The 60,511-nt window shown below is 46.7% G+C and overlaps 3 protein-coding genes across 3 annotated transcripts in view; 1 reads left to right on the top strand and 2 right to left on the bottom strand.

The window, feature by feature from the left end:
* Positions 1 to 2,334: 2,334 nt before the first annotated feature.
* YWHAG (tyrosine 3-monooxygenase/tryptophan 5-monooxygenase activation protein gamma) lies at positions 2,335 to 31,550 on the top strand. The gene is made up of 2 exons (XM_004385941.1): positions 2,335 to 2,623; positions 28,073 to 31,550. Exons 1-2 carry the CDS (start codon positions 2,537 to 2,539, stop codon positions 28,727 to 28,729), a joined length of 744 nt encoding a protein of 247 aa, XP_004385998.1. The 5' UTR covers positions 2,335 to 2,536; the 3' UTR covers positions 28,730 to 31,550.
* Positions 31,551 to 46,662: 15,112 nt separating this feature from the next.
* On the bottom strand, positions 46,663 to 48,058 carry HSPB1 (heat shock protein family B (small) member 1). The gene is made up of 3 exons (XM_004391282.2): positions 47,683 to 48,058; positions 46,974 to 47,037; positions 46,663 to 46,852 (listed from the first exon to the last, which is right to left on the bottom strand). Exons 1-3 carry the CDS (start codon positions 48,056 to 48,058, stop codon positions 46,663 to 46,665), a joined length of 630 nt encoding a protein of 209 aa, XP_004391339.2.
* Positions 48,059 to 57,072: 9,014 nt separating this feature from the next.
* SRRM3 (serine/arginine repetitive matrix 3) overlaps positions 57,073 to 60,511 on the bottom strand; it is a 56,881-nt gene continuing 53,442 nt past the window's right edge. Inside the window, exons 12-15 of the mRNA XM_023740271.1 lie at positions 60,409 to 60,511; positions 59,424 to 59,648; positions 59,190 to 59,327; positions 57,073 to 57,277 (exon numbers count right to left, since the gene is read on the bottom strand). The exon at positions 60,409 to 60,511 is cut by the window's right edge and continues 277 nt beyond it. Of these exons, the coding sequence (XP_023596039.1) occupies positions 57,073 to 57,277; positions 59,190 to 59,327; positions 59,424 to 59,648; positions 60,409 to 60,511 (671 nt within the window). The remainder of the gene's footprint in view (positions 57,278 to 59,189; positions 59,328 to 59,423; positions 59,649 to 60,408) is intronic.

Below are 60,511 nucleotides of genomic sequence, written 5' to 3'. Positions count from 1 at the left end.
TAAAATGAAATCCTTGACAACTTCAATCTTTTCTTCATTTATCATGATGTTGCTTATTGGTCCAGTTGTGAGGATTTTTGTTTTATGTTGAGGTGTAATCCATACTGAAAGCTGTAGTCTCCGATTTTCATCAGTAAGTGCTTCAGGTCCTCTTTGTTTTCAGCAAGCAAGGTTGCATCATCTGCATATCACAGGTTGTTAGTTTTCCTCCAATCCTGATGCTGTGTTCTTCTTTGTATAGACTGGCTTCTTGGATTATTTGCTCAGCATACATATTGAATAAGTATCATGAAAGGATACAACCCTGAGGCACACTTTTCCTGATTTTAAACCACATAGTATTCCCTTGCTCTGTTCAAACCACTGCCTCCTGGTGTAGGGAAGTAACAGGTTACAATTTAGGATCAAGAACAACTCACGATACAGTTGTTCAATCAGAGCAGTCTCTTCTCAGCCATGCCCACAAGCAGGCTTCTCTCTGGCCCTCAGCCCCTCTGCCTGGCCTCTGTTCTGTTTGGGCAAGTGTTACAAAGCTGTTTTGCTCCACCAGTAAGTGCCCAGGGGCACCCCACTCCCCTGGGAAGCCCCTTGCCCGAAGGCACTCAGTTCTCTTGCTCTGTGGGTCAGCATGCCCACTGTAACTGCCTTACTCCATGGACCAGGAAGCCCACTGCACCATCTCATCACCTGGTTCCTGCTGTCTTGTGCCGCTAGCATTCTTGTTACCGCTGCACTGCTGTATTTCACTTTCTTCCGTGTTAGAGCTCCTCCCTATCTCTCTCCCATGTCTCCCTTTAAGCCTAGTGGAATGGCAAAACTGACCAATCCCCTCATTAGGGCTCCATATACCATATTTGCATGGTCCCACTCCCAAAAGGGTTTCATGCACCTTATTTGCATCGGCAGCAAGCTGTCCAATCCTTTTAGTGGTCCATGAGCACCTTATTTGCATAGTCCCACCCAATCATTGTGTGGGAGTCACAAAGTCTATGGCTAGAAGGGCCATATTAAGTAATTCACTGATGAGAACATGCCCTCCTCCTCCAGCATCCTAGGGCCTGGAATATTGCCTCACACAAACTCTTTCTAGGTTCTCATAACACATAACCTGCTTATTTTCTAACATACTCTTCATATTTATTATTTGTGTATTTTCTGTTTCTATGCCTACAATGTTAAGTTACATGTGGGCAGAGATTTTTTTGTCTGTTTTGTTCCCTGTTGAACACCATTGCTTAGAACAGTGCTTGACACATAGTAGATGCTGAATAGATATTTGTTGAATAAATTAGGTAAATAAAATGTGCAGTCAAAACTATAGGGTGTTTGTGAGAGCTACATGGAATCTCAATAAAGAGAAGCATATGGGCAAGAATCTGTCAGCCTGATCTCAGTGTGCATGTCCTAGGAAGAGAGAAGGGCTGGACAAACCCAGATCATAGCCCAGTTTTAGGCATACAGTAACTGTGAATTGAATCTTAAACACTCTGCCCTGGAGAGGAAGTAGGGGCTTTCCAAGGGTCAGCCTCCACACAGTTGCATCATTTCATACACTAACCAGTATGCTGGGCTGATATTTGTCCTTCCATGTTTTCAGCATATTTTCACCTAGTCGTAACCAAGAACTTCAAGGTAGGAATGGGGAGCTGGAACCTTGGCGGAGTGGCTGACAGTCCAGGGTTTGGCCCCTTAATTCAACTGTCCTGCGGACGGACACCACCCTGACAATTTGCATCTACAGTGGACGCGCCCTATCCCTTTCTCCACTGCCCCCCTCTTTTCCCCCCAAGGCCTGCTAATTTATCTCCGGAACAGAGACCCTTGCCCCCTACCCTCATAATTTTCCGGAGAATACGGGGCGGGGCCGTGAATCAGCACTCGCTAGGACAGATGCATCCCTCTTCCCCGCCAGGGGTCCCCAGTGGCTGCCAGATTAGAAACCTCCCCAATCCTCTACCGCCCGCGTGCTATGGCCTCTGGGAGATGTAGTCTTGACCGCCCCTTTGTCCTTGGTCTCCCCAATGGGTCCCCCTTAACGCGAAGATGAACTACAACTCCCAGGGGCCGACGCGCCGGAGGCCCGGCGGGGCGAGAGTCTGAAGGGGGAGGGGGAGGGGAGTCTGGAGACGCTAGGGCGAAAGAACAGGGGTGGAGAAGAGAAAGGGGAGTGTTGTGGGGCAGCGGGGAACAGGGGTGACGGTGGGAAGACGGTGCCTAGCTGAGTTGGGGAGCAGAAGCCAGAGAAGCTGACAGAGCCAAGGAAGGGCCTGGGCGGGGTGCGCGCGGCGGGCGGGACTGGGCGCGTCACGCGGCGTGGGCGGGGCCGCTGGGGGTTGTCCTCCCGCGGCACGCGCAGCAACCGCAGCCGCCTCGCGCCGGTCCCGCGGTCGCAGCTCAAGTCGCAGCCTCCGCCGTCTCAGCTGCTCTTTTCGTGGGTCGGTCCCTCCGGCACACGGGCTCCCACCGCGCCGCAGCCGACCTCCAAGCCTTTCAGGCCGCACCGGTCTCCTCATCCGGCCTGACCCAGCCCGCGAAGATGGTGGACCGCGAGCAACTGGTGCAGAAAGCCCGGCTGGCCGAGCAGGCGGAGCGCTACGACGACATGGCCGCGGCCATGAAGAACGTGAGTTTCTCCTCCCCTCGCCCCGCCACTCCCTGTCCTTTCTGAGACGCGTTCATTCGCGTTAGACCCAGGGACTAGTCGCCTGTCGCGACTGCAAGGTTAGTCGCTCCTCCTCACTTAGTGAGGAGGCTGTGGAGGGTCCTGATGGCGAAAAGGACCCGGGTTGTGACGCTGCCTCTCATCCCCGTCCCCGAGGGCTGGCGGCGCTGCCTCCTCCGGCTTCCCCGGGCTCAGACCGGGGCGGGGTCTTTCAGGGCTGTTCACGGGAGTGGGGTTTCTGGCCCCCGCGTGCTCTGGGTCCGCTGGGGACCTGAGCGGGGCCGTGCGCATCCTTTGTGCCCCACTTCCCCTCCTCCCAGCCTACGGCGTGGGGGCGGGGGACCGCATGGATGCGGTTCCTCTTTCTCTCTCTGGTGTTTGGGCGGCGCCTTTCCCATTCACTCAGCAGGTCTACTCTTTTTCTAGCCCCCCATTGCCCCCAGTCTCCTAGTCCTGTGCCTCTCCTGACAGATCTTTAGAACCTCCCCAGGAGAAATTTTAGGCTCTCCTGAAAACCTGGGATCAATGATGCAAAAATCGAAACCTTCTTGCTCTTGTTTTTCTTAACAAAAGGCTCCTCTTTCTTCATTCCCCAAAGCAAGTCCTCCTTTTAGGAAGGTGGGGGGAGACGTTTGTCTCATTAGCTTTTTTATTAATTGTTCTCAACATGTCATTTCTATTTCCCCTAATGTTTTTAATGAAAAGGGCAGGTATTGTTTTTAAAATAAACGTTGTGAATATAGCAGACTGGTTAATTTGTGACATATGCTGTTTCTTTTTTAAATATAGGCACGCGTATTATTGAAATTCCTGTAAGTTGAAAAAAAAAAATTCTCTCTGATCTGATATTGCAAACAAAGCGGTGGTGGGAGGCAGTATCAAGTCATTCCAGAAGATTCTGCATTTGTCATATTGCAGAGAGCCTAGACTGGGTGGGGGCTGGGAGGAGTTGTTTAAAGGGGAAAAAGTCTTTAAAAAAAAAACAAAACTGTTCTGTTAGCTACATCTGAGGGTTTTTTTTTTTTTTTAAAAAGCTAGTGCATCCTCATGCTGATGAAAAGAGAATACTGATCTCCAGTTGTCGCATTTTGTCTGAGATGCAGATTCCTGCCTGTATTGCACCATTGTGTCAGTAACATTACATTTATCTAATGGGCTGCCAACCAGCTTGAGATTAGAGGGGAGAAAGCATTGAACATTATTAAATGAAATGTGGAAAAAATCATCTAATTAATCATTTAGGTCGTACACTACCTTAATATTTAACTTCCTATGTTATGTAACAAAGATACGTAAAATGCATCCCCAGCTTGAAATGGATGCACCTTGCGTGTTAAATCTTTTTAATAAAGCAGTGTAGGTATTGTAGATTAATTCTTGAGTAGCTAGACTAGTTCACAAAAGATGATAGTGTTGATGTCTTTATATTTAAACCACTTATATTAACAAAAAACAGTATCTCATTAAGGGAGTTGATTCTGGGAATTGGGAGTACTCGATTAGTTAATATATTGCCACAATTACTATTTTTAGTGTTTTGAAGCTCAGATGATATAAGTTGCATTTTTTAATAGATCACCAATTTTGAAAGTATCTTTAGTTCATGTTGTTTAGGGTTCTTCTAAATTTTTCCATATTTCTAGTTTCACAGGAAAGCGAGTGACCTCGCACCTGTATCCATAGCAACCCAGTGATGTCACACACAATGACACAGAGGCTGCAATGCACCTAAGGGCTGGTAGGGAGTGTGCAAATGGCATTTGTCCAAGGTAATGCAGAAATTAGTTTATAAACTAGGTAGGATCGAGCACTTCATCTTCCACCAGATAAAAATTGACTTGCAATGGAATGGTCCTGTTGGTCCAGAAAATAAGTATTTCATTTACCTTTAGACATGCAAATCAGTGACCTCTAGATATACTTTATTCACTTGCCTATTTGTTTTCTCACAAAAGTTGATAAAATCCATTTGTATTTTTAAACATTCATCACACTTGATTTAAAAAACTGGGTAATGATGGAATAAAAAATATAAATTTTAAACAGGAATATATTTTATGATCGCGGTGTAGGGGGAGCCTTGTACTGGGATTTCGTGCAAATAAATAACTTGGCAGATTTTGATAAAAACCTAAAAAACAGGCTTCCTACTGGGTCATTGGATAAGAACCCATTACAAACCAGTTATTAAGTTCATTTTAGGTTGGTCTTTGGGAAAGTTGTCATGTTGTATTTATGCTTCTGCTACTTGACAATATGGAGGAAAGGCAGTTTGTAAAATAAAGCAGACCTATTTTCAAACCCGTTTACTGTGACTTTGAGGAGGTAGGCTTACCTCTGACCCTCCTTTTCCTTATCTGCAAAGTGGGGCAATACCTACTTGAAAAAGTTGTGGTGAGGGTTAAATAAGAAAATGTAGGTGCTCAAAAATGTTAACTACTTAGAAAATTTGTTTTTTCCTGTTTATAAAAATGATTTCATTATGGAGAATTTGGATAATCCAGGAAGGTACAGAGAAAATACACAGTGCTATCACTCAAGTGATCTCTTTTTAAGGCAGAAATTATCCTGAGGATAGAGGGATTCAAATTTATTTGCACTTAGGAAATTATCCCAATAATAACACTGTTGGAATCTATGCAGAGTGTGATAGTTGTATATGGGTGACCAGAATAGATATAATGGGCAGTATTTTGAAAAGGAGGAAAGAGGGAAGTTAGTTTTTAAGACAAATGTATAGTCTTACATTTAGAGAGAGAGTGAATACCTAGATGTTCCCTACTTGTTAGACAATATTGTGGTGTTCTTTGGCTTTTAATAGCCTCTTGAGAAGTTAATATGCTAAGTAGGCTATTGGTACTTGCCTCGGGGGAGAAAAGGTGCTACTAATTTTGTTGAAGTTACTGGAATTAGCAGTTTAACTAGGTGGGGGGGTAATGGGTGGTCAAAATTCTATCTTAAATATTCTGTTTTTTCTACTTGCTCTTCCAGAAGGCTAGATCAATAGCCATTATCACTAATGGAGTAGTAACACGTCTGTAGACTCTTCAGAGGTGACTTCTGCCAGCCATTATTCTAAGTCACGTGGTTTGATTTGTTCTCTCCCTTGGGATGGAAAGAATAGAGATACATTTTGCTTTTTATTGTTACGTCCATCACAATAACTGAAATTAATATTAAGTGCTTTTCTAATTTTTAAAATCTCATATCTTTTGAATTATATTGAGACAAAAGATGTTGCTAAATGTACAGCTACAGACCTTGGATGGGATTTCATCCCTAGTACTTGGGGAAACCTTATTTATTTATTAAGCCAAACTCTAAATTAATGAAGAGTGGAGAAAATAATATATGTTTTTTTATTGAAGTAAAATCCACATAACATAAAATTTTAAAGTGTACAAGTTAGTGGGATTTAGTACAATGTTGGGCACCCATCGCCTCTACCTAGTTCTAAAACATGAGAAAATGATATTTTTTAAGTGATGATTGTCTGGACTATAGCTGACTGGATTTCAAAACACAATTCCCGATTCAGGAATGTGCCAATAATGAAGTGCTCCCAACAGTTCACACCAACAGTAATTGATTATCTCTCTGCCTTTGTTTTCTAACATCTGAACCTTTCCAGCATAAATTGAAAAAAGGGACTTAGCTAGATTTGCATTGTATTTAAAAAGTCAGTTTATAAACCTTATGATGCTAGCCCAATTAAATAACAGTTGACCTGAAATTGGAGCAAACCAGTAACTATTTCGAGATGATGGAAGTTTGCTGGTGTTCTTACTATGACTCATTTTCAACCCCAAGGCTTTATTATAAATTCTTTCCCTGCTGTGTGGTAGTAGTCCCCTAGTGAACATTGTGCAGTACTGAGAGTGATGAGCTACTCAGACATGGCATTCTAAACTAATGGGACTCCAGTATACAATGATAAATACATTATTTTGGTTACCAGAGTGCTCCTGAGGCTGTTAGGATCTGAATAAGATTGCGTAACAGTTACCTCCCCACCTCCAATATCACCAACCCTAACTTCTTATCTGGCAGGGTATCTGATTATTTCTGTATTCCTGCCAATTCCATGGGATGAGGAAGAAAAGAAGCAAGAACCAGTTTATGTGTTTAATAGTCAAAGGGAAAGATCATTTAAAAAAAAAATTGTTGAGAATATACACAGCAAAACATACACCAAAAAAAAAAACCCTCCTTTTCTGAGTTGTTTCTCCCCCATTAACAAACTCATTACCCCCAAGGTTCCTTTCTAATCTTCTGAGTTGCTGTTGTCCCTCTGAGGTCAACAGCAACTATTGATCTTAAAAGAGCAATAGGTACATTTTGAATTTTGAACCATATGTATATTAATACTTATGCAAACAAATTTTTAAAAAATTTTATGAGATAATTCCCAGTACTAGTGATGGTCTCGAGATCCTTAAAAAAACTCTTATTCTTCCATCAGTTCCATTTTTAAGTCTGTGTCCTAAGGTAACAATATAAACTGTGTTTGAAGTTTTAGTCACAAAGATGTTCACAGCAATATTATTTGCAGATGTAAACTTTGAAATAGCCTAAATGCTAAATAGGAAAAAAATTATGACACACCCACAGAGGCATGCTAATGACATAAGAAAATATCCTTGAAATAATGTCAAATGAAAAAAGCAAGGAACAAAAGTAACCCTAAACCCTGTAGAAGAAGCGTAATGGAACTATTTCCCTGTTCACTAGTCCGCACTAGTTTTCTTGCCTCACAATGGGTCCTTTTCCACAGTTCTTTTCTATCCTGTTAATTCTTGCTCTTCCGGGTAGGGTCATTTTCAACCTAGTAGAAAGTTATCAGTGTCAAAACAAGTCTATAGCCACTAGTACCATGAACAACTTTGTTTTCTTGGATCTTGGTTATTTAAATACAGTAATGGCAGCTCATGTGTCATATAATTCCTTTTAGAAAGCTAAAGAAATTTAAATAATCTGTATTTCTTCAAAGCAGACCTGCATCTTTAAAGCCTTCCTCTTGCTACCTCTTAGCCATTTCTCACTTCTCTATCCCACTGCGACTGCACTTCACACAGTTTGTGGGGGAGGGTGGGTAAGGGATTCTTCTTGAGCTACGGTCATTGCATATTCAGCTGCCCATTGCTGTCACTGTCATCCTCCTAGCTCCTGACAACCCTGTTCTAGTAACAGAATTATTAAAAGAGAAAAAGTTGACTCTACACTTGGGTCCTATTCATCAAGTCTGGATTTGGATCTCTGGAGAATAAGACCAGTGGTTTTATTTGGAAATTTCTTTTTTTGTCACGTTAAAATTCTGTGTAAGAACACCCCCTTTTCTATTTACCTATTCACAACCAGAATTAATGCCATATCGCACATTAACAGTATTCAACTCAGGTTAAAAAAAAAAAAAGTCTTCTGTGGAACACATGCTTACAAGTGAAATGCTGCAGGCAGCTTTGGCTTAGACTTCGCTAGTTCTTTAAAAAGACCCCCCCCCCCAAAAAAAAAAAAACCTCATGCAAATGGTCTTCTAAGATTTAAAATTTTAATTGTTCCTAGAAAATCATGGGACCAAACTGATTATTCAACCATTTATCCGAAAATTAATCCTTTCTTCTGGGAATTTTTGTTGATTATTTTTCATTTAACTGTTTTTCTGCCACAAACTTATAAATTAGTAAAATCAAAATTTCAGAGATTTCTCTTGTAAGATGAGATAAGGTTTGGCAGTTAATAAAAAAGGACAGTCGATACCTAAAATGAAATTTGGGAAAGATACCAAAAATGATCATGAGAGCAAAGGCCATGAGGTAATGATAGCCTTTACAACCTAGCAAGGCAACAAAATAGCCTCCCATAATTATAGAGTGGAGTTTTTATTACACTTTTATAAGAACTATCTGTATGGAATCAGATTGACAACAGCAACTCAAACTATTAGATAGGATCCTTAGAGGGCAGTGAGTTTATGTTAATGGAGTAACAACTCAGAAAAGGAGTATGAGAATGGTTGCACAACTCAATGTAATGTGTCGCTGAATTGTACATGTAGAAACTATTGAATTGGTGTATGTATGTTTTGCTGTGTACTCAACAACAAAAAAATAAAATGAAAAAAAAGAATAACATGAAGATGTGATTATCGCAATAGAACATGTCTAGATAGATTTTAACTCCTTCAGTGATGGTTTATAAAACCAAAAAGCAAACCTGTAGCCCTCGAGTAGATTCCGACTCATAGCAACCCTATAGGACAGATTAGAACGGCCCCATAGGGTTTCCAACGTTGTTATCTTTACGGAAGCAGATTGCCACATCTTTCTGCAGCAGAACAGCTGGTAGGTTCGAGCTGTTGACATTTCGATTAGCCGCTGAGTGCTTCACCGCCACGCCACCAGGGCTCTTGATGGTTTATAGATAGTAATATATTTGCTGATTTAAATTGAGTACTAATTTTTAGCAGCATGTTGTAAATAACATTTAAGAGATTTAAGCTCAGAAGTGTGAAATTGTAGTCAGTAATTTAGAGGGATCTGCTGCTGTTTTATTTGTCACCATTTAAAGGTCCTTTAGATTTTTGGAACTAGGTCCATTTATCGGGGAAGGAAAAACAATATGATAAACTTTGAACAGTGATAATAATGGATTGAATTTTTTAAAACTTGCATAAAATATTTCTATGAATATTTATTTAAAACTGGCACATAGATTTCTCAAACATTTGCTGAATGAATTATAACTAGTTCCTGTTTTGGCTTTATGGTAGTCTATTGTGTTTTCATCGTGCTTTTTTCTCTGTTCATATCTGGCTGGTTAGCTTTTTCTGTTTTCTCGTTTTTTTTAAAAATACGTTGTGACTAAAGACCGTTTTGATTTACACTTAAGAACAAATTTGGTAATTAGCAGAAGTATGTTAGTGTAGCAATTTATCTGTTGTAAAAATTAACTGAGTACCATTATTTTCTGAGCTCTAGCGCAGCATAACATTACTCTGAAATGTTGATGAGTTAAAGCATCTGGACCACAATGGAAAATTTAGGGTACTTTCTTAGGTATGAATTTTTTACGTCTGTTCTGCAGATTTTTGCACTGACTGAAATCTTTTGGGGAAGACAGGGATTTTTAAGTTACACATTCTTAGATGAAACATTGCAATATATTTAACGTTGTATCATTTAGGAAGCATTTTTTAACGTATCTTCCTCATTCGGTTAGAGTTTCACAATCATTTTTATAAAGTACCATTCTTCCTCTTTTACAGGTGGAAATGTTTAGTAATTTGCCTTAAGGCTTGAACTAAAATTGTTTTTATTGTAAATCTAAAGCTCTTCTTTTAAAGAGGTTTTTAGTTTTCAAAAAGGAATCCTGAGTAAAGGTATATATGGATACTGGTTATCTTTTAGCTGTTGTCTCATTAATTGATTAATGTATTTTAATTAATTTTAGTATATGTTCCATTGTTTGCAGAAGCATGGAAAATGCTTTATGCTGTCATATACTTAGTATTTTTCTCCATTTAGTTGGTTTTGAGAGGGTGATATATAGTCTAGGTTTAAATGCAGAACAAATTTCCTTTAGGACAGTCCTAAGTTACATTACTCAGTACAAGTGTAATCTGGTTTCCCTTAGCAGACATCCTTTGATTCCATGAGTGCAGTGTATTTTAAATATATAACAAAGGAGGACTTGAGATTTTTAATATGAGTAGGTAAGTTCTGTAGTTTTGCCATTGGAGTTTTATAGGTGTTGCTAAGAGGTGAACGGATGTCTCAGACTGAATGGAGGTGTATATATCACTAGAAGGAAAGAACCTGGGAGGAAGGTATAACCTTTTTGTATGCCAAAAATATGATCTTGTCTGGAATTCACAAACGGGAGTTTGGAAACATGTTTTGGGGAGGATTTGAGTAAAGATCAACGGGGAAAAAAAAGGGATGCTAATTTGAGCCTTTGGTAGACCTTCTAGGCAGGTAGGGAAGTAAATGATGTGTTCTTGATTCTGATCCAGAAATCACATAGGAAGATACCGTAGGGATGGGGGTATTAATTATTTGACATTTGTAGGAACATTCATTCCACACAAAAATATTGAGCAGCTCTTACGTGCTAGTTGCTATATTAGGCACCTGGTCATAAGGAAACAAAAGTAGACTTAAGGAACACAGGGTTTTTTGGGGTTGGGAAAGTTGCAGATAAGCAAACAACTAGAGAATATTGTGATAAATGACAAAAGATTGAGGTAAGCTCAGAGTGCTGTGGGATCAGGAAGACTGGTTTGATTAATTCACACTGGGCATCAGGGAAGATTTCCTAGATGAAGTGATGCCTGAGCAGTGTCTTTTGGGGCAGCTTGAGGGGAGAGGGAAAGGTTGGAGGAAGAAATATCTAGGTAGAAGGAATAGCATGTTTAGTTTCAGAATGTAGGAGCAGAATCTGTTACATGATTCATTTATTCATTAGTGGGTGCTGCAGTAGCGTGCATTTGAGGGAATAGCAAGGACATGAGTCTAAAACGGTAATTAGGGGCCAGTTCATGAAGGATGCTGTGTGGTTTGCCTTTTTTCTTAAGCTGTTGAGAGTCATTGAAGGATGTTAAGCAGAAGAGGGTCATAATCCCATTTTTGATCTGGAAAGATCATTGGCAGCAGTGTGGAGATTGAATAGGAGGACAGTGAGGGAGAGGGAGAAAAAGATCCGTTAGTAGAGTATTGTAGGGCTCTAGTCTTGAAGGGATGAAGACCTAGACACGACAATGAGGGCAGAGAAAGAAGGGTAGTAGTTTTTTTTTTTTTTAATTGTGGTAAGTGTATATGTAACAAAACATCTGTCATTTCAACATTCTTCACATGTACAGTCCAGTGACATTAATAATGTTAGTCACGGAAGGGGTAGATTTTGAGAGAGAATTTGATGGCTGGAGATAGAACCTGAAAGAAGACAAAGGAAAATGATGGAAGAGATGAATTCAGTTATAGTCATGTTGAGTTTGAGGAAGCATTTAAGTGCAGATTATAAATAGAAAAGCCATGGCTCTAAGTTAAATACATGAAAAGCACTTAAAACAGTGCCTGGCACCAATGTAAGCATTCAAAGTGTTACCTTTTATTAGTTCATGAAGTGATTAAACAAATATTTGTTTAGGGCCCACTAATGTCTAGGCTCTGGTCTAAACTGGAAATATAAAGTTCCCTGCCTTCACAGAACTGATATTCTAGTGGGAGTCTGATAGTTGAAACCATGCATAATAAGATCACAGAGGGAAAATGTGACTTGAAGTAAAAATGGGATACCCTGGGGAATAGTGAGCACTTAAGTAGTAAGCACAGTAAGAAAGAAAAGATTAAGAGTAGATGGTAATACATGAAGAAAAAGGGAGGAGAGTGTCAAGAAAGGGGTAGTCAGTAGTGTTGGACTCCTTTATGAATTAAAATTTAAGATGAAGACAAGAACGTTGGATGTGTGAAGTAGGAAGACACTTGATGCCCTTTGTAGAGTGGTTACAGTGGTTGTGGATTGAGGAGAGAATGAAAGGTGAAGAAATGGTAACAAGATAGACTTATTTGAAGAAACTTGATTTTGAAGAGAACAAGAGGAAGCCATGGGATTAAAAAAAAAAAAAACTCGTTGCCATCAAGTCGATTCCGACCCTATAGGACAGTAGAACTGCCCCGTAGAGTTTCCAAGGAGCACCTGGTAGATTTCAGCTGCCAACCTTTTGGTTAACAGCTGTAGCACTTAACCACTACACCACCAAGGTTTCCATGGGATTAAAAGCCATTGTTTATTTTAAACCTGAACTTGGATTCTGTGTTAATGACGAGCAGGAGAAGAGAAAATATAGGAAAGAGAATAACCAATGGAAATATGTGGAGAGGGAGAAACACATCTTTTTTGACTACAAAAACAAAAAAAAACTAAACCTGTTGCCATCCAGTCAATTCTGACTCATTGACCCTATAGGACAGGGTAGGACTGCCCCGTGGGGTTTCCAAGGAGCAGCTGGTGCATTCAAACTACTGACCTTTTGGTTAGCAGCTGAGCTCTTAACCACTGTGCCACCAGGGCTCCTTATTGAATGCAGGGGTGAGGCAGTGATAGGTGTAGGTGTTTATTAAGTGAAGGCCATGCAATGGGCTTATCTAGTGGCCCTCTTTCCTTTGAAGAGGCAGTAGTAAGCAGTGTGGGAGCGACAGGTTGGTGGAGGTGGGGTGGTAGGTGGCTTGGGGCAAAGTAAAGAGTAAACAGAATATTACAAGGATTGCCAGGCAGTGACTGCTAAGGGCCCAGCTAAGGTTAATGAAAACCTTAATTTGTAGTGACTTGACTTTATAGTTTTTGTTAGTGTGTGTGTCTTTCTGTTGGATTGATTGAACATTTGGGTGTTTTAGAGATGGTGTGGCAGAAGGACAGGCACAAGAAAATTGACATTAATATAGAAAAATTATTGAATTGATGGACCTTGGGTGGAAGGAATAAAGCCTAAAGGGAAAGGACTAGGGGGAAAAAGGATAAGGGTTTAACAGCAAATGTACTAAGTGGGAGTGAAGACTGGAGTTATTGGCATTTATAACAGTTGGGGTTTAATGGAGAATGGTTTTGGTAAAGGTGTGGTTTGGCAGCAAGTAAAATTTTGATGAGATCACCTCAGCTTTTGTTCATAATTAATTTTCAAGAATAGCCTTGGATAATTGAAGTAGAACCAGAAGTCTACACACAGGTAGATAATTCCATAGAAAGTGAACTTGACATTGATTCCAGGAGAAATTGTAGAAGCAAAGAAGAGACCTGGAAGAGATTATTTTGAAGGAGTTAATATGGTTTGTATAAGAATCTGTTATAATTCAGATTTAACTGCTTTTTAGAATAGGATTATTTGACTAACAGCCAAGGAGTGCTAGAAACATAGTATACTATCTGTCTCTTTTTTCAAGACATTTGATGAAGAGATTTGCTGCTGTGAGGGGGTAGGCAAGCTGCACAGCTCTGACATTATGTCCTAATTGTTAACAGTGAGATCCGACTGGGGCAATAATGGAATGTCCTTATTTTTGCTTAAAGTTCTGTACTTTGGCCCTAAAATTCAGCTACACAGTTCATTACATTTGGTGCTGATGGAGCTTAACAATAGTACTTGTGGAGAAAAATATATAGGGTTTTAACAGATCTCAATCGGAATTGACTAGAATTTGATCTTTAGAAGCTGAAAAATACAATGTTAAAACAAGTATATTAGTTGTCTTGGCTATCTAGTGCTGCTATGACAGAAATACTACAATTGGATGGCTTCAACAAACAAGCTTATTGTCTCACAGTCTAGTAGGCTAGAAGTCCAAATTCAGGGTGTCACCTCCAGGGGAAGGCTTTCTTTTTCAGCTCTGGGGAAAAGTCCTTGTCATCAGTCTTCCCCGGTTGAGCACCTTCTCAGCACAGGGATCCCGGGTCCAGTGGGATCCCCGGGACGTGCTGTTCTCTTGGCTCTTGTTTCTTGGTAGTATGAGGTCTCCATGTCTCTCTGCTTGCTTTTCTTTTTATATCTCAAAAGAGATTGATTGAAGGCACAACCTAATCTTATAGATTGAGTTCTGCCTCATAACATAACTATCTCTAATCCTGCCTCATTTAACATCATAGCGTTAAGATTTACAACACGTAAAATAATCACATCAGATCACAAAATGGTAGACAGTTACACAATACTAGGAATCATGGCCTAACCAGTTTCACACACATTTTTGGGGGACACAATTCAATCCATAACATTAATTAGGTTCTTATTAGAATCAAACCACCCAAAACAAATACTTGCTATTTTGAACAATTAACATGGGTTGGCTAAGTAGTTCTGGTCTAGGCCAGCTCCAGTGGGGCTGAAGGAGCTACACTGGCCTACTCACATGTTGGACTGAAGCCTCTCTCTACATAGTCTCTCATGCCTAGGAGGTTAACCCAGGCTTCATATGGCAATAGAAGGTTCCCAGCAACGAGGGAGGGCAAGCCCCAGTGCACAAGCACTTTTCAAACCTTTGCTTGCTTCATACTTACTGATGTTCCATTAGCCAAAATCACATGACAAAGCTCAGCTTATAGGAGTGGAAAATACATTCTGTCCCTTGATGGGAGAAGCTACAAAATCATATTGAAAAGGGAGGGGATATATACAAGGTTGGGAGGAATTATTAGGGCCACTTTTGTAAACCATCCGGACTGGATACATGATGTATAGGTTCATGTCACTCTACAGACATTCAGAAGTGACTGTTAAGGTACTGTGGTGATATACTGGTGAGTAAAATGTACCTGCTCTTAAGGACTTTAGTCTTTGGAAGAAAGAGTACAAGACATCAGAAATAAGCAATATAAAAGGTACCAGTTAAAAGTTATTAATACTCAAAGTAAGGAGTAATTCTGCCTGATAATTTTTTAGAAGGCTTCAGGAGGAAGTAAGGGTAGTATTTGGATTGAGTCTTGAAGGATACATACTTTATGGATTCTAGAGGTGCATATTAGGTGGTAGGAATAGCATGGGTGAAAGCAGAGAGGTGTATAATATAAGGAAGAGTATGAGTATTATGACCTGGATATTGATAACTTGGAGCAGGGTTTCTCTTCTTTGGTATTATTGATATTTTGGACCAGCTTATTCTTTGTTGTTGGGAGTGGACTAGGGGGAGAAGAGTGCTGTCCTGTGCATTGTAGGTTGTTCGGCATTATCCCTGGCCTCTACCCACGGGATGTCAGGAGCATCTTCCTAGTCATAACAGTCAAAATAATGTCTTCAATCATTGCCAAATGTTTTCTTGGGGGAGGGGGCAAAATTGCCCCTGTTGAGATTTAGTGGGATATGTAGATTGGAACTAAATTCGCTGGATGTTGTATAGAAGATTTTGGACTTTTATTTTTCAGACAGTCAGAAAATTAGTGTAAGATTTTGAGCAGTGACATAATATCTTTATAAAGGGGATGGGATCAACAGTTATAGGTAGTGGAATTAACCTTAGTAAGGAGTATAGGAATACTTCCTCTGAAGGGGGGCAAGGAGGAGATGGACAAAGATGGGGGAGCATTTTTGAGGTGAAAGAGTTGAAAGGGGGGTTTGGTCTGATTTTTGTTAGGTAGTAGGTATAGTCTTCCTCTTAGGTACGTGGGTGTGGACTTGACACTTGAAGAACAGAAAAGATTTGAAGCAGCTGTTGCGGAGAATGGGATGAGTGAAAAGATTGGCAAACAACACTGAAGGCCAGTATGTGAGGTTTGAAGTCTTATGAAGCATATCCTGAGAAAAGGAGCCAGGATGGTGAAGGAGTTGAACCAGGTCATAGAAACACTAAGTAGAATTAGAGAAGACCCAGGGATATGAGAACTATCTTTACCTGCTTGAAGATAAACTTTGCCTTAACATGAAGAAACATTAATAATCTCTAAAGGTGGAATTAGGCCGAATTAGGTGTGCAAGTAGAGGATGGTGGAAGATCTTCATTCAGCAGGGTTTTGGAAGAGGGAAAGGACCCCTGGTTTGGTGTGTGTGTAGATTTTTTGCTATTCAGGGAAAATAAGTTTTGTTAGTATGTTTTTCTCCTTGACTTTTTCCCCAAAGTGGTGGGATTGAATGCTTCATAATGAAAAATGCCACGTTAGGGAGTCTAAATTTCTTAATCCCTTTTTATCTTTACCACACCCACGCAGTGAACAAAGAAACCAACCCTCTTGTCAACATTTTTGGAGAGGACATTGAGAAATTTTAACCTACATCAGGCTGCATAAGGTGTTTGATTTGAAGTCACAAAAAGAGGATTAAATGTAAGCTCTGTTGTATTAAGTTCTTTGTGTAAGGCCACATATTATGAAGCATGAAGTGTTTGGGATTCTGAGCTCCTCGAACAAATGAGCCGATATTCAATTGCTAGTTTTATAGTAGATCTCTTCTCTTTGGGTGGAGGAGACCTTCCCCATCAGAAAAATAAACACATTGGTGTATATGAAAGTGCCACATAAACTGTAGTGCAGCATTTTTTAAAGCCGCTTTATTGAGATATAATCACATACTATACAGTGCACCCATTTAAAGGGTACAATATGTTCAGAGTTACACAACCATCACCACAACGAATTTTACAATATTTTCGTCACCCTAAAAGGTAACCTATACCTGTTAGCATGGTACCTCAACATTTTGAGGAACAGTGCAGCAGTTTTTAACCTAGAGAAATAGATAAATATGGATACCATGCAATCTTCAGGTGGTGGAGCTGCTCAGGAGAGTATTGTATAAAAAAACTTCCCCTGGCTTGGTTAAGAACTAGAGATAGAGTGGGAAGCTTATGGAATTTGGAACCAATAGATCTGGCTTCCATTCTTTGGCTTTGAACCGTAGTTTTAACATGATAAATAAATATATATATTTTAAACCAAGAGTCAATATCTAAGAAATACTGGGAATATTCTCATTAAATTAAAAACAAAGATGCTCATTATCAGCATTATTAACATTGTCCTGGTCCATGCAGTAATATGAGATACAAGTGTAAAAGGTATAACTACTGGAAAGGACAAGTGATACTTGGAAAATGTACAATTATGTATATAGAGAAGAAACTGGAAAAGTATTTAGATTAATAATTCAGTGAAACGGCTGAAATCTACAGCTTTCATATTCTGTATAAAGCCATAGTCTATGAAGATATGAAAAATTTTTACACAACTAAAATCAAGTTAAAAATAAGGTATTCTTGGTGTGGAGGTAAGATGATGAGCACAAACCAACATGAGTGGGTATGAGCTAGTTATATACATTAATCAACTTATTTATATAAAACTACTGGCTTTGGGCTCGTCAGAATAATCTTGGTTTTCAAAATTGATTTTAGACTTTAATTGTATGTTTGATTAACAGAGTAAATTATGGGGAGGGTTTGTTTGCTTGAATAGGTGCTGCTTGTTACAGGTACAAAATTCAGCTTTCTCAACCTTGACCGCCTCCCAGCTACTCTCTTCTTAGACCCTTCTAGAAATACTGTGAATATACAAATATTTTGTTGTTGTTAGGTGCTGTCAAATCATGATAGAACTGCCCCGTAGGGTTTTCTAGGTTGTAATCTTTACAGGACCAGGTTGGCAGGTTGGTCTTCTGTGGGGCTGCTGGGTAGGTTTGAACCACCAACCATTTGATTAGCAGCCGAGCACTCAACCATTGTGCCATCAGGACTCCTTGAATATACAAATCATTTTTTAATTGGCTCTCCAGAATTCCATTGTTTGGATGTGTCATAATCTAATCCCCCGTCGATTGTCATTTAGGTTGTTCCAGACTTTAGCTGTTAAAAATAACACAGTGAATCAATTCCCAGAAATGGAACTGCAGGGACAAACGGTTTTTGAGCATTTGTATTTTTCATATTTTTTAATTACTTTCCATACAGTTTGTACCAATTTGCACTTTCCACCAATGTATGAGAGTGCCTGTTTACCACATAACAATCAACATAAAGCAAAACCCTACTTTCTCACTTCAATTCTGACACCAGCTGCCCAGGCAGCACATCTTTCTCTGACCCCAGCCACCTGGAGCTAGGTCAGACTGCCAAGATGGCCCAAGATTTCAAATGCCAACCGCAAGTTTTGGGAGTCTGCGCAACACCCTCACTTCTAACCTGCTGGCTACAAATTTGGGGGCTCTCTCTATCCCCTCAGGAGACCAGTTGTAGCTTAGGGGTTCCCAGCTCTCCCTTCTGACCTGCTGGCTTTCACCACTCCCTCGGGTTCGATAATTTGCTAGAACAGCTCACAGAAAGTGCTATACTTAACAATACAGCTTTATTATAAAGGATACAAAGCAGGATCAGCATAAAGAAGAGGTGCACAGAGCGAAGTATGGGAGTGTTCCCACCATGGAGCTTCCTTTTCCCAAAGAGGGCACATCTCCTTCCTGAGAGCAGATATTTTTGCCAAGCAAGGAAGTTCATGGAGCTTCAGTGTCCAGAGCTTTTATTGGGGATCTCATTATGTAATGCAGACTCCAGTCCCTGTCCCCTGAGGTGGATCGATATCTCGAGGTGATCACAAGGTGACATGAAGTGGGGCTTTCTGGCATGGCCAGCCTCCACCCAGTAGTCACCTCATCACCTCACTGACATTACCTGTTTGTTAGGTGTGGTCTGAAGTTCTTAAGACACTTCAATTCCAAGGTTTTTAAAGAGATTATCCTTTTGGAAAAAGAACAAAGACCAAATTCTTTGGGTAAAGTTAATGTAAACCCTAAACCCTAATCCCATCACAATGGGATATCATCGGAACTTTACAGTTGCTGTTGCTGTGTGCCATGGAGTCCTAGTGTCTGTGTTCTCCCACAGAGCAGCTGGTGGGTTTGAAAGGCCAGCCTTTCTGTTAGCAGCTGAGCGCTTTTAACCATTGCACCACTGGGGCTCTTTTTTAACTACAGTACTATGTCTTAATTGTGAGCTTCCACTAATGTAAGTATACCATTAACAAAGTACAGCTTTTTGCATTTTGTCTCGATTAAAATAGCTTGTATTCTTTGTAGGAAATATGGCGGGGACAGGGAAATACAAAGAAGAAAAAAAACTAAAATCATTTGTGATTTGAAAATGAGATTTTAAAAAATTCCCTAGGTTGATTTATTTTAGGGATGCAAAGATGTGTGCACTGTTAAGTTTTCATAACAATGCTATTTCAAATAAAGATTTGGAAACTTTAAAAATGACCAGTAATAGGGAGTTACGATACATCTGTATAATGGAATATTATCCAGTTGTTAAAAATCATGTTCTTCAAGTACATGGGGGAAAATGCTAATGGTTTATTTCTATATGCTAATAGTGTTTCACCAGATGGTAGGATTTATTATGAGCATATATAAAATATTTAATATAAATAAAATATATATTCATATAGATAGATACTGTAAATGTTAAGTGTGCCCGGGATGGTGATATTTTGAATTGTTTTAATTTATTTTGTGTATTTGCTGCGTATTTGGTAATGAACACGAACATGTAACGAAGTGTTTTTAATGCTTATTTTTAGTAAATAATATATTCACTTTGTTAAAAAAATCAAGACAATATAAAGATTCTTCTATATCCTTCCATGGTTAAGGAATGCGAATGATGAATATACTTATTTTTTTCTGTTTGTTACACAAGTATTCTTGTTCTTTTTTTTCAGCTGCAGTCTTTTGAGTTCAATGAGGCCTTTTTTACTCCTCAGCTCAGCAGTCTTTTGTTGTATGGATGTACTACAATTTTGCTTGTTGCCTATTAATGGACCCTAGGGTCACTGTGAATCTAAATTGACTTGACAGCAACGGGTTTTTTTGGGCGGGGGTTAAATATTTATTTTAAAATGCTGCTTATTTGGCTGTTTATACTTTTATTATCAGAAAAAAATTATAATTTTATCTTCCAAAAATACAAAAAAACTTGTATTTTTTTTCTAGTCTTTTTTTTCTTTATGATTTGTATGTACCTTTTTGATACGTTGTTGTTATGTGCCATCAAGTCGGTTCTGACTCATGGTGCCCTGTGTACAACAGAGAAAGCACCGCCCGATCTTGCTGTGTTCGAGCCCATTGTTGCAGCCACTGTGTCACTCCATCTTGTTGAGGGTCTTCCTCTTTTTCGCTGACTCTCTACCAAGTAAGAAGTCCTCCTTCAGGGACTGGTCCCTCCTGATGCTATGTCCAAAGTACCCACCATCTTCTCACCATCCTCGCTTCTAAAGATCATTCTGGCTGTTCTTTTTCCAAGACAGATTTTTTCTTGTTCTTCTGGCAGCCTGTGGTATATCCAGTATTCTTCACTAACTTGTAATTCAAAGTCATCAGTTTTTCTTCAGTCTTCCTTATTTGTTTCCAGTTTTCACATGCATATGAGGTGATTGAAAATACCATGGCTTGAGTAAGGTGCATCTTAGTCTTCAAAGGACATCTTTGCTTTTTATCACTTTAAAGAGGTCTTTTGCAACAGATTTGCCCAATGCAATGCATCGTTTGATTTCTTGACTGCTGTTTCCATGAACATTGATTGTGAATCCAAGTACAATGAAATCCGTGACAACTTCAGTCTTTTCTCCGTTTATCATGATGTTGCTTATTGGTCCAGTTGTGAGGATTTTTGTTTTCTTTATGTTGAGGTGTAATCCATACTAAAGGTTGTAGTCTTTAATCTTCATCAGTAAGTGCTTCAAGTCCTCTTTGGTTTCAGCAAGCAAGGTTGTGTCATCTGCATATTGCAGGTTGTTAATGAGTCTTCCACCAATCCTGATGCTGCATTCTTCTTCGTATAGTCCACCTTCTTGGATTATTTTTCTCAGCATACAGATTGAATAAGTATGATGAAAGGATACAACCCCGACACACACCTTTCCAGATTTTAAACCATGCAGTATCCGCTTGTTCTATTCAAATGACTGCCTGTTGGTCTATGTATGGGTTCCACATGAGCACAGTTAAGTGTTCTGGAATTCCCATTCTTCTCAGAACATCCATAATTTGTTGTGATCCACACAGTCGAATGCCTTTGCATAGTTAATAAAACACAGGTAAACATCTTTCTGGTATTCTGTGCTTTCAGCCAATATCTGTCTGACATCCGCAGTGAAATCCCTCATTCTGTGTCCATTACCATTAATACCATTTTTGACATAGCTAATCAAATTTAGTGTAAAGATTTTACCATATTATAAAAATTCTTCGTAAATAAACTAATGGTTACATAAGATGCTGTTCACAGATGTTCCTTTTTTTAAAACCATGTTAAGGTGGTTTCTGAATTTTCAGCATTATACTTTTAAGTGAATGTCTTTACATAATTCTCAGAACTTGTCTCTGATTATTTTCATAGATTACTTTTGTAGAAGTAGAATTAAGAGTCAAAGAATGTGAACATCTTTAAGGGTCTCAGTATATTTTGTCAAAATACTTTTAAGGTATATCATATCTACTCTTTACAGATATCAGACTCAAGTCTCTCCATTTTGTATAGCTTTGTTCTTAACACCAGCTGAGTTTTCTGTTTATTTGCTATGGACTTTTAGTCATCTTAATTGTTCCCCAAAGGAAGATTTGAAAAGATGACTAGATTAGGTAAGGAAAGAATACTTTCTCTTGTCTTATAATTGATCATAAACTGAAAGGAAAATAGCATATGGGTATCTGAATGTTGATATTTCTATGTCATCAGAGACTCTTGGCATGGGAGAAAGAGCATAGGATTTGAAGCCAGAAGGCTCAAGTTTATTGTCCTGCTCTGCTGTTTGTTAATGGTATGACTTTGGGAAAAGTCATCTTATTTATCTGAGTCATGCCCGTGGAGTGAGTATAACGTTCACCTTGTTGGGGTAGTTGTGAAAAGACCATCAGACTTGGTTGCTGTCAGGCAAAACCAGATTATTGCCCAGCTCCGCTCTCATCTCTTGAGACTTTGCGCTTGACCCTCAGCGTGCTATGGATGTTTTATGAGACCTTTCTAGGATGTTCCTCTTCCTGGAATGTTTCCCTTCTGCACAATTTTTATACAAGTGATTACTGCTGGGTTTTTTTTTTTTTTTTTTTTTTTTTTTGGCCTTTTTTTTTTAATTGAGGTGAAATTGACATGACAAAATGAATCATTTCAAAGTGTACAATTCAGTGGCATTTAGTACATTCACTGTATTGTGCAACCACCACCTCTTATCTAGCTCCGAAATATTTTCATCACCCCAAAATGAAACCCTATACCGACTAAGCAGTTGTTCGCCATTGCCCCCTCCCCCAGCCCTTGGCAACTGCCAGTCTGCATTCTGTCTCTGTGGATTTACTACTTTTGGGTATTTTATATAAATGGAATCACACAATATGTATCCCTCTGTGTGTGGTTTCTTTCACTTTAGGTTAATATTTTAAGGTTCGTCCATGTTGTGACATGTATTAGTACTTCATTAGCTGCTGGTTTTTTAAAAACCAGCTAAATTTGTTGCTTCCTAATTAAAACCCTCCCAAAGTTTTCTAGGCAGAATTTTGCTTCCTTAAGAATACATCTGTGAATGATATTGTAAAGCAAATAAGATTGTCCTTCTCATTGACTGAGCACCTTGGGGATATCTCATTAATTTTTGTCTTCAGCACAGTGTGGTACGTATTCAGTGAATGCTTGTTGAATTATTTGATGAATAGTGGCTGTTAAGTATATATTTTTCCTTATCATCAGACCTTATGTGACATGTTGTATTGTGATTCTACAATGACTATGTGTCGGGTCCCCAAGACTATTCCCCCTGATTCATTGATTCGCTAGGAGGACTCACAGGACTTAGCAAATAGTCGTGCTCATGGCTGTGGTTTATTACAGTAAAAGTACACAAGGCAAAATCAGCAAAGGGAAAAGATGCATGGGGTGAAGTCTGGGGGAAACCACGTGCAAGCTTCTTCAAGGGTCGTCTTCCAGTAGGCTCACACAGGATGTACTTACGCTTCCACCAGTAAGATGTGACAGTGTTGTCACATGTCGTGTGTGAAATTTTGTCTACCAGGAAAGCCCATTATAGACTCAGCAGGCAAGGTTTTTATTGAGGGCTGGTCACCCATGCACTCTCAACCTAACACATACCAAAATTTCAGACTCCCAGAAGTACAGCAGGTGTTTAACATAAACCACACTGCACAGTTTAGGCACAGCTAGTCATTTGTATCAGGGAATGATGGGAAGCCTCTCAAGATTCAAATTCACGGATGCTAGCCAAGGGCCTCCCTTGCAAGCAGGCCTTTCTAAGGAAGGCAATCTCAGGCTTTATTAATTCTTTCCTGAATAGAATATGATTAGAGTTTAAGGCATTTTTCTCAAGATATGCAAGACATAACTTCAGATTATTCTCAAATATTTAAATTATTCAGTAGGACATAGGACATCTTCAGAACATGATTGCTTATGTCAGGCAGAACCATGTCACGTTCATTTGCAGTGGTTTATTCCATTCCTTGGGTCGTATATAGATACTGGGTACATTATACGGACACTGATGTATGTTTTATACCTTGTCATCTTCTGTTTTTAGTGTAGGGTGTTCATATATAGCAATCAATGGGTCTTGTGTGTGTCTACCACCATAACTATTATTTTGTAACCTTTACACAAGATTTTGCAAGATAGGAATAACTTCAGATTAATTCAAGTTTTATTTAAGAAGTTGCAGTCATTACAATTTAGGGTTGTTGATAGAGAAATTGAGGAAATTGTGAATGACCTACTGCTCCAAGACTTCAGGTCAGAAAGTCACCTAAGTAGCTTTCCAAGAATCTCAAGGGTGCTCCTCATCAGCTCTTAAGGGAGAACAGCTGACACTAATTAATACCTGATTTCCTAGCAGCTAGAAATTGGAGAATTCTTTCCAAAACTGTTGGTGATGATAATACAGATTTTCTAAGCTCTTCTTCTCATAGCTCTCTATCTTTAACATCTTTAATTTACTAAAAGACATTTGAACTTGAACTAGTTTCGTAGGAGTTGAGAAAAAGTGAGAAACCTTAATTCTCTTTTTAAGCAAAACTTGAATCTTCTACATTTTCCAACACAGTAAATTTTGGGGGCCACACTTACAAGTGTTGTGTTCTTAGACACAATTCAGTGATTGTTTTGAAACATATTACCCTCCCTTCTCAAATGATACATATCTCGCTTCTTCCCACATTCAGTGCTATCTTGATTAAAGCTTTTCTTGATTAAATCTGTTCCGTTTTAATGTAAATCACAGATTCATTCTCATACAAGTCATTTTGATCTAAAGGATTTAAAATTGTTATTTGAGGTTTTTAGAGAAACCTTACTTTCAGTGGACTTTTTAGAACTAAAGGTTTTTGCCTTCTAACTTAGTTGTGGCAAATTGGCAGAGAACATCAGGGTATGTTGCAAATGTGGTTGAGTTACTGTATCTAAAGGTGATACTGGCATTTCATAATCTCATGTTCCAGTTTGTCTGAGGCAACTAGACAAACTTTACATAAGCACAAATTGCTACCTTTGGGCTGTCCAGCTGAGCTTCATTTGCGCAGCAGGAGACCTAGCAGTATAGCGTACTGATGAGGTAATTTGAGCTTTAAATAGTTGCTGGCTCTTGAAATAAGCCCAGCATGATTTAGGGGAAAGGCCAAAACTTGATCTCCATTGCCTTAGGCACTCTGGCTTCTCAGGTTGCACTAAGGCCTGTGGGCAAGTCTTCAGGGACTGCACATTCCATGAATATAGGCTAGAGTCCTAGAGAGTCTGGCAAGGTTTTTTTTTTCTCTTTTGAGCTACAGTAATACTAACCTTAATGGAAAGGAAGTGAGGTGAGGTAGGTAAGGAAGTTTCAGCTTAGACTAGAGAACAGGATGAAATGGAGAAGAAATACTCCATACGGGAAGATAAGCTAGGAGATGGTTATGTATGATGTTCTGCTTCTATTCATGAGGTTTTTCACTGGCCAGTTTTTTTAGAAATAGATCGCCAGGTCCTCCTCCTTAGTCTGTTTTAGTCTGGAAGCTCCACTGAATCTGTCCCCCATGGGTAACCCTGCTGGTATTTGAAATACCAGTAGTACAGCTTCCAGCATCACAGCAACACACAAGCCACCAAAGTACGACAGACTGACAGACAAGTGGTGGTACTGACAGAATGGTAGAGGAGATTGTTACATAAGAAATTTAAAGGCCTCCTCTGGTGAAATTGAATGAAAGAAAATTATTCAAGATATTCTCAAAAGTAATTGCTCACATTCCTGTAGCACTTTACTGTGTCAATAGCACTTACTCATTTGTCTGATACACCTTTATGATAACCTTATGAAGCAGGCAGAAATTTCTGTTTTATAGATAATAAAAGACCCACAGAAATGAAATGGCTTGCCCAGGGTCACTTAGCAGGCAAATGGTAGAACTGGGACATTCAAACCCAGGTCTAGGTTATTTGTACATCACAGCTCAGCAGAAGTGACAGTAGTCTGAGGGGCAACCAATAGTAACTCCAAGGTCTAGAATGTAAAAAAGAATTGGATATGCCGATGATAGGCCTCCTTACTCAGGAGAAGTGATTTCCACAGGAGGGTTGAGGGATGGAGAAAAGGGGCTGTGGAGCAAAGAGCCTCTCTGTTGGTTTCCGTCTCTGAATTCCAATATTACCAAAACCCTTTTCTTCAACTCTGCGGTCCATTTCACTTAGGCGATGTCTGGTAAAAGTACTGTTGTGTTCTCCAGCATTATAATGGAGAATCAGTAATGTATGGTAAAATGTTAACATTTCTTTCAAAACTTCTAATCAGTTAACAAAATACTTTTTGAGTGTATATCATTTGCTGGCTATTATGATAATTAGTAAGCAAAGGCATGGTCTAGTCAAAGAATAATTATAATAATAAACTGTAATAAGTATAATTTGGCTTTAGTTTTTAATTTAATTATCTTTTAGTGGGTAATATTTAATTACTACAGCCAGTTTTCACTAAGCATATTTTCCTCCTTATTTACAAAAGTGGAAATACATACTGAAGGTAAATGATTCATACATAGAAAAAAGTCCCTTGCTGTCCCAACGCCTGCCCTTTGCCCCCCCCCCCAAAAAAAAAGTTTGGTATATCTTTTTTGGATTATATCCCCCTATCCTCCACATCTATAAATAATATTATGTAGATGTTGTGGTAGGTCTACACAGGGAACAGTGAGGACTTGGAGGACAACCAGTTTAACTGGGGGTGGAAGGAGGAGAGTAGGGGAAGAGAAGATTTTTCATAGAGGACGTGAGTATTAACTTGGCTCTTGAAAGTTGCCAAGGCAGGAGCAAGGTGGGAGATATTCTAGGCAGAGGCAAAAGCATAGACAGAGGGAAGTGTGGAAGAGCCTAGTGTTTTGCAGTTAACTTGAAGCCAGAGGTACATGATAAGAGGATGAAGCTGGGGAGTAGCTAGTTTTCTTTTAAGACCTATAAAGTAGTGAGTGTTCTGGGATTCCCAATGTTGTGACTTTGCTACTGACATAGTATATACTGGTTTAGATATGATAGCTGCATTTCACCAGACAAATAATGGTCTAAATTTTGCTGTTTTGGAGTAGCATGCCAATTTGACAGTTGCCCTATTGTGAAGAGCAAATGGGTTAATTTTGTGATTGTGAACCATAAAGTAGGATACAAATAATTGTTGCTGAACTAGACTTGTGGGTATTTTAATTGTGTTATAGAAGGTGACTATGGATATGAAACCAAAAAAAAAAAACCCCCGTTGCCATCTAGTCAATTCCGACTCATAGCAACCCTATAGGACAGAGTAGAACTGCCCCCGTAGAGTTTCCAAGGAGCTCCTGGTGGATTTGAACTGCCGACCTTTTGGTTAGCAGCCGTAGCTCTTAACCACTATGCCGCCAGGGTTTCCATGGGTATGAAGGGAAGTAGTATTTTGGCCCTTTGTGACCTCAGAATCGGAATAAAAGAAAAGTAAGAGCCCAATCCTTCATGTAAAATATTCTATTTCTTAACGGTTCTAAGACACTTAATGGTATATGGCTCTATATCAAAGAAATCAGGTAATATAATTTAAATGTAGTGTTAGTGACTTAATTTCTTTCTTATAGACAGTTGTTTGATAGTCATAAAAATACAAACATTGGTGTTTTGTTGCTTTCATTTCGTCAACAATGATTAGTCTTTGGGATAGTGGAGACAAACCTTTTAGAGATGCCCACATTGAAAGAAGCACTAATTGCTGTTGGTCACCTCAGCTCAGAAGTACTTTGCCTATCTCTCCATTCTTTGATATTGCTATTTGTGTTCACTCAGACACTGCAACAAATACGTGCTCCTCAAGTTGCTAATATATCTCAGTGGTCAGACTCAGACTCATGCCTCCAATTTTCACTATCTCTCTGAGCATTATAATTCATATGGTTTTAACACATGAGCAGAAAAACCTCCTTGTTTCTCAAAAGTCCACTTGAAGGTTAATATATTATCACCCAAAAGGGGTGGGACTGGAATTTAATAGACAGGGCAAGACTAGGAAGAAGGTAGTCTGTCTTCCTAAAATATTGCCAGATATACTAAAACCCCCGGGGATTGATATGGTATACAGTGTTACCTGAGAGAACTGTTGCCTTGCTGCAAATCAGATTCAAATCTAAGACGCAGACTTGATAGTTCTTTTATAGAACAGGTACGTGATAAGCATATGTCCTTTTCTGGAGAAGCAGAGATCCAGAACCTTTTTCACCTTCTGTGTTGCTCATTCCACCTTTGCCCTCTTCCCATACGCCCACACAGCATAACTTCTCTTTCTATCCGTTAATCACTTTCATTGACTGGTAGATCTGTTTGTGTTTTATCGGCATTAAAGATATTTTTGGCCCAGTGGACGTCATCTGTACCATAACCATGGTCTATTCTATCTTCCTAACAGGTGACAGAGCTGAATGAGCCGCTGTCCAATGAAGAAAGAAACCTCCTCTCTGTGGCTTACAAGAATGTAGTTGGGGCACGCCGTTCTTCCTGGAGGGTCATTAGTAGCATTGAACAGAAGACATCTGCAGATGGTAATGAGAAGAAGATAGAGATGGTTCGTGCTTACCGTGAAAAAATAGAGAAGGAGTTGGAAGCGGTGTGTCAGGATGTGCTGAGCCTGCTGGATAACTACCTGATCAAGAATTGCAGTGAGACCCAGTATGAGAGTAAAGTGTTTTACCTGAAGATGAAAGGGGACTACTATCGCTACCTGGCTGAAGTAGCCACAGGAGAGAAAAGGGCGACTGTCGTGGAGTCATCTGAGAAGGCCTATAGTGAAGCCCATGAAATCAGCAAGGAGCACATGCAGCCTACTCACCCCATTAGATTAGGCCTGGCTCTTAATTACTCCGTTTTCTACTATGAGATCCAGAATGCCCCAGAGCAAGCTTGCCACTTGGCCAAGACCGCTTTTGATGACGCCATTGCTGAGCTCGACACTCTCAATGAGGACTCCTACAAGGACTCCACTCTCATCATGCAGCTCCTCCGTGACAACCTAACGCTCTGGACAAGCGATCAGCAAGACGACGATGGTGGAGAAGGCAACAATTAAGGCCCCCAGGTGGACTGGCAGCGCACGCTGATGCTACTACTGCAGTCTTTATTTTTTTCCCATGAGTTGGGGGTCGGGTAGGGGAGGGAAAAGGGAGGAATGACCTTCCTAGGGAGGAAACCCACGACCTATCCTGTCTTTGATCGCCTCTTTGACATTTTTGCCAAAATACCACTAGTGGAAAGTCAGGCTAGCTGTGCTGGTATTGGAATAGCAGCCTCACACTGGCATATGGACTGTTCTGTAGATTAATGCAAGTGGAGCTGTCTGTCTTTAATTTAACTTATTGCTAGATATTAGGGTTTTAAGATGAAAAGAAAACTTAAATGGAATGGCCCTCATTCAATAAGTTCTGTGGTTCCAGTAAGGATTTTTATGTACATATGCTCTTGTCTTAAGTTTTGGGTACTTTCTATCTCATCTGTTTTAGCTGTGCATTTTTTTCAGGGTATACTCTACCAAACACGGAATAGTTTAAATCCCAAGCTGACAGACTTAGAACATAAGGTATATCATTCCTTGTGGTTTAGGCCTTGCCAGTTTTCTGAAGTCCGATTAGTTGACAGTATTAACACTAAATTGCAGTTTACAGTATTTCTACATTACAGCCATATGTAACATCAAGCCATTGATTGTGTATTTTTCTTTGCTAGTTATTTTGGCTTTACATCTTTATCAGCCTTATCCAGGTTGATTTTGCTGTTATCTGTCTCCTAGGCCAAAAGGCTTGCCTGAGGAGAATCAAAGCTACTTTAGGTTTTGGCTAACAGGTGCTTGGCAGGTGGCTGTGGGATTTTTGTCCTTCTTTCCTCTTAACTTAAATCCACCACGAAAATTATTAATCACTTTAATAGAAATGTTAAACACCACAAAAATAGAGAAAATTCAGGTCTGTATGTCATTTATTGTGTTGGTATTTTCAAAGAATATTCTGATTATTCAGATGCCATACAGCTCCTTCCTCAGGGATTGCACTGCCATTTCACTTTTCACTTGATTCTTTCCCACTGTACCTTATGCAGTTGGTGTCGAAGCTGTTGGGTTGTAGAAGCTGGGTGGTCATTTTGAGGATGTTTGTGGTGCAGTGTGTGAAAATTCAGGTGCTAGAAGCTTACTGGTAGAAAAATCCAAAAGGAAGAGCTATATTCATAGACATTCTGTCAAATTTAGGGAGCCTTGTAAGTGTGTCAGTTTTTCCTCCCTTGAAAACACTCTCTCCCCAAGTAATTGTTGTAGGAAGATAAATTAAAATCATTACAAGCTAATAAATATGTACTCCTATTTGACGAAAACTTTTTCTATATTTTTTTTCTTTTAAAGAAAGCATAGAAGTTGGAGATTCACTTCTGTTGTGCAATCAGTGCATATTTGGAATTGAAGGAAGCTACATTGGTATTTCCACAAATTTGTTTTCAGTTAGCTGTAGGTCCCTTGTGCTCATTTTGGATAAATCTGTGTTTATCTATCTGTAAACATGACCTGGTGCATGTGTATTCAGTTTTTTTGTTTGTTTGTTTGTTTGCTTTTATAAAATGAGTAACATTGTGAACTCTCAAGGTGGGTAATGACACCAAACTTGCTTTGTGTGTTTGTTTAGGCAAGGAGAGGTTTGATAATAATTGAGGAAAAACTGACAGAGGCTTTTGCTGATACTAAAATTGAGCTTATAATTAGGAAATGGATATGGTTAACAGGATCCAGGTGACGGTAAAGATAGAAGAATGAAGATGACCGTGGAATAAATGTACTCTGTAACATTGCACAGTTTACCCAGCATGACTTTTCTAGAAGGCCCCTCCACGTGCCAGAGTGAAAGTCCCACTTAACTGAACCCCTCCAGAAGATCTAGTGGAAGGAAGCTTTGCTGCTTTTGTGCCATTACAGAAGCCTGAAGTACATGCTATGGATGAGAAAAGATGGGGTGTGGGGGGCGGGTGGGGCTTTCTCTGATTTATCTCCATGCCCAGTGAGCAGTGTTGTGTCCTTCCTCGTAGCATTTGGAAATGATTTACTGGAATTACAAAACCTATTTTTTTTTTTTTCCTTAAATTTAAGCTTTGGCTCTGGCTGCTTTTTAGAATTATGCAAGATAAAATCATACCTGAGGGCTAAAAAAGAAGAGGGGATGGGTGACTTGATATTTAAGCAGCTTGAATGGTTTCTTTTCTTTAGTCTTAAAGAAATGCACTTGCCTATGATACTGTCTCTCCAGTGAAATGATTACTCCTCCATTACTCTATTGATACAATATTGTGCATGCTAGTGTTGTATTTCTATACAGTAGCTTGAAATTTATTAACTTATACTGTAGGTGTTATGTATTCCTATGACAAAAAATTAAGTCTTCAAATTTTTTAAAGTTTTTTTTTTTTTTTTTTTTTTAATTTAATTTTTCTTTTTGGGGGTAAAGTTTGCTCTACCAAATAGTGATCGTAACAAATTGATCTGTTTTGGATGTTGCTATAGTGACATGCAGTTATATATTTTGTTTTTTAAAAAGGGGGGAAGAAGCAAAAGAAACACCAGTGTTAGCTTAATCTTAATGTCTGGTGTTTGTCATGGTGAAATTATAACTATTACAGTGTAGGAGAACAACGAATATGTTCTCTGAATGAGCCTTTGTGCTTTTTGTCATGTTATGCAGTGAACTATTTTTAAGGTCTAATCAGTGATTATTTTTCCAACTCCGTGTTTCTCTAAGGAATTATTTCACACACGGACCATTCTTAGCAGTTTTCCTCAGTGATGGAATATCATGAATGTGAGTCATTATGTAGCTGTCATACATTGAGCAAATAAACTTACAGATCTGATGTCAGTGCTACTTAGTTTTATTCAATGAGTTTAATTTTTTTCTTTGCTTTTGAAGGTGTGATTAGACATGGGCGTTCTATCCTCCTCCCCCACCCAAGGACTGAGGTTGAATTGAGGAAAAAGGGGCAAGACGGTATATATTGAAAAGCACCTGTATATGGAAATTAGACCTGGGTTTACTGATCTTAAAAAATCATTGCACCTTTTAGGCCTTCGTTTTTCTCTTATAAAGTGAGCATATTCAGCTAGATCCCTGAGACCCTTTCTAAGGGTACAACTTATCAAAAGCACAGACCTGAGTTTGAATCACGACTCCTTTTGACCCTCTGACAAATTACTGGACTCTTCTGAGCTTTGGAGGTATAGGTTTAAATGAGAACTGGGTCATGTCCCTGGTTCAGTATATGTTTATTAACCAAAAAAACCAAACCTGTTGCCATTGAGTCAATTCCAACTCATAGGGACCCTATAGGACAGTAGAACTGCCCCCATAGAGTTTCCAAGGAGCGCCTGGTGGATTTGAACTGCTGACATTTTGGTTAGCAGCCAAGCTCTTAACCACTGTGCCACCAGGGCTCCATACGTTTATTAGGTGCCCAGTATTGTTGGTGATCCCTTTAAGTCTTGGATGAGGTGGTTCTTTGTGCTTAAAAACACTCTTAAAAATTGTCTTGGGTGTTTAGTCCTTCTGAAGTGGTCTCATGGCCTTCAGAAGGCCTGCTCTTGGTGAAGGCAGTTTCCAGAATGTGAACCACAAAGTGACTCACATCCCTGGGTGTGGGGGGTGTTCTGCCCTAACTGTAAAGAGGGATTTGTCTAAGGAGAGGTGAGGGAGGGTAAGGTTTTACTCCATCCACTTGTGCATGCTTCTGGAAAACGGGAGGGAGCCTTGGTTCACCAAGTGGAAGAAGACAGCTTTTGGGAGGTTTTTTTTTTTTTTTTTTTTGAGAAATTCTAATTTCACATTTCAGGAATAAAAAACCCTTGTGTGAGTAGTTTTTTTGCCTTCTACTGAATGAATTCCCCTAAGTTAGCTCATTACCACTCAGCCACTCTGGGAGTGCCACTGGCACTGCAAGTACACATGTGGAAATAGAAGTGACTGATGTGGCTGAGGTCACGCCACTCACTGATAACTCAAGTGGAACCACAGTCTTCTGGCCTTCTGAGCTTTGTCTGCTTAACACCAGGCTGCTTCTGTGCAGCTAGGAGACTAACCAGCTTACATTGACTTGAGCCCTTTTAGTGCGCTAGTTACTCAGGGTAGAGAGATGAATTAGACATTGCCTTGCCAATAAGGAGATACAAGCAAGGTCAGAACAGTCAAGCATTCACACAGGCTCACCAAGGCTCTTCAGAAAGAAGAGAGAGCTCCTGAAAGTTGCGACTCTTAACACCCTTGTTCCCTGGGTGTAGCTTCCCATTATGAGTGCCTGGAATTTGATTATAAGACTTGCCCAAGGGAGTTCCACAGACACTTTAATTTCTCTTGAGATAAAACGAAGTCTATTCAGTTAAGATTTCCTTAATGTAAGCTTTTTCATCTCAAAGCCTCTTTCTTAAGAGCTTTTACTTATGTGGGGTTTATCTGCCAAAAATTAGGAAGATCTCATTTATGTGAAATAACAGTGAAAAACCCATTATATATATATATATATTTTTTTTTTTTTAAAGAAAAGTAACTTTTCCAAAAGAGAAGAGTGTCATTGTTTTACAGTTTTGCCAGCTCTCTTTTAATGTCTGACTTAGTAAAAGTCATCTGGATCCCCATAGCTGCTTCTGCAGTCGACGTGTTGAGATGTTATTTGGGTTGACGTATTTGAAGGAAATGTGGCATCACGCAGATAAGTAGTTGGTAAAGAATAGCCCAAAAGATTAGGGGTTGGGTGGCAGGAGTAGAATAAAGTTTAAGATAGTTATCACAATTCAAGAATTGAGTGAGTGCTACAGGTTAGGCACCAAAGACAGAGGTCCTTTTCTCAATATACTCTTGTCATGGTGTTCTGACTCAGCGTCCCTATATGACAGGGTAGAACTGCCCCATAGGGTTTCATAGGCTGTAATCTCAATGGGAGCAGATTGCCAGGTCTTCTGTGGAACTTTTGGGTGGGTTCAAACCACCGACCTTTTGGTTAGCAGCCGAGCACTTAACCATTGCACCATCAGAGCTCCTTCAGTGTACTCTAGAATTTTAAAAATAATGTGATCATGTGAAGCAGTTAAATAAAGGTTATGGGAGTGATTACAAGGGACTGAGTAATCCCTTCTGCTCGGGACAGAGCAGAGTTCTTCATTCTAAGTACTTTGGGTGTGGATTGGAGGAATCACCACGCAAGGTGAGTTAGTGCAAGGGACCTTTCAGTGTAGCAGAGTTTGCTGTTTGGTGCAAGTGCAGATTCCCTCCACTCTATTTATATGTAATTACCTCATGCACTGGCCCCTGCACTGGTCAGCTGAAACTGCATGGTGATTCACTGGGTGAGCAGAGTGGCTAAGAATGGTAGCTGCCACCTCCTGGGTGCACAGTTCTCAAAGCAAATTGGAGAAACCATGTTCTGAAAACTTGCTAGGTAACCGTGTTCTTTATTTCTAGGAGTTGGCATTAGGTGATCACCAGCCGGTTCAGAACATTAAAATGGCATACCAGCTTGCTGATTGGTTTGAATTTTCCAATTTTGTTATGGATGAAAGTCGTTAAATCTGAATGGCCAGAAACCCTACCTCTAATTAACTGCAGATACCTGTGGTCAGTGAGGAATTAGGGCAAGGTGGCCGGATCACACCAGGTAATAGGTTTGTTGGTGTCTTGTCTTCATGCTTAAAAAATCCACACCTGGCAACACAAATAATCAAGATTTCCCAGTTTCAGTAGTGTACCTGTATGGCACTCAGTATCCCCAGTATTGGCGAGAAGAGTAAATAGAAATTACTTTGGGGAACATGGCTTTTTGAGTTTTAGTTTTTGAATAGATGGTGCATGCAGATGGTTTAAAAGTCAAAATACAAAAGGGTATAATCTAAAACATTTCTGCATTGCTTTTGAACTAAGAATGGTTTTTACCTTGTTAAAGGATTGTAAAGAAAAAAATACTCAAAAGAGACAGTATGTGGCCCACAAAACCTAAAATACTCACTTTCTGGCAAATAGCTTGCCAACCTCTCTGGTTTATCAGTAACGTTCCCTCCCACACCTGTTACCTGACCTAGAGGTAACTCATCACTGTTAACATTTGTTCTTCCTAATCTGACTCAGCCTGAGAGAAGGCTTTTCATTTCTAGCTTTGAGACAGAAGGGTTTTTGCTGCTTTTTTGAGCATTCAGTGACTCTTGGATCATAAGAGGTTTTGCCTTACGATTTTAAATATGGATCGTTGACATTTGGTGGTCCCAATAAGTACCTCTCGAATTAAATTTAAGGGTAGCTACGTGTTTTGGGGGCACTTCATCCCCAAACTTCTTAGAAAAATGTATGGAAGTTAAAATACAAATTTGAGATCTGCAAATTTGGACTTGCCAGCTTAGGTAACAGGCCCTGGTGATAACAGTGATAACCTATGCCCACCACCTTGACACAGCACTTAAGTTTCTCATATTTGATTTATATTTCAGTATGTTGTGGGATCTTCAAATTGCAGTATGACATTTCACTCCAGTGTTTGTCATATTTCTAAAACTAAGGACATTCTCTTGCATAACCCAACAGTATTACTATCACACCTAAGGAGATACAACAGTAATCCCCTAATACGCAACTGTCCTAGTCATTTAGTGCTGCTATAACAGAAATATCACAAGTGGATAGCTTCAACAAAGAGAAATTTATTCCCTCACAGTCTAGTAGCTCACAAGTCCAAATTCAGGGCATCAGCTCCAGGGAAAAGCTTTCTCTGTCAGCTCTGGAGGAAGGTCTTGTCATCAGTATTCCCGCATTCTGAGAGCATCGTCAGCGCAAGGAACCTCAGGTCCAAAGGGACGCGCTCTGCTTCTGGCACTGCTTGCTTGGTGGTATGAGGTCCCCATGTCTGTCTGCTTGCTTCTCTCTTTTATATGTCAAAAGAGATTGGCTTAAGACACTATCTAATAGATTTCATCAGTATAACTGCTGCTAATCCATTTTATTACATCGTAGTGGTAGGATTTACAACACATAGGGAAATCACATCAGATTACAAAATGATAGGCAATCATACAGTACTGGGAACCATGACCTAGCCAATTTGACAGATGTTTTGGGGGGACATAATTCAATCCATGACACCAACCCATATTTAAATTTCCCTAAATTGTCCCCACAATGCCTTTGATAGCCCTTGCTTCCCCCCTCCCCAACTAGTATCTAATTAAAATTAATTAAATGCATTTTATTAGGCTTCCTTAGTCTCTATCTAGGAGCCCCTGTGGTGCAGTGGTTAAAGCACTTGGCTACTAATGGAAAGGTATGCTGTTCAAACCCATCAGCCACTCTGCGGGACAAAGATGTGGCAGTCTGCTTCCATAAAGCTTACAGCCTTGGAGACCCTATGGGGGCAGTTATATTCTGTCCTATAGGGTTGCTATGACTTGGAATTGACCTAACAGCAGTGGGTTTAGTCTCTCTCTAGAATATTCCTCCCACCTCTTCTATAACATTGAGTTTTTCAGGAGACCAGGCACTAGCAATCCTATAGAATTCCACATTCTGGGTTTGTCCAGTTGTTTCTTCTTGTGTCTTAGAACTTGTTTCCCATCCCTCTTGGGGCACTTTTTTGTCTTGCGTAAGGATTTTGCTTTGTCCCTCCATCCAGCCTTTTCAGTGGTTGATGTGATATTAAGCAGCAGTCAGCGCCAGGGCCTGTTACCTAAGCTGACAAATCCAAATCTGCAGCTTTCAATGATAGGCCAGTGGGATTTACTGTCACCCTTGGGAACCATCTTGTTTTCTAGGCTAGGGTCTTTTGCCTCTTCACAAGCCTCTCCTGCCTCCCACCTTTCCTGGATGGGGAAATTATGAGGTGCTCCATAAGCACTTGCTTTGATTCAGCAAGCTGCCCCACACAGGCACTCACTTGGCTTGAAGTGAACGGTCTGTGTTTGTTCTGCCCCTGTCCCTGGCGGAGGTGGTGAAACAGTGCATCTTTCTGTGTTCACAGGAGTTGTCTCCGCAACAGGCAAGTAGGTTTGAGAAGCAGCCTTTGGTGGAACCTGCGTTAGGAGAACAAATCTAGACTTGATTTTACATAATTTTGGTGTTACGCTGGTTCTTTCCACCAAGATGGACAAATTACTACTTATTGGCTGTTTATATAGGGCCATGAAGAGACATCAAAGCGTCTGCCTCTTTCCACTCTTGGCTGCTTTCATCTCTTGTGCCCTGCTGATCTGATCGGCTCTCTTAGCCTGAAGTCAAGTTTTAGCGATGGGGTTTTGATGGTTGTTCAGGTCTTTAAAAGCCAGATGGAAAAGTTCATGTTTTGATTCCATTAGGTTTGTTATCAAAGCAAATTGCCTTCCGAAAGCCCTTAGCCTCCAAATTATGGTATTTTTCGGTATTAAGGTTTACAAATATTTTTGCCTGCTAAATTTGAAAACTTTTTAAAACAGTCCTTGTTGGGAATGTTGAGGCCCCTCAGTGATTAGTTCTAGGTCAGAGAGGGTTGAGTAGTGGGCTCTTGCCCTAAAGATTACATTCAAAATAGATGAGCCACTCGTGGCTGACTACAGACATTTTGAGTGAGTCCCATGTGTCTCTCTAAACGACTGTCCAGATTCCCGAGATCAAACAACCTACATCCCATTGCTGGGTCAGAGCAAAAGGAGTAATAATTGCGTCCCTTGGTATATTAGGACAAAATGAAACTGGGTAGGGGGAAAAACAGCCTTGGCCCATCCTCAGGGCTTCAGCACCCAAGAATGCATTAGCGACAACTGGTCTGGCCGCCCCTGTCTCATTACCTGGCCTACAAAATACTGCAATGATGCTGGTTTTGCATGGTTCCGTCACCGGCCCCAGCCCCTAGTTAGGGGCTGCAGCGGTGCTTCCTCTGCTGCCCCCCAGTGGGCACTCCCGGTCTCTGCAGCTGGCCCCCACTGACGGAGCCCCGCCTGCTCGCCGGGGGGCGGGGCTGCAAGGTTCTCAGGCGGGTTCTCCTTCCTTCAAGCTTTCTCCTTACCCACGTTTGGCCCTGAAGCCCAGCTTGTACCCCAGCTCCAGCCCATCTGGGGGCCCCTGGCTTCTGTCACTTCCCATCCCCAAAGACCTGGGCCCCAGGGGAAGGATCCTGCTGTCTGCGCATCCCCGCGTGGGCTGTAGGCCTCAGCACTGCACCGGCAAGCGTTTGCACACGTGCGTGCGCTTCCACACGGGCGAATCCCCGTGCCTGAACTCTGCACGGGCCTACAACACAGGCGAGGCGTGTGTTCCGGGTCCTGGCGTGTGTACGCGCGCCCTACAGCTGCTCGACTCCCACTGCCCCGCGGCGTGACTGAATGAGCCTTTTTCGTGCTCAGGTTACTAGATTTAAGAACTAGAGGCCCTGACAATTAGCGGCCGCCAAGGAGCCAGGACTGTTCAGAGACCCAGATGTGAGCGGCACGGGGACGAGGTTCTGTAGGCTTGCCAAGTGAGGTGACCCGCCTTCCAATAGCGGAGCAGCGGTGAGAGCCAATCACAGGCCAATCTGTCCCCGCTCCTCCAATGGTCGGCCTGTTGCTAGGGCTTGGGTTTCCGCTCCAGAATCTGCTCAGCTGCTCCAGGAACAGATTCGTCCCGACCCGGGTCTCCTCCCACTGAGGAGCTTTGTCCTCCGTCGTCTTTACATGCACCTTGGTTACCCGGAATAACCTGGTCTGGGCTGTGGAGGGCATTGTAATACCTTATGGGACGTTAGTGACATCTATGGGTGTTGTCCACCGCTGAGATCAGTGGAAGAAGCTGGTTTAGGGGACCAGAGACCAGACCCCCAGCTGGTTGCAGCCTCAGACTCTGGCTGGGCTCTTGGTCCTGTGTCTGCCCTCAGTTTCCACATCCGAACAATGACATGATCTCTGATGTCCTGTACAGGTTTGCTGTTTGTTACTTGTGTATACCCCAGGAAGCTCTAGTTATTCCCATATTGCAGAGGAAGGAACCAGGCCTCCTTACACACTTTGACCCAATGCACGAGTTTCAAAGGGGTTGGGGTGGGGCGGAGTGGAGCAGTGAGGGAGGGGACAGACCTGCTGTCCTGAGGACATGGAGGCCAGCCCCTGCCTCTCTCTGGTATTCAAGTCCAGGCCCCAACTCGCCTGTCCAGCCTCAGCTGCCCACATGCCCCCTGTATTGCAGCCCCATCCTCCTGTGCTTTATTCAAGTTGTGCCTCTGCCTGATTGCCCTTTCTTCCCCACACCCCACTGACAAACAGTCTTAACTTTGAATTGATCAGGGCCAGTGATCTTTCCCACCATCAAGTCTTGAAAAATGTCAGGGGTGCAGACCCCCCAAGCTCTCCGCATCTCCCATCATATAGCTGGAAAATCTGAGACTCAGGGAGGGGAGGAGAGTTGCCCAAATCACCAATCAAATGTGGATTTAGGAATTGAAGGTCAACTTCAATGTGGCTGACTGATTAGAAAGATGGAATTTCTGTCACTCAGCAATGTCTGTTAATTTCCAGATAAAGGACTGTCTGGTGGCAGAAAGCTTAAGAGCTCAGGATTTGAATTCTTATTCCACCATGTCCTTGTTATGAGACAAAACTTTCAAGTTCCTTAGTCTTTCAGAGTGTCAGTTTTCATATCTATAAAATGAGGATAATACAGTCTACTTCATAAAAATACCCAGCACTGACTGGGAGCTTACTGTGTGTGCCGGGCACTGTTCTAAAGACCCCATGTGTATTACTTCATATGATCAGCTTCATTTTACAGATGAAGAAACAGACTTAGTAACTTGCCCAAGATTCCACAGCTGATAAGTTGCTGAGGGGGATTTGAACCCAGGCAGTTTGGCACTGGTGCCCACAAGCATAACCATGATCCTCTGCTGTCTCTCAGTGGCATCGAGTTGCTGTGAGGATTTAATAAGCCGACTTGTGAGGCATGCTCAGTCTAGTGATTGCCAGCTAGCAGGTGCTCAGTACAGCTCTGATTAGTTAATAGAAATGATAGTGAACACCATCAAAGGTGCAACAAGGTGGGACAGGGTCCCCAGATCCAGGCCTTGGCTGCCAGACCCTACAAAAGGCCTCTCCCAGGAGGCCTGAGGGCCCTCAGAAACCAAGGCCCAGAGTAGAGAAGAACTTGGCCAAAGACACAGTAGGCACGTGGTTGGGAGGGGTGTCAGTGTTTTCTAAGACTGGGTCTCCTGACCCCCTTTTTACGCAGAACTCTGAGTAGAGTTTCCTGAAGGTTCTGGGTTAGGCCAGCATCAGGTGCCTGTGGGGTCCCTAGGAAGGCACCAGGGGTCGGTCACATACTGTCCTATCTGGAGCAGGGAGGATGGGGGTGTGCAGCTGAGGGCACTCTGCAGGGAGGCAGTCTCAGGGTCTGTCTTGGCTCTGCTCCAGCCCTTCCAGCACTGGAGTGGCTGCCCGCCAAGGTGGGGCCAGGCCTTCCTACAAGGAGTCAACCAGCACAGCTTGAACTCTGAGCCAATGGCCACCAACTGTTGGGATTGATGACTCTATGCTCCTCCCACCCAGATGCCATAGCCTTGGGGCCCCTGCTGAGGGCTTGGCTTGTGAGACCACTCCTAGGGTTTCAGGCCTTCAGGCTGGTCAGACAATGAGAAGAAGGTCTTTGGGATCCTCACTAGAGCCGTTGAAAGCATTGTAAAGGAATGGTTTGGGCACCAGGGCTCAGAGAGGGGTAAGGGTGAGGCTCATAGAGGGTCCGCGTGCTCCAAGAAAGGCGGGAACTCAGAGAGGAATCTCAGATAAGGGAGGGGGCCTGATGAAGTGAGGTGCAGAGAGGGGGTGGGAATTCAAAGATGATAAGAGAACTCAGAGGAAGGAGGGGCCATTTCAGTGTGGTGGAGGGGGCTTGGTGTTGGGAGGGGAGCTAAGTAAAAGAGATGGAAGATCAAGGAGGGAGGGGGCACTCAGGAGGAATGGGAGTTCAAAAGGGGATCAAAGAAGGGAGGAGCCTGATAGGGAGAGGGCTCAATGGCCTCTTTGGTTAATGCATCTATTCACCTGTTTATCAAGTCTCACTGTCCCCCCAGCCATCCCTCAGAGGATATTCATGAACCTGGCTGTCTTAGGCTGGGTTCTCTAGAGAAGCAAAACCAGTGACGCCTGTATATATATATATATAGAGAAGAGATTTATGTCAAGGAAATGGCTCACACGGCTGTAGAGGCTGGTAGGTCCCAAGTCTGTGGGTCAAGCATCTGGCTGGAGTCTTCTCCTGACTCAGGTAGCTACAGGGGCCGACCAATCCCAAGATCAGCAGGTAAGCTGCTATTTCAAGTCCCAAGAACCAGAGGTCAGATGATGATGAGGCGGATGCAAGATCCAGAGTGAGAACCTTGCTGAAACATCCATTTATATACTGGAGGCAGGCCACACCCCCCCCAGGAAACTCTCTTTCAACTTCTTGGCTGCTCGTAGCAGAACTCATCATGGAGTTGATTACATCGTTACATAAATGCCAAACTGCACTGCATCATAACTGCCAAACCACTAAGAATGATGGCTCGCCAAGTTGACACACAATCTTAGCCATCACACTGGCTTGTGGAGGGGGATGCATGCGGGAAGAAAAGGGTTACCCAGAGCCTGCCCTGAGCCCGGGGGTCAGGGTCAAGCCTGACGGCCCTCTTCATGCCAGTCCCCTGTTGTCCTGCATAGAACTGTCTCCACATTCTTGGGCACCTCTGGGATTTTGGCCTTCCTACCATTGTTAGGGGGGCTCTGGGTAGCCTCCAGTCTTGATTTCCCCTTGATTCCCATCCTGCATGGAAATGACAACACTGACCTCCAGACAATCAGTGGGAAGGGCCTCAGAGGCCATCTAGACCCCTCAGAATGGAAACCAAGCCCAGAGTGGAGCTGGTCCTGGCCTCCAGCAGGAGCAGAGCTGGCCCAAACCCGGATCTGGCCCCAGTCCAGCACTTTTTCCTGAATACAGAGCCACTGCTGTCATCTCTCTCCATTCTTTAATCCAAACCCCTGGTGGGCTCCACCAGGCAGTCCTGCTCTGGGGTGGGGGTGGGACAGACTTCCTTCCACAGCAGCAGCTCCCGGACCACCCATGCTACATCTTGATCAAGTCTGCTACATAGACTGGCAGGGTCCATGCCAGGCCGGAAGAAGGGCAGGAGGGGCCCTTATTCTAAAGGGACCCTCCCCCAGGGCTAGTCAGTTTTCCTCAAGGTCCCCAGACATGACCTTTTCTCTCTGGGCTTTGAGTTGGGAGCCCTGGACGTGCATTTGACTTTCCCTTGCCCTCATTCTGCCCCTCGGTGGAGGGGGAGGTGGGCTGTCTGGCAGGTGGGCTCATTCCCCCTCCATGTTCCTACCTGAAGCATCCAGCAATTCTGTTGTTGATCCAGAACTGTCCCTTAGCCAAGCCTGGGACTTCTGACATGTTTCATGTGCTGCCAACTCTCCCAATACCAACTACAGTTGGCAGAGCTGTCTCATAAGAAGTCCATGAGACTATGGCCCATCCTTGGAGGCACAGTTAGATGTACACAGTGAGGTACAGTCACCCAGGGAGACAGGGGAGAAGGGGGAGAGGACCCAGAGCCCCTGACTAAGAGGGTCCGGCCAGGGATGGAGTGATTTCCTGCTCAAGTGTGTGTCTCCCCACCAAAACCTGCACTCCTCAGGGCTGGCACACAGGGGCATCAGCCGAGGGATTGACCAGTATACACCTTGGGGTCGAGGGCCTGTGCTGAGCTTCCTCCACCCCAGGGAGCAATCAGGTCTTGCTCTGCCCTTGACCTGCAGGGTGACCCTGGACAAGTGCAGTTCCTGTGTGGCCTCGGGTTCCCCTCTGTGTGGTGAGAGGTGGGGCTGGACCATCTCTGGGAAAGGTGCCCACTGGGTGAGTGGGGCTCACCAAGCCCTGGGCCCTGGCATGGAGGGGGTGCCTTTTTCTAATTTGCACATTTACGGATTAGGGGCTCTCATAGCTGTCATGTGATGCCATTCCGGCTTCCTATACCTTGAAATGCCCTCTGGGCCCCAAGGGAGCTCCACAGAAGGACCCCCCACACTCCCCAGGGCCACCTCTGGGATAGCAGCATGGGGTGCGGCTTAACTCAGGTTCTGAGCTGCACAGATCAGTGCCAGACTCTGGCTAGGACCAGCTCTGGCCTCGCCTGCCTGCCCCCCCACCACCCTGTAGCTCCCCCCTTCCCTGCTGTGGTCCTGAGCTGGCAGCTTATTTACCACCGTGCAGGGCTGGGCCTGGGGCCAATCCTGAGCTCGGGACTGTCCCAGACGCCCAGGTCCCTGAGTGTGCATTTGGGGTAGGGTGGGAGGGGGGTAAGTGGAGGGAGGTCCAAGGTAAGGCCACCAGACAGGGCCCTGGTGACCCGGATTCTCTACCTGGGGGGAGTAGGGTCTGGGTGGCTGCCAGCAGGCCAGGGCTCTGGGATTTCTCATTGTCAGCCCCAGGGACAGATGGGGCTGAAGCTCCAGTCCTGCCTGACCCTCTTCTCCTTTGCCACTGCCCCATCATGAAGGTGCTCTGGCCACGCACTTTGGACCCAGCACTGGGGCACCCCTCCTCCTTTGCCGCCATTCTGTGAGCAGCGTTTGGTTCCCTCACCCCTCCCGGGCTCTCAGCGCTCATCCCACTCCTTCAATGGAGCAGTCTAAGTCTGGCCCCAAAGCCCTAGGTGGATTCCTTAGCAGGGATGATGAAGATCCCAGGCCCTGGAGACAATTCACTTCCCAGGCCTGCTTGACCTTACAGAGACCGTGAGGTCAGCATGCTCCAGGCAGGGAACCATGGTGGGTGACTCAGGGCCTCAGCTGCTTTCCTCTGCCCCTCCGCCTCCTGCCCCCAGTACCTCCACATCCAGTCTGTCAGCCTCCTGGCCCCTGGCGGGGCCCACGCCCTTTGCAGCACACTGCCCAGCCTCTTGGCTTACCCCTCTTGTCCATTCTCCTCCAAAGGCCAGGACCATGCCTGGTCCCTGCCCTGCTGAACCCCGTCAATGCCCCCTGTAGCCTGCACTGTGCTTGGCCTTCAGTGCCCTCCAGGAAGGGATTCCCCACTCCTCTCGCATTCACACTTGCTCATGCCATTCCCCTCCTGAGCTATCACACAAGGTTCACTTCTGTAAATCCCTCTTTCCCACCCCCCTCCTCCACTAAGACCCCAGGACGTTCTGGTGCTCTCTAAGGGCACAGTGCTGCTGGTCACTGAGCTGTTTTCTCCTCCTGCCCCCTTGAGAGCAGGACTTGGGCTGACTGGCTAGGTGCTGGGCCCAGAGGAGGTGCACACCAGGAGGGCAGATTTCACAACTGAGGAGGGCGAGGCTAAGGAGACACCCGGGGATCAACCTGGAACCGAGGGTGGCTTGTGCCCCCCACGGATCCCTGGGGGAGCCGGTGGGTGAGGGGTGAGCAGCAGCCTCAGGGACTTGAGGTCCTCAAGGGAGCTGACTAGCCAGCCTTCACCATGAGCCTGAGGCACAGGGCATTGCCCCTTAGGCACCCTCAGCCTGAGCAGAGGGGCCCAGAGGCTAACATTCATTGAATCAAGGCCAATATCTAAATCCTCAGACCTGTAAGACATCAGAGGCCTCTAGAAATGGACTCACTGAAAGGACAGGGCAAGGCCTGGGGGGCCTAGAATAGCTTCTGCACCACCATAGTCATGCAGGGGCTCACCACGTCTCCGAGTGCCCAGTGCCAACCCCTCCCAGCGCAGAGCCCCAGACCTGGGCTGGCTAGCAACCCCCTGCCAGCCAGAGCCTACGCCAACCCAGAGGTGCCGCCTCAGACCCCGCATGTAAGCTGAGCTCTGGCATAGGGCCAGGCCAGCTTCAGATGTCCCTTCTGTCTCCTGCTTCCGGGGTGGCCCAAGCACTTGCCTCAGTTTCCCTACTTTAGTTTCCTATGGAGATTAGGGCCTGTTTCCTTTGCCAGCACTGAATTCCTCCCCTCCCACCTACCCTGTGCCCCAGTCGGGTCCCAGCTGATGGCCTGAAAGGCCCCCAGGACTCAGAGCTGCTGCCTCTAGATTTTTGCCCATAGGCTTCACCCCACAGTGGGCCCCAGGTGCAACGGCCCTGAGACGTCCAGCAGCTCTTCCATTTTGCAGCCTGGCCACCCTGACCAGCCCTGGCCCCTCCTGAGGGCCCTACAGGCCTCACCAGGTGGCGCCGCAAGCTGAGGAGCCCAGCTCCCCCTCGCCCAGCTCATCTTGCCTCCCCTGCCCCCTCCAGGACTTGCTGTGTGGACTTGGGCAAGTCCCTTCCCTTTGAGACTCACCGTTGCTGGTTGTTAAGCAGGAGTAATGATACTTCTTCACAGGGCTGATGTGAGGATTAACTTGTCAAAAGCTTGGCACTGGCCTCATCACACTCTGAGGGTATAGGCAGAGAAGCTCTCACTGACAGGTCAGGGTGGCCCTGCTGCCAGGTGCAGGGGAAGAGGTGGGGCTCTTGGAACTGGCAAGCAGAGTGAGGGTGTGGACTGGACAGGCTGACTCCCTGGGTGCTGGCCACAGGAGTGTGGAGGCATCTAGGAGATTCCTGAGATGTGTGTGTGTCTGTGTCTTTGTGTGTGTGTGTGTGCACATGTGTGTGTGTGTGTGTGTGTGTGTGTTGGGGAGGACGGGTAGCAGACTTACAGGTCTGAAGCTTGAGAAATGGGCCTGAACACAGTCTGGTGGGTGGAAGGGTGGGTAGACTGGGCAGCGCTCTGGCCAACAGGCCCAGACCCATGCTGCCATTTGGGACAGCACAATTCTTGTTCCATGTGTTTATTTCCCTGTTGGCTGCCCTCCAGGTCCAGCAAGGCCTCTGAGGGCTTGGACTTGCTCTGGCTAATGGATGCCTGCTCCAGATGTGGGTATCACAACAGGCTGCACTAGGGATAGACAGTGAGGGGAGAAGCTGGGCAGGAGTGTGTGGGTGTGTCTGCTCCAGGCCCTTCCCTGTGTGGCTGCGCCTCTCAGGAACCCTGGGAAAGTAGGGCTTTGGCTTAGAAGAGAATGTGGGAGTGTCCTGCCACAGCCTCAGGCTCTGGGACCTTTTCACCTTTTCGGACTGAGCTTGCAGAGGCAGGTTGGGTCTCTCAGATTCTTAGGGAGCTTGAGAACTGGGCTGCAAAAGCCCCAGCCTGCTTTCTGTCTCCCTCAGGCCCCTCAGAACCCCTCTTAGGCCATGTTATCTGGTGGTCAGTAGGGTCAGGCAGATAAGAGAGAGGACTGAGGTAGGTTCCTGGCTGGGCCAGGCAAGGTGGGCCCTCCTGGGCCCAGCATCCTCCCTGTCAGGCTCTTTGGCCCCTCCTCAGCCAGAACTGGAGACCACACTCCCCTCACTCTCTGCAAGCCTCAGCCTGCATTTCTGGGCATAGAGGGGTGGGAGGCGGGGTGCTTTGATGAGGCCACCACCCCACCCTCCTCAGAAAGCCATTTTGGAGTTGCCACACCTTCTGCATGGTCCAGCCCCTCTCTGCGGGATAATGACATCAGGAAGGGACTTTGAGCTCCCAGGACGCTCCCCTACCCCAGCCCTGCTCTGTCCCCCCTTCACCTGACCCCAGGCTAGCTGTCTTTGTGTGCCTGAGTCAACTGCCCCTCCTGGTTTCCCCTGTCCCACACCTGGCCCTTTAGGTTTTAATTGCCTGGTTACAGGCATTACCCCTCTCTTAATGGTTATGGGGCTTGAGGACAGGGCTGTGTCCTGTCACATACACTATATCCCCAGGGTCCAGCCTAGGGCTTGGCTGTCAGTAGCCTCTCAGCAAATCTGATGAATGTGTGAGTGTGTGTGTGAGTGAGCGGGGTACTAACCTTCCCTCCTCCCAGGCCTCCACAAACACCAGAGTCTGAGGTTGTGCCAGGCAGTTGCTTTGAACTTTATTTGAGAAAAACTGAAGGTAAATGTATCAAAAGAGCATACAGATTGGTGGGTGGGGATGGCCAGTGACAGCTACTGGGGCATGGCGGTGTGTGGGCAGTAGGGTCAAGACTTTTACTTGGCTTCAGGCTGCTCCAACTTCCCAGCTTCTGAGCCCCCAAGCTGGGCACGTGCCTCAAAGGTGACAGGAATGGTAATCTCAGCAGACTGGGTGGCTGGCTTGGGCATCGGGGCCTCCACAGTGAGTGTGCCCTCAGGGGACAAGGAGGAGGACACCAGGGTGGGGTCCACACCCGGGGGCAGCCTGGGCATGCAGAAAGAGAGGACAAGAGTTACACAAGGTAGGCACCACACCCTCCACTAGCCCCTTCCCTTGCCTAAGCCCCCTCATCCCACCTCCCTGACAATCTGGCACCAGGACTCACGTGTATTTCCGGGTGAAGCACCGAGAGATGTAGCCGTGCTCGTCCTGTCGCTCTTCATGCTTGCCTGTGGGGAGGAGGTGGTCAGAGGCTGCGGGGCATGGTCCCCCTTCCTGGGCACCCACACTCCCACACCGCCCAGAGGCCCCGCGGCCTGCTCTAGGTGGCTGCGGCACAAGGCAGACGCTGATGGACTGGGGGGTTTGGGGGCCCGCCTCTCCCGGGACCTCCCTCAGAGGGTTCTGGAAAATTCGTTCCGGTGTTTTTGACCGTGGGGGCTCGGCGCCGGCTCAGGCCCTTGCAGGCACTTGCGCACCTGCACGCCCCCAGCAGGGACCCGGCCAGGGGCAGCGGCAGCGCCGGACCGTCCCCTCTACACGCCAACAGCCCGCTGGGTGCTGCACGGCACGGTGGGGCGCAAACAAGCCTGATTATTTGGGGAGTGGGGCTCGGAATTGCTGATGGAAGGGGTGTTTCTTCCCTAAATAGAACGTTTTTAGAGCTGAAGGGGCCCTGAGGAGCTACCCCCTTACACAGAAGGCCAAACAGACCGGAGGGGTGGCCAAGGCAGGCGGCCCAGCTCCTGGTCCTTGGCTACTTCGAACTCCACAGGCCCCGCGCCCACTCTTTCACCAGCCCCTACCCCCGCCTATTTCTTCACCCCAGGCTGGCTGCACTAATTTCCTCCCCCTGCCGGGAAGCGAGGCCTTACCGGTGATCTCCACCACGCCGTCCTTGGTCTTGACCGTCAGCTCCTCGGGGGCGAAGTGGTTGACGTCCAGGGACACCCGCCAGCGGTCGGACGTCTGCCGGATCTCCGAGACGCCGCTGCTGAGTTGACGGCTGAGCGCGCGGCTGTAGGCAGGCGCGGCCACGGCCAAGGGCGCGGCGGCCTCCACAGCGGTTCCAAGCAGCGGCCGCACGTAGCCCGGCCAGCTGCTGTGGCCGAACCACTGAGACCACTCCTCGGGCAGCCGGGGCAGCCCGAAGGCCTGGTCGAAGAGGCGGCTGTGGGCCGGGTACCAGTCGCGGAAAGGGTCCCAGCTGGGGCTCCGCAGGAGCGAGAAAGGCACGCGACGCTCAGTCATGCTGGCTCGGCTCGGCTGGGTGCGTCTGGCTGAAGTTCGGAGAAGTATGGGGCGGCTGGACCCGCTAGCGCTTATATGGGTCTCCAACCGGATATTTTTAGCAGGCGGTGTTTCAGGTCTCTATTAAAGGCAATGACGGGCTGGGGGCTGTCCCTCCTCCTGCATTCCTCCAGCGGGGGCGGGGGCGGGGATGAGGCGAGGAATGCCCTGCCCACACATCGGGAACCTTCTCTCGTTAAAGAAAACAAATGGCTGGAGCGCCGATACTGGCGGCCGCCGGACACTCGCAGGCCTGGGCGCTAAAGCGCTGGGCTGCGGTCTGTGGACAGTCCCATCATTTTGTTAAGGAGGACAAGCAGAGAGAGGTGGGGTTACGTGTCCCAGGCCACACAACTAGGAAGTGGCAGAGCCAGGATTTGAACCACACGGTGTCTGTGATACAATGTCTTAGGAAGCAGTCTAGTGTGGTCGTTGGGAACCAGACTCTGGTTCTGCCTGAACTCATATCCTGGTTCTGCCCCTAATTGTATCAGCTCGTGGAAGTGAGACTGTTTGTGCCTCAGTTTCCCCATCTGGGAAATGGAGGTGACGTAATAATAATGCTTACATCATTGGGTGGGTGGATTCAGTGGCTTAGTGCATTTAAGGACTTTAGCCCATGGCCTGGTACATAATGATTGCTAATTATAATATTATTATCTACTTGAAATGGAAAAGAGGGAAGAAGAAGGAGAGCGTGTAGGAATCTCTGTTGCCTCCACGCCCCAGCCCTGTTGCAAAGGAGCTGCATGTGTGGGTTTGACATTCTCCCCTGACCCGGGTCTGGTCCTGAGAGGGTGGTGGCAGAGGAAGCTTATTGCCAAATCACCTGTTATATCTGTTTCTCAAGAAGCACTGGACAGGGAGCCTGAAGTGCAGCAATCTTAAATTTAGTCTGGGCTTTGTCATTGACTTACTGTGTGAGTTGGGGCAAAGCTCCTCCTTTCTGTAGCCTCAGTTTCTCCTTTTACATATTATGATCTCAAAGCCCCTTTTGTATATGATTCCCACAGTGCAAAGGGAAAGAGGGACTCTAGGTGGCAGATGGAGTCCCTGGGTGGTGCAAAGGGTTAACACATCGACAGCCAACCCGAAGGTTGGAGGATTGAGTCTACCCAGAAGAGCCTCAGAAGAAATGCCTGGTAACCTACTTCTGAAAAATCAGCCATTGAAAACCCTATGAAGCATAGTTCTACTCTGACACACATGGGGTCTCCATGAGTTGGAGTCCACTCAGTGGCAACTGGTTAGGTGGTAAGCACAGTTTGCTCAAGTTTCCTGGGAGCCCCTGAGATCTGCCCCTTGACCCCACCCCTCTATCTGACCACCTATGGGATCCATGTCCCATCAACTTTCAACTCTGGGAGAAGATGCTGCCCCTAGGTTCCCGCCGTAACCCTAATATCCCAGTCTCTCCCGTCTTCCTTCTCCCCTGACTGAGGTCTATTATCTTCACTCTTTAGATGAAGAAACAGGTTCACAGAGAGTACGTGCCTTGCCTACTCTCCCCAGTGAAACATTGGCAGAGTCAGACCTCTTGCTTCCCTAGTATCCAGGGCTCTTACCTTTGTGGAGCTCCTGCCTTGGGGTCCCCCAGTCCCTCTGTTTCCCAGCCCATTCTGCTTGCTCCCTTATGCTGGGGCTAGGCCCTCCTCCTGCCAGTTCTGTAGGGGATCTACACCAAGGCCGCTAAGGCCTTGCCCTGCCCAGGCCCAGACTCCAGGGATACCTGAGGGAATGGGAACCAGGACTCGAGGCTGCTTAGCTTGATGGGCTGGGGGTGGCAACAAGTCTCATGCCTTCTCTGAGCCTCAGTTTCCTCTTCAAAAGAGAATGCATAAACACCTCTCTTTCTTACCCATCTGCTTCTTGTTAGGGAAAAGCCAGGACTAGGCCCCAAAGCTGAGGTCACCTCTGGAAAGGCCTCTGAGCTCCTGGGGTCTGGAGGGCCCAAGGTGGGAGGCAGGCAGGACCCCTGACCTCTGCCCTATTTCTCTTCCTAGATCATGTCATGAGCCCAGTGGGTTTCATTTGGGAGCTACTGGCTGCTCCCCAAGGGTCTCAGCTTCAGGAAGCCCAGGCCTTCTCTCCCTAGCATGCCCAGCCCCACCTATCCCTAGCTTTATAAAATCAAGATGAGAGCAGGAGCTAGGGAGGGCCCTCATCTGCCCCTGCCTGTCCACCTTGGCCCAGACTGAAGCCTAGGACGGCCCCACCCTAGAAGGAGCTGTCAGGTGTGGTCAGGATGCTTTCAAGTGCAGCCTTGCAGGCCCAGCCACACTCTGGGTGGGGTCTGCCTGCTGGCTGCCAGCCCTTTGAACACACAACTCCCTTCATCGCTCCCTTCATCTTGCCTGAAACCAGGGCATGGGAGTCCATCCCTTGCTGCCCCAGCTAGAGGAAGCTGAGCAACCCCCTGCTCTGGGGCTGAGAATGCGCATCCATCTTCAGAGAGTCAGTTCTTGAGGGACAACTTTTTTTTTTCCCTCCTTTTCTTTTTTATATATTTTTTGTTTTTTCCCATACAAAAATTTATGCATGCACTGTTATGTGACTCTAATTGCTCTCCCCATAATATGACAGCACACTCCTCCTTTCCACCCCTGATTCCCCATGTCTGTTCAACCAGCTCCTAACCCTCTCTGCCTTCCCATCTTACCTCCGGACAGAAGCTGCCCATTTAGTCTCATGTATCTACTTAAGCTAAGAAGCACACTCTTCAGGAGTATCACTTTATGTCCCACAGTCCAGTCCAATCTTTGTCTGAAGAGTTGGCCTCAGAAATTGTTTTAGTTCTGGGCTGATAGAGAATCTGGGGGCCATGTTGAGGGACAACTTTCGTATCATCCAGTCAATCAAAAGGGAGGGGCGTGGATGGCTCTGGGCAGCACGGGGCTGGGTGAGATGGGGGTGGCGGTAAGAAACTGGGTTTGGGGGTTAGACAGGATTGGGAGTGAATCTAAGCTCTGCTGGTCTTTCTGGGCCCACATGTCCCCATCTGCCAAATGGGGTGAATAATGAATGCGCCTACCCTGCAGGGTTGCGGTGAGTCTCAAATGCAATAGTGTGTGTTAGGGGCCTGGTGCTCAGTAAGTGCTCCTGTTATTAAGAAGAGAGGGCCTTTAATTTTGGAAGTTGTATGTATGTGCCGTACCACTTCAAAGTATCTAATCAGAGTTCCATTTTTCAGATGAGAAGATGAAGGGTTACAAGTGCCCCAAGATGACAAAGCTGGTAAAGGTGGGGAGGGATTGGAGATCAGCCCTCTTGATTCCCCACCCATCAGGCAAGAGACTTCCCAGGCAGCCCAGGAAGGGCTGTGGGTTGTAGGCTCCCGGGGTGGGGCACAGAGGGAGGTGTGCAGCCAAGCGTTCCCTGTTGGGTCAGGCTCTCTGGGTCCCTTCCAGCCCTGACCAGGCATGCTTCCTTCGGGAGGTTATACCCTGCACCTGCCACAGGGCTTGGTTAGCAGAGCAAGGGCTGGAAGTCGGCCCCTAACTCCCCACCTGCCCAATTGTTCTTTGACAATTGGAGACTCCAGCATCCTGGGGCACTGAGCTGCCAGGGATAGTTTTTCAGTGATCAGGAGGACAACTCCACCCCCAGAGGTTTTCCAGAAGCCACAGGGGCAGGTGATAGCCCTACCGCCCCTGCCCCCACCCCCCTCCATTGCCTACTGTATGGTCTGGGGATTCCTGCATCGGAGACAGCCCCTCCTCTCCTCTCCTCCCTAGCCTCAAAGTCTGGGATGCTCCTGAGCAGCCCTCTTTGCACTTTGTCTGAGGCCTTGGCCACACTAGCCCTGCCCTTGGCAGGCCTTTGTTGACTGCGGCTGAGCTAGCCCCTCCCTCTCTGGCTCAGCATCAGAGAAAGCTCCAGAGTCTTCAGGCAGCTGCCTGAGCTCCCTGGAGAAGCCTGACAGCTGACGATTGCACTAGCCACGGGGCCTGCCAGGAGCTGAAAATGTAGGCAGCCGTAATTAGAGTGCATGGGGGTGGCAGACACGGGGTCTTTCTGGAAGCTTCTATACACTGCCCGTCTGGGGCAAAACCCCATCTCTGGCCTGCCCCACCTCCTAGGCCTCTGGCTTCTAGATTGTCCAGGGGTCATCCTTCCCCCAGCACCGCTGAAGGGGACTAGGAGGGGCCAGGTGCGAGGGCTGGGGATCCATCTTCCAGCACCTTCCACCCCCCTTTCCCCCTCCTCCATGGAGCAGGAAAAAGGGGAGTCTGGGAACCTTGGATGGCTTTGACTCTGTGACCTTGGCCAGGGGCCAGCTGCTGTGACTCATTTTCTTCATCTGCACAATGAGACCATTGGACTAGATGTTCTGCAAGACTCCTTTTAGGGCCAGGAATCACAGGTTTCTCCTCCAGGATCCTCCCTACCCTAGGCCCCTGCCTACCTGCCCTGCAGTCTAATGCTGCAGGAGGGTGGTGTACATGGTAACTGGAGGCAGAGATTGAGGGGTGAGGGGAGGAGGTGAGACACTCACCAGGCCTGAGAAGTGGACGTCCCCTCCCAGTGGACCAGCTGAGCCTCGGCTAGGCGTAACTTGGGGCTGCTGTCCCTTTAAACCAAAGTAAGGTAAGAAAAAGGGGAGGGGGCGCAGGAGTTCCCCCTAAACCAGAAGGAGAAAGGGATTCCTGTGCTGAGGTGGATTTGGGCTTCCAGCATAAGGGAGAGAGGCCCTAGAAAGTGAGCAGGTGGCTGTGGAGATGAGGGCCCTGAGACAGGGTGCCCCCATGCCTTGGGTTCCCTGAGAGCCCTTCACAGGTGGAGGGGGTCTGGTGAGAGGGTCGGTTTGCTAAATACTCCCTCAGCTGAGAGAGAGGTGGACAGGAGGCCAGGGGACTTCCAGGAGCATCTCTGAGAGGGAAGGGATGGGGTACTGGCTCAGAGCTGGGCCATCCAAATTGGGCATATGCACTTGCGCCTTGTTGTCCTGGGTCTGGGGTGGCAGGAAAACGATTAGACATGATTAGAAGAAATGGAAAAATACTTACAGGGAAACAGGAAATAGGAAAGCCTGTCCAGCCTTCCAGCTGCTGTGTGAGTAGGAAGGGGGATGGTGGGGGGGGGGTCCCCACAGACCCCCATCTGGGGAGACAGAGCAGGAGAGGGCCTACTACACCCCAAAACCAGACAGCGTGTTCCAGGCTCAGGACGTAGCCCAGGGAAGGTGCCCCAGCCCTCCCCACCTCCACCCTGTCTCTCCCTTCCCTGTCCCCCTCCCCCTTCCACTGGAGGCAAGAAGGGAGTTTCCTGTTTTCCTGCCTGCCTTCCTGGCAGTATTTTTCCTTTTCCCAAGGGAAGGAGCAGAGTTCAGGCTGAGCCCCTGGTCTGTGGGAGGGACAGGAGTCTTGCACCCTTCTGGTTCCTGGCTTGGGGAAGGGTGCCTCTCCCCCAGATAGCTGGGGAGGGTGCTAAGGACAAGGAGTTCAGCTTTCCATGCTGGGGTGGACACCCGACCCCCTTCTTTCCTCAGTCCAGGCCTGTTTGTGCCCCTCCTGGCAAGCTACCAATGGCATCTTTTCCCTCTCTGTCTCCCTCTAGTGTCGTCCTGCTGCCATTACGTCCCAGCCCTGCTCCCAGGATTCTGGAACTGCTCAGTCTCTGGCTCCCTCCTTCTCTCACTTACTTATTCAACAGACATTTCGAGGGCCCCTATTTTGGGGATGTAGAGACCGAGAAGACATGCCAGGTCTCTAGAGCTCACAGTTTTGAGGGGAGGTAGGCATTCCAATAAATACATAACTGGAACAAGAACTTGGAACCCTAAAAACAGGAGCAGACCCAGAGCCGCAGAAATTCTGAGGAGGGAGTGGCCACTCCAGTGGGGGTCAGGAGGTCTCCCTGGAGGAGGAGGCAGCTGAGCTGGGCCTTGAACGATGAGCTGCCTGAACCTGTGTAGGTGGACAGGGCACGAGTCGGGCGGTGGGGCCCAGAGCAAAGGGTCAGCTGGACTGAATGCTTTGGGAGTCAAGGGCAGTGATGGGAGATGAGGTTGGAGGACCTGCAGGAGTAGAGGATGTTAAATTTCAAGTGGAGCCATTTGGAAGGCCTCCGAGCTGGTGGACATGGTCACAGGATGCAGGATCCAGAGGGCAGGGAGTTCTGTTTCGTCAATTCGGTACTGGGTCCTCAGAGCCTGTGCCTGGCACATAGTGGGTGCTCAATAAATATTTGTGGAATGAGTGAATAAATGGTCAGATTTGCATTTTAGAAACAGCGGGATGGACTGGCGAGAGCAAGACCGAGGCAGACAGGCCAGTGAGGAGGCAGGTGTTGCAGGGATCCTGGTGAGGGGTGTGAGGCTTGTTGGGACAAAAGCCAAGCTGGGGGAGGAGGGGAAGTTGCACTGCCTGGGCTGCCTGGCTGTGGGGTGCAGAAAGGGAAGGAGTCAGTCTGGGCAGTGGGGGGATGGGGGAAGGAGAAGGCATGGCACCAGCGCTTCTAGGTCCAGGACTGGCTCCATGTGGGGCAAGCTGAATTTTTATGACAACTTTTGGGTGTGTTTAATGTCCCACCCCCAGGAGGTGGCATCTCCAGAGCAGAGCAAGCCTACTTTTCCTATCACCCCAACCCCTTCCTGAGGCCCAGTTTTGCTGAACTTGAATAAAGCGCTACAGAGATCACCAGGGCTTCTTTGAACAGCTTCCTCAGATCAGAAACAGAGCCAGTCGCCAAAGGCCACCTCATGTACCCCTTCCAGTTTGAGGGAAGAGAAACTGGAGAGGGGGTGCTGTGCTAACACAGCCCCAGGCTTCAGGAACACAGCTCCCTGCTCTCGCTGGACGGGACCAAGGACATCTCCTGTGTCATGGCTTATGCAGAGACCGGAGCCGTGGCCACATCAGCCCCACCTTCAGCAGAGGTGGGCCCGGGCTCCTAACTTGTAGGTCCCTCAAGGTCTTTAGAATGTTTGTGAGATCTGAAATCATGTGCCAAATTGTGGGTGCATGGGCATCCTCCTGAGAAAAGGGCTCTCAGCCTTCACCAGATCTTTAAAGGGTACTTGACTCAAAGCAATCCACCACTCCAAACCATCTTCCCAGTCCCCAGACTGGCTGGTGCCTAGCCAGGGCTGGGCACGTAGTGTTTATCTTAAATGGCTATTTACTGAATACTCATTCTATGTAATCACTGTGCTAAGTGTTGTCAAGATACTATTGCATTTATATGTCATGTGGGGGACACACGATGGGAAGCATAGGGCCAAGATTCACCCAAGTGCTGGGTTCTAACCACTTTGAAGACTCCACATCTCATGAGATCCTCTGCACCATCCCTCATACCTTGCTGAAGCTAGGCTGGGTGTATGGCAGTCAGGCAGGTGTGGGGTGTTCAGAGCCCACAGGGCCTCCAGGCTGAGAGAGGTCTTCTTGGGTCCCTATATTCTTCCCCACCCGCGCTGCAGGAAGCCTTTACAGATTCATGCTTGGAAGCAGGGGGATGGTTCCTTGGAGCCAGCCCTTCTCTCTGAGGTCCTAGGGAGTCTGAGCCCTTCTTATTTCTCAGAAGAAAGGACCCCAGGCTGCCCTCCCCACACTCCCCAGGCCCGTCCCCTCCAAATCCACAGAGGCCTGCTCCCACCACCTGCCATCCGGGCACCGAGTGTTTTATTAGAGTCCCATTTTTATCCGCACCGCAGAGAAAGAGGAAGAGGGAAATAGAACAGAACCCGGAAGAGACCCCAGCCCCTCCCCCCACTGGAGCCCAGGGCATCTGCCCCACTGGGCCAAGGAAGACTTTGTGAGATCCCTGAGGGCCCCAGGAGGAGGGGGCAGCGGGCAGAAGAAGAGGACTGGGGGCCACTGCTTCCCAGTCGATGCCCCAGGTGGAGGCCCTCGGTCCAGATCTGACCCTTTCTTGGAGGGGGCTGTACCACCCCTTCTCTGGGGAGCCTTGGCTGACCACCTCCCCACCAGACTCAGGAGGAGGTGCTCCCTTGCACAGACCCTGAGGTGCCCGTTATCCTTGCCTGTGACTTTGTGTGGCCATCTGGCCTGTGTCCTAGACATCCTGCCCTCCTCTCGGGCAGAGTGGAGGCATGCTGGCCTGCCTCCCTTCCCTCCCACCTCCCCTTGGCCTGCTAGGCCATTCCTTGTGGGTTCCTCCTCCATCTGCCTCTTCCCTCTTCCACCTCCTGACCTGAACTCCTTTGGACCTCAAGGTCAGGTGCAGCTGTGGTCTATATCTCCCACCCCTTGTCATGCAGAGGGCCTGGCTAGTGTAGCCTTGGTCCAGGGCATAGGGTAAGAGCTGGAGGGAGAGTCTGGCCTAGGGAGGTGGGACCAGACTGAGCACTTGGTCCCTCATGCTGGATCTTGGGGTCCTACCCAGTCTGGGCACTCCCTAGCTGGGGGTGGGGGCAGCAGCTGGGGAGGCTGCAGGGCCAGCCTCCAGCCCCCAGCCTGGCAGGGGCCCCCTGCAGCTGGCTCTAGATGAAGCAGCTCCTCAGCCTGGATGGTGGTGCACCAAGGGGCAGGCCATTCCTCCTTCTGCACTACCTCCTGGTCTGCCCAGTGACGGAGAAGAGCAGAGGGCCCCATGGGGTGTGAGAGGAAGCTCCAAAGCTGTGCCTCCAGAGGTGGTCCTCAGTACACTAAGCTGAGGGGAAATGACACAGCAGACCTTGGATGCTTTGCCATTCACTGCTGCTACACCCAGCCTGGTGAGCTGGCATCAAGCAGGAAGAGGGGCAGGGTGATCCCTGTGTTCGAAACGGCTCTTTGTTCCCTGGCCCGGTGGGTGGGCAGGAGGTGGGAGTCGGCACCCTCTAGAAGCAGCAGAACCCAGCTCATTCATGTCTGCGGGGCGTCCACCCTCAAGGCCTTCCTTGGTCCCATCTGTAGGCGTGCTGGGCCCGGGCCCTCTTTGTAGTAGTGGGGGGTGTAGCCCCTTCAAGGTCTTGGGGCCTGGCCCCTCACCTCTCCCTGGGCCAGGGGGCACCAAGCTGGGTCTGTCTGGGCTCAGAAGCCCCCACTCTCTGAGCTGCTTCGGCTGTGATAGCTGGGACTGGGGGTCCGGGAGGGGCTGCGTGTGTGGCTGCGGGTCCCGCGGCTCCGGCTGCTGTAGCTTCCATGGCTGTGGCTCCGGCTTGAGTAGTCGCTGCTCAAGCAGCTGGAGGAGGAGGAGGGGCTTGGCCGGTAGTAGGGGATAGGACGCTTGCGGGCACTGCCAAGAAGAAAAAGCAGATTTACAGGGCATTCAGGGCCCCAAGCTCTGCCCATCCTGAGGCCACACAGGCCCGGAGCCCCATTCCGACAGTGGCCAGGGCTCCCCTGCCTCAGTTTCCCCTGAAGCCTGGACTTAGAGAGCTCCTCAACAGGATGCAACAGTCGGTGGCCACTTGCCAAATCTGTGCTGATCATTATAAGTTTTTCCTCACCTGTCTGCAGGGAAAGGGGACCAAGTCTGTGCCTGGCACAGAGTGCTCAGTAAATACTTGTTGAATGAATGAAACCATCAAACACGGACAACTCAAATCAACCAAGCTAAGCAGTGGTTTCTTTGCACGGAAGTGTGACTACGGCCCAGCCTTGCTTGTGGCTATTGGGAAAGTTTCTCTGTTTCCCATGGAATTAAGACTTTTGGATTTCCGGGTCACTTGAAGGGAACAAGGAGGAGACACCTGGCCTCTGCCACCCAAGTCCAAGGCCCAGCCCAGCCCCGCTGACCCTCACTCCGCACTTGCTACCTCCCCCGGCCCAGAGTTAGTTTGAAGCCAGGAGGCTGCGACCAGAGAAAAGAAAAGACAGTGGTTAGGGGGCAGCCATGCCCCATCGCACGGAGTTAATTCTGAGGAAGAAAAGATACAAAGGTTAGTGGGAGGAGGAGGCAGCCTGGGAGAGGCTGAGGTGGCTGCCAGGTGGATGGTGTGGGGGTCTGGCCATCTTAGGACCTCCAAGCTAGGGGTAAGGGGTGTGACCTGCCTGGGGGCAGGGGAGGGAAGGCAATATCCTCTCCTCCTTTGGTGATCTCTGTTACCAAGGACTAAGGATGACTTTGATAGCATGTTAGAGCTGAAAAGATGCTCAGGGACCCTTGCTTATTGTACAGGTGTGACAACTGAGGTCCAGAGAGGCACACCTCTCAACGCTGCCCAGCAAGGCTGTGGCAGAGCTGGGCTCCAAATTGCTGCCTGTGGCCCTCTATCCCTAGCCAGGGGTCTAGGGCTTCAGATCATAAACTCACCTGGAGACCCAGGCCCAGACCCCTCCAGTCCTGGCAGAGAAGCTCTGATCACAGCTTCTGCCACACCAGCCACACCCTGAGCACAGCCCCAATCAACTGTGTGGGGAAAGTGAGAGGGACGGTTTCTCTGATATCTGCCCCAGAGACCAGACGGCTGTACCCCCTCCTCCAGAGTTCCCCAGGGGGCTGGGAGGAGAACTGTGAGGTTAGTGAGAAAAGGAGAGGCAGGCAGACAGACAGCTGAACAGAGCCAGGTCAGCTCACATGGGCATCTCCCGGAGGCCTGTGGAGAGGGGGTCCACCTGGCCCCCAGGCTGGCCACAGGCCACTCAGCAGGCTGGACCTTGAGATGAAGGAGAAAAGGAGACATCATTGCTGGGAGCTGAAAGTGATGAGGGAAGGAGGGGCTCGGGAAGGGATGGCTGGACTCTTCCAAAGCTGAACTTATGTCTGCGGATGCCCATCCAGAGCCAAACCCAAGAACGGAGCCCTTTCCCCCGCCCGGAGCCTTCAGGCCCTCACTGGGGACTCTTCCCTTCGTGAGGGCTCCTCCCTTCCGTCTCTCTGAGCCCCCTCCCCTTCACTTAGCCCACTCCCACTTCAGAGTCCTCTTACCTCTCCGTGGACACCTCGAGTTCTGAGCGCCTCCGCAATCAGCCCTCAAGCCATACTTGGCTCTCCTCCCTTCCCTGAACCCCACTTCATCTCCTTTATCCCCCACCCCACCCCGCCTCCATTCACCGAAGCTCCCTCCCTTCCTACGCCAGGTTCAGTTGGTCCTCTGAGGATGTCCTGGAGGCCCGCCGAAACACTTCCCCCCACCCCCAGGTCCCTTGGTCACTGACCCAGGTCACCTCCTTGGCCCCGCGGACCCCACCTGGGCGCCCCGTACCTGGTGATGCGCCGCGGCTCCATGAAGCTGGGCGAGTCCCGGCGCCGCTTGCGGATGGGCGAGTAGCTGCGGGAGCGGCGCCGCGCGCGAGCGGCCTCGGCCTCCGCGTGCCTCGCGCGGCCCTCGGCGTCCTTGTCCCTGCGGGCCGGCAGAGGTGAGCGCGCGCCGGGCCCGAGAGCCCCCCGCCCGCTCTCCCGGGCCTCGGCGGGGGCGGGGTCCCGCGGGAACACTTACCGGCCCAAGGCCTTCTTGGGCGACGGCGTGCGGCTGGGGCTGCGGGCCCGCTTCTCCGCGGAGCGCGAGCGGGACTTGGAGGGCGAGCGGCTGGAGCTCCACGAGCGGGGGTGGGCGTTGGGGCTGCGCGACGAGCTCTTCCCCTCGGGGCCGCCGTGCCGGCCGTGCGCGCCCGGGGACGGAGAGGGGCTCGTGGGCAGGGCGCGCGCCGGCCGCTCCTTTGCCCTGGAGGGAGGCGCTCGGTGAGGGCGCGGGGCGCAGAGCGGCAGGGAGGCCCCGCCGAGGGGTGCTGAGAAGGGCGTACGTTGAGGAGGGGGAAGAGGGGTGAGAAAGGGCTCAGGGAGTCGGGGATTCAATGAAGGGAGGGCTTCTATGGGGCAGGAACCCTGAGGGGGGAGAGAGATCAGCGAGGGGGGCTTTGTGAGGAGGAGACTTCGTGGGGTGGGAGGAGAGGGATCAGTGAGGGGAAGGGAAGGGTTCTGTGGGGGAAGGAGGGTACTAAGTGGAGGGAGGAAGGATCAGTGAAGAGGCGAGGGGGCTGGGTGGGGAGACTTGGGATCAGTGGCAGGATAGGAATTCAGTGAGGGGAGGGGGTTGTGGGAGAGAGATCGGTGAGGGGAGGAGGCTTGGTGGGGGCACAAGGGTCAGAGGAGAGTTGCTCTGTGGGGGCAGACGGGTGGGGGTTTCGTGGGGGCAAAGAGGTCAGGGGGAGGAGCTCTGGGGGGGCAGAGGGGTCAGGGAGGGCTGTGGGGGCAGAGGAGTCAGGGAGGGGAGGGGTTCGATGGGGGCAGAGGGGTCAGGGAGGGAGGGATCGGTGGGGCAGAAAGATCAGGGAGGGGAGGGGCTCTGGGGTCTGAGAAGTCAAGGACGTGAGGGGCTCAGTGGGGGCAGAGGGGTCAGGGAGGAGAGGGGCTCTGTAGGGGCAGAAGGGTCAGGGGGGCTCTGTGGGGGCTGCAGGCCGGCTCGCCGGTCTGAGCGCGCTCACCGTTTCCCGCGTCCGCCGTGGCCTCGCTCCGAGCTAGGTTCGGGCCCGGGGCCCGAGGCGCCGCCGCCACCACCGCCCGAGTCGCTGCTGGAGCGGGCCCTGC

This window comes from Trichechus manatus, unplaced genomic scaffold (assembly GCF_000243295.1).
Source record: "Trichechus manatus latirostris isolate Lorelei unplaced genomic scaffold, TriManLat1.0 scaffold00151, whole genome shotgun sequence".
NCBI classification, from domain to species: Eukaryota; Metazoa; Chordata; class Mammalia; order Sirenia; family Trichechidae; genus Trichechus; species Trichechus manatus.
This window is presented reverse-complemented; position numbering and strand designations above follow the sequence as displayed.

Bases quoted from the DNA above. Each gene is read 5' to 3' on its own strand.
- YWHAG (XM_004385941.1), top strand. From the start codon at position 2,537: ATGGTGGACCGCGAGCAACTGGTGCAGAAAGCCCGGCTGGCCGAGCAG. The intron at 2,624-28,072 runs GTGAGTTTCTCC...TCTTCCTAACAG, and splicing joins TGGCCGCGGCCATGAAGAAC to GTGACAGAGCTGAATGAGCC.
- HSPB1 (XM_004391282.2), bottom strand. From the start codon at position 48,058: ATGACTGAGCGTCGCGTGCCTTTCTCGCTCCTGCGGAGCCCCAGCTGG. The intron at 47,038-47,682 runs GTAAGGCCTCGC...TCCTCCCCACAG, and splicing joins CGGCGTGGTGGAGATCACCG to GCAAGCATGAAGAGCGACAG. The intron at 46,853-46,973 runs GTGAGTCCTGGT...CTGCATGCCCAG, and splicing joins TGCTTCACCCGGAAATACAC to GCTGCCCCCGGGTGTGGACC.